The 72,089-nt window shown below is 43.9% G+C and overlaps 1 protein-coding gene across 3 annotated transcripts; it reads left to right on the forward strand.

The window, feature by feature from the left end:
- Nucleotides 1-3,925: 3,925 nt before the first annotated feature.
- Nucleotides 3,926-52,531, forward strand: ASB13 (ankyrin repeat and SOCS box containing 13). Of its 3 annotated transcripts, none has more exons than XM_077472125.1 (6): nt 3,926-4,071; nt 9,463-9,650; nt 27,631-27,781; nt 36,321-36,455; nt 44,940-45,131; nt 50,705-52,531. In XM_077472125.1, exons 1-6 carry the CDS (start codon nt 4,005-4,007, stop codon nt 50,830-50,832), a joined length of 861 nt encoding a protein of 286 aa, XP_077328251.1. In that variant the 5' UTR covers nt 3,926-4,004; the 3' UTR covers nt 50,833-52,531. The 3 variants fall into 3 exon arrangements, with proteins under 3 accessions (XP_077328251.1, XP_077328250.1, XP_077328252.1); XM_077472124.1 differs by lacking the exon at nt 50,705-52,531 and adding an exon at nt 48,041-48,342; XM_077472126.1 differs by lacking the exons at nt 36,321-36,455; nt 50,705-52,531 and adding an exon at nt 48,041-48,342.
- The last annotated feature ends 19,558 nt before the right edge of the window (nt 52,532-72,089 follow it).

Raw genomic sequence — 72,089 nt, forward strand, 5'->3', positions numbered from 1 at the left:
TATTGCGGTGGACAAATCGGACACTAATGCACTAATGCGGACACACACGACCGGCTTTCCCGTCGGAATAAACTCTGAAGGTACCCACGATCCCCCCAAAGTCTGACCGTCTACAACGCGGTGACATACAACACGTACAATGAGGCTAGAAAAAGGAAGTTCAATAGCTAGTAGCCAATAGCATCCATCTCGTACTTTCTTGAGAGCATGCGTTGTTTTTGGTCCGTCGGAACAGCATACAGAGGAGCGGTTTTCCCGATAGGAATTGGTTCCATTGGAAATATTTAAAACATGTTCTATTTCTAGGTCTGTCAGAATTTTCAAAAAAAAAAGTCCGATGAGGCCCACACACCATCGGAATATCTGATGAAAATACTTTTTCTGTCGGACATTCCGCTTGAGTGTACGAGGCAATAGTGACACTTTTGACACTTTGTGGGAACCAGTGACACTAATACAGTGATCGGTGGTAAAAAATATGCACTGTCACTGTACTAATGACACTGGCTGGGAAGGGGATAACATATAGGGTAATCAGTGGGTTAAATGTGTGCCTAACAAGTGTTTTCTCACTGTCGGGCAGGTGATTTTACCAATGGAAGACATGTATCCCTGTACCTGCTTTGCAGGAACACAGGATCAATGTCTTCCACACTGACAGAATGGCGAACTGCCTTGTTTACATAGGCAGACCACTAGGCGAGTCCGCCGAATCCGCTGATTGGCTCTGACACCTAGAAATGCAGGATCACGTATATAAGTGATCCTGTGCAGTGTGACCACCCTGTAGCAGTAAATCTGCTATCGTGATCGGCAACTGGTTAAGATCATCATCATTATGATAACTCACAGGCAGCAGGCACTCTATCATGGCTCTGGTTGGCTCTGTCACAGTGTGTCACATAGCATGACAGCTGGGTGCTGATTTTGTTAATTTCTGACCAATAAGTGCCTGCTGCCTGTGAGTTCTGATACCATCCATTATGCCAGAGAGACAGACAAAGTGCAATGTAGTCTATTCACCGACACCCCCAAAGCACACCTGTGTTGAAGCCTTGAAGGCACTGACAGCCCCACGATTGGATCTGCTTCCCCTCTATTCCTGCTGCTGGGCATCATCAGTTGAACTCCATTGCCTCTCTCTGCCCGTTGCCGTCCCCGCCGGCCTCACAGCCTCTCAGATCTCACTCTCCAGGCCTCGGCTACTACTGGGTGGAGAGCGGAGGAAAATGACTCTGCCAGGGAAGGCAAGGAGATAAGCAGGCAGGCGGCTGGCTGGGATTTGAGCCAAGGCAGAAGAACATATGAGCTGAATGGGCATGTGCCGGAAACTGAAGAAATAGTCCATCCCCTCTGACCAGCACATCATCATCAGAAAGGGACACAGATGATGGAAAAAAAACACCCTCTAAGCTAGTAGGAGCGGGGGTGTGTAATTCAGATTTTCTTTTTTATTCTGCACTGACTGTCTTTGAAAATTGCCCCAGCTCCTGTTGAAGTCAAATCTGGGGACAAAACCGGGGACAGTGTCCTCAATCCGGAGACTGTCCCCTGAAACCGGGGATGTCTGGTCACCCTAATGTAAAGGCTATAAATTCTTATCTCTGAAAATGTCCATTGTTTTAAAATATGACTACATTTATCACTGTAGTTTCTGTATGCTGGTTTTACTTTACATCACACAGTTATTTTGTTGCATACCCTAGATCCTGTGGGACTTTTGCAGGATTTCAACAAAATCCCTTTTCTGATGGACCTGGGGCACCACCATTCCCCTCCCCACACCAATCTCCTCCCCACCCTCCACTGAGAGACAGTATTTTCTCCCACCCAACTTCGATGAGCAACAATGCCATTGCCCACCTCCTAATGCGTGCCAATATTCCTCCCACTAGCCCACTAAAGTGGATCGTCAATGCATCATAACAGCAAAAACACAATTTACTTCAGCTTAATAATCAAAAGCAACTCCATTCACCCGTCTCTATGCTTCATTTTGCTGAGAAATCATTTTGAAAAACACCCCCTAGACTTTAGAGTTTCTGACTGTGGCCATCTTGACTAAGGGCAAATGATTCATGCAGCATTTACTTCCTGGAATCCACCTGCCTCAAACATGCATGCAGGAGGGTATGCTTAGGTGACAAATCCTCTCCTCCCCTCTTGGGATGTATGACATTATTTGCCTAGCCAACAAACAGGAAATAACTGAAGAAATGGAAACAAAAGGGTAAATATGATATATACTGTATTTACTAGGGTTGCACCAATGCTAATACCGAATACTTGCACAAGTACTCATATTCCTGCTCCGGATACACGAAACTGATATCTTCGTTATTCAAAATGAATGGGTTCAAATTACAATGCAAAGAATCTTTAAGTGTACAACTTGCCAGTGAAAATGTGCAGCAATTCCAAAACCACGCCCACTGCACAGTGGGAGAGCCCATGCGCAGGTCCCGCGGCCGCTATGTCTGGCGGCCACCTGCAATTGCTCCTCAGAGAGGCAGAACGAGGATCTGCCAATGTAAACAATTCAGATGTCCGTTCTAACAGGGGAGTACACTGTGATCGTCTGTTCCTAGTGATCAGTAACAGCGATCTCTCTGTACTCCCAGTCAGTCCACTCCTCCCACAGTTAGAAACACCTCCCTAGGACACACTTAACCCTTTGATCACCCCCTAGTGTTAACCCCTTCCCTGTCCGTGTCATTTTTACAGTAATCAGTGGATTTTTTTTTTTTTATCTCTGATCACTGTAATAATGTCACTGGTCCCAAAAAAGTGTCAAAGGTGTCCAATCAAAGAATGTTGCAGTCCTGCTAAAAATCGCCGATCACTGCCATTACTAGTAAAAAAAAATAATAATAATAAAAATGCCATAAATCCCCTATTTTGCAGACACTATAACTTTTGCACAAGCCGATCAATATACGCTTATTCCAATTTATTTATTTTTTTACCAAAAATATGTAGCAGACTACATATTGGCCTAAACTGATGAATACATTTTTTTAAATATTTTTTTGGATATGTTTTATAGCAGAAAGTAAAAAATATAGTTTTTTTTTTTCAAAATTATCAGTCTTTTTTTGTTTATATTATTTGTATTTATATTATATTAAGACAAAAAATAGAAACCGCAGTGGTGATCAAATACCACCAAAAGAAAGATCTATTTGTGGGGAAAAAAAAGGACATCAATTTTATTTGGGTACAGCGTCGCACGCCCGCGCAATTGTCGGTTAAAATAATGGAGTGCCGTATCGCAAAAAATGGCCTGGTCAGGAAGGGGGGTAAAACCTTCTGGTCCTTAAGTGGTTAAAGCAGGGTTAGGGCTCTATCTACTTGGTGTGACATCATCTTTTCGCATTATACAAAAAAATAATAATTGGGCTAACTTTACTGTTTTGTTTTTGGGTGGAAGTGTATTTCTTCCAAGAAAATTGCATTTGAAAGACTGCTGCGCAAATACAGTGTGACATAAAACATTGCAACGGCCGCTATTTTATTCTGCAGGGTCTCTGGTTAACAAAAAAAAAATATATATATATATATATATATATATATATATATATATATATATATATATATATATATATATATATATATATATATATATATATATATATATATATATATATATATAAAATGTTTTGGGGGTTCTGAGTCATTGTCTAGCAAAATATACTGATTTTAACTTGTAAACAACAAGTGTCAGTAAATGACTTAGGCATGAAGGGGTTAAACGCATGCAAACACATACAGTATAGGTTTTCTGCCGGATGTAAAGCCCGGACTATCCCTCTGTAATGATTGATGGTCACGGCTCGCATGCAGCACAGCCTGTCCCCGTGAACAACACACACCACGTGGGTGAGACGTCACGTGACGCTGCACGGAAGACTAAACTACATTGTCCAGCAGCCTTTGCACATCGATTGACGTCAGATGCAGATTAGGGGGCCGCGGTAGACAGATCCGTGTAATTCGATGTTGTCATGGAAACCGGCGCAGCGCCCTTCACCGCCCCGGCGGCTCTCAGGAGCCCTCTGATCGGAGACATCGGTAGGAGCTTCTTCCTTGTACGGTGATTGGACGTGTGTGACCTGGAGGCCATCATGTTCCTAGAAGAGCATGCTGGATGTTTACCAGACCATCTGACACGTCATGGATCACGTATAGGGAGATCTACAGACTGTGATATCTATCTCCATGTGTATCTCTGTTTTGTGTTGTCACATCCTAATATAATACTGTTTTATTTGTGATGTTTTATTTACAGGGACACTGGCAATCTTTATGTGAAAGCGAACAGCAAAACTTTTATTTTTTTTGGATGAGTAATGGTGGGCACACATGCTTTTATTTTATCTGATCATCAAAACGATCGACTCTGCAAACAATCAAAGAACCATAACTTCCATTCCGATCGATTTAGATTAGATTTGATCAAATTGAGTCGTTCAACCAGGGTATACAATTATTGATTGTTTTGCATTGATTGCCAGCACTGATTTATAAATATGGAAATGACATGGTAGAAACACAGCTACCATCATACGTTGCATGGGCTCAGGTGTCAAAGTCAGTACCGGTGTCCAGTCAAATACTGTCCCCCGTTGGATAGTGTCCGCTATGTACTGTGCATGCGCAGTACCCATGACAAGCAGATTCCGAAAATAGCCGAAGATGAACGGAGCCTGCGCCTTGAGTCCAGGTTCAAGCCCCACCATCCGAGTGGACATAGAGTTAGAATATAAAAGAGCCAAGCGAGGCCGTGCTAAAGCGTGACGAGCGAAGCGAGCAGCGACGGGCCCTCTAACTATGTGCAGCCCTATGTCCACTTGGATGGTGGGGCTTGCACCTGGACTCACGGCGCAGGCGCCGTTCATCTTCGGAGATTTTCTGAATCTCCTTGTGCTCCGTACTGCGCAAGCGCTGCGCCTGCACAGTACACAGCGGACACTATTCGATAGGCGGACATTTGACAGAACACTGGCATGAGTCATCTAGCTAGGAAGCTGTCATCCCTGACAGCCAATCAGAGTCAGCAGAGGCATTCCCCGCCTTCAGCGGCATGTTTACAGTGTATACACACCCCTTGCACACATGCAGCTGTGGGGTGTGGCGTGCCTCCCCTGATTATGATTGGCTGTTGGCTTTGGAAGCTTCCTCCAGGCAGGTTCCAACTCATTCAAACACATCTAAGCTGATCCCATCTTGTGGCATATCGAACAAATCTGTTGACTATAGATCAATTATTGCTTGAGCAGAAAATATATCAATCATTGATTGTAAGGTCTAACGAGCAGGGATCTCTGATCCCTCCTGTATTGATTTGTGTACTGTCGGCCCTCATGTTGCTGCTTAAACTGGGGCTATATAAATCCTGTATAATAATAATTCTTTCCTCATAACTGAGCTCCTCCATGCCTCTTATCAGTTTGGTTGCCCTTCTCTGCACTTTCTCCAGTTCCCCAATATCCTTTTTGAGAACTGGTGCCCAAAACTGAACTGCATATTCCAGATGAGGTCTTACTAATGATTTGTACAGGGGAAAAATTATATCTCTCTCTCTCTGGAGTCCATACCTCTCTTAATACAATAAATGACTTTGCTTGCTTTGGAAACCGCAGCTTGGCATTGCATGCTATTACTGAGCTTATGATCTACCAAAACCGCCAGATCCTTCTCCAGTACGGATTCCCCCAGTAACTTCTGTAACTTCATCTGCCACATAGTTGCCCAATTAGACAGAGCATTGAGGTCGGCTTGTAAATTGGAGACATCCTGTAAGGACGTTATTCCACTGCATAGCTTGGTGTCATCTGCAAAGACGGAAATTGTACTTTTAATCCCAGACCCAATATCATTTATAAAGATATTAAAAAGTAAAGGGTCTCAGCACTGAACCTTGGGGTACACCACTGATAACCTTAGACCATTCAGAGTAAGAATCATTAACCACTACTCTCTGAATTCTGTCTTTTAGCCAGTTTTCTATCCATTTACAAACTGATATTTCCAAGCCTGTAGACTTTACCTTACACATGAGCCGTGTGTGGGGAACTGCATCGAACGCTTTTGCAAAATCCAAGTATTTAATAAATTAGCCTTCTCTTTGTCCCCAGTCACCCACTCTAGATTATTTTGTAAAGGGCCTACATGCTCAGACTTGACCTTTTTACTATTAATATATTTGAAGAATTTTTTAAGGTTTGTCCTACTATCTTTTGCAATCTGTCGTTCGTTTTGAATTTTTGCATCCTTGATTTCCTTTTTACATATTCTGTTATATTCTTTGTAACTTTTAAAGGACACTAGTGTTCCTTCATTTTTATATTTTTTAAAACCTCTTTTCTTATTGTTTATAGTTTTTTTTAACTTTGACCGTGAGCCACATCGGTTTTATTTTTAGCCTTTTAAACTTATTGCCCATGGGAATATACTTTGCAGTGAGGTCCCAAACAGTCTTTTTGAAGATTTCCTATTTCTGTTCTGTGTGCATCAATGCCAATATTCCAACAGTAGTATAACAGTCTAAATCCTGGAGAGCTGTCCTCATCCTTGGAATTTTTGCTCTCTTGAAGTTAAGTGTTTTTATCTTTCCCATATGCATTTCTTGCTTACAGCGAACATCAAAGGAAATCATGTTATGATCCCTGCTATCCAGGTGTTCCTTTATCTGAACATTGGTAATAAGCTCGGCATGGTTTGAGATTACCAGGTCCCAACAGAGCTTCATTCCTATTTGGGGCCTCACTAAACGGGACCATACAATTGTCCTGTAATAGGTTTATACATGTTTGCCCTTTAACTGTCCCAGCAGTGCCATTACTCCAGTCAATTTCTGGGTAGTTAAAATCCCCCAATATTATCACCGTCCCAGCCCTTACAGCCCTTTCCATCAGTGCAAGGAGCTGAGTCTCCACCTCCTCGTTAACATTGGGTGGTCTATAACAAACTGCAATGATTAACTTTGAACTACGCAGATCTATATGCAGTTCCACCCATAATGCTTCAGACTCATCACACTCTCCATCAACCAGGTCCTCTTTCACACTCGCTTTGAGATCACTTCTCATATAGACAGACCCAGCCTCCTTTCCTTTTTATCCTGTCTCTCCGAAAGAGTGCATAGCCAGGAATATTAAACGGCCCAGTCATGTGAGGATTGAAGACAAGTTTCAGCAATACCGATTACATCATAGCTCTCCTGATGCACGGGAGCTTCCATCTCACCTATTTTGCTTGGCAGACTTCTGGCATTGGTGAACAAACTTTAATGCATATTACATTTTGCTCTGGTGTTTCCCATATCGTTTTTAGTACAAATGGCACTATAGTTTCCAATGGCTGTTTGCAACATGGGAACTTTCTTGTCACCTGCCATAACCCTCCCCCCATCTATCCCCTTTCCACCCTCCATTAATATCTGAGCCCTAACTGACCTATCTGCCTGATGTAATTCTAGTTCACCCTCCCCCCTCAATCCTAGTTTAAATACTCCTCCAGCCTTCCCATAAACCTCTCCCCCGGCACAGCAGACCCCTTCCATTCAAGTGCAAACGTTCCCCAAAACTAAAAAAAAGATTTCCTTTCATTATACTTTCAAGTAGAAGAAAACCCTCATTGTTTTCAGCCAAGCAAGCTGCTATCTTGGCCTCTGTTTAATCTTCAACTGCCATGGTGCTAAACATGTGATTAGTTATTGGATAGACACCAGCCATTGGATAGTTTGACAGTTTGGTTGAGAGCACATCCAATGTGACAGTTAGCAATCCCAGCATACCGGGAATGTAACTGTTTTTTGAAAAACTGTTAAATCGATGGGTTTACTTGCGCTTTAAATCAAGCAGAACCTACAAGTCTAGGAATAAGCAGATCATACCTAGGCACCCTTTGCAATCAAAGCAGAACTGAAGGCATTTAACAAGACTGCGAGCAGGCAAGCTATTAATTCCAGGAGAGACATACAGTGTTCACAGATCCCCTGCTGATCTGAGCAGACTCTGAACGCTGAAGTTGTTCAAAATCAGGTGTCTCAAACTGGCGGCCCTCCAGCTGTTGCGAAGCTACAAGTCCCATCATGCCTCTGCCTTTGGGAGTCATGCTTGTAACGTTCCTCCCTGCAATTCCTCATGGAACTTGTAGTTCCACAACAGCTGCAGGGGCCACTAGTTTGACACCTGTGTTCTAAAGGCTGACAATTTTTTTAACTTCATGCATTTTGTGTGAAGCAGCCCCCCAGTCCCCCTAATACTTACCTGAGCCCCCCCATGATCCACTAATGTGCACAAGAGCATTGGCTCTCTGGGGACACTCCCTGCTCATAGGCTGAGATAGCCAATGAGAAGAGAGAAGGGGTGGAATTGTGTCTGAGCGGACACACAGAGCAGCGGCTCAGGAGTGTGCCTGTTTGGGTGTCCTCATGGCAAGCTGCTTGTTCTGGGGGAACTTGACAGTAGGGAGGGGCCAGGAGTGCCAGCATGGGACCTGAGTAGAAGAGAATCAGGTCTGCTCTGGGCAGAGCAGGTAACTATGACACATTTGTTGTTTAAAAATAAAAAATAAAATTGCCTTGAAAATCACGTTAAGCCTGCCATACATGAATTGAAATCCATCCTGTTTAGTAGGAGCTTTCTATCCATGTATGGGCTGGCTGTGCAGAGGTTGATGTCTGTACAACTGGCCTGTTGGAAAATTTTTACATGATCGCAGTATTCTGATAGTGGGAAGGTCTCCCCGCTCTGGGAACGCAATAGCTCAGGGGGAGTGATTCCTCCATCTACCTTGAATGTCTGGGTGGGATAATCAGGGTAATTAAAAATAAATAAATAAATAAATAAAAAAACGACCTCTTATTTTAGTGTCTATTTTTTTTTCCTTCTCCAGCTACATTCACACTTGAGCTGGCGTTTTCAGAAGTTTTTTTCAAGTTTTTTTTTTTTCAGTCATTTTTGAGCATTTTATTTATTAATTTTTTTTAGCACATTTGCAAATATAAGCGTTTTTTCAGACATTTTTCACTTAGCCGATATTGCTGTAGCCAATAGAAACCTGTGTAAGGTGTGGAGTGATGCTGGAAAAGGGGAGGGGAGCTGCTGTTTGAGCTGAAAATGCCAGAAAAAAAACAAAAAAACTCTTATTTGTCACTGTTCAGGCATTTTCCATTGAGGCCTATGGGGCCAAAAACGCTCTCAAATCTGCCAGAAAAGTAGCTCATGTACTTTTTTGAGTGACAGGTGTTTTGCTACAGGTGACAAAGCACTCAAATGTGAACAGGGGCCATTGAAATGAATGGGATTTTGCTTGTTGAGTGTCAAGCTTTGAACTGAAAAAAATGCTCACGTGTGAAAGGGTTTTTTACAAACCAGATGGAAATGATTTAGCTGAAGTTTCTGGTGTGTTTTTGTCATTTTGTTTTATTGCTATTATTATGGATTCCTCATTCAGGTAATTGGGCAGACAGGACACCAGTTCATGATGCTTCCAGAAATGGCCAGGTACCCCAGCTGAAGCAATTGATTGACAGCGGTGTTTGTGTGAACTTGGTTACTGTGGACTCCATCACTCCTCTCCATGAAGCTTGTCTTAATGGCCACCTTCAGTGTGTCAATTTGCTGCTTACTGCTGGAGCACAGGTAAGAAATCCAGTATGCTTCATCAACACAAAATATAACTATTGTATTAGCAACCCTCAAACTTTCCACTCGCCTACTCACATTCTGCGAGTGGAAAATGATGGCTGGTGAGCATGGGCTGCCAGGGAGTGGGGGAGGGTGAGCACCGCCGGCAGGTGGGGTTGAATGGGAGCTCTTCTCCCAGTGATCGCCCAGAGGAAGAGAGAAGAGAGCAGGTGGCCGGATCATTAGAGAGAGAAACATTGCTGTAACAGCTTTTATTTCAATCGCTGTGTGTTCCCCGCACTCGCTGTCACTTACACCCCCGCCCAGGGCCGTCTTAATAGTATCATGGGCCCCTGGGCAGAGAAATTATCTGGGGCCCCTACAATGGAGACAGCGCAGGTAAACAGACATCAAGTAGGTAGGAGGCAGACAAGGGGAGGAGCTCAGTTTTAACTACATGAACAATCTTTCTGTACAGCAAAGAAACAGTGGGAAAATACTACATACATAAAGTAACAAAGCCGTCCTGTGCATATAATATATCTGCTAGAATGATGCTTAGGACAGTTGTGACATCTGGCGCTCCTAACTCCGCCCAACCCCCACACACACACACACACACATATACACACACACACAGTTCCCCCCTACAATTGTTATCCTGTTACTACCTGCACACCTCCTAAATTCTCATCCTCAAATACCTCCCCAGCACTCTGACCATTCTACACCCAAGATATACCCCTAGCACCCTGACCCCTCTACACCCCAGATATCCCCCCAGCACTCTTATCCCTCTACACCCCAGATATGCCCCCAGAACTCTGACCCCTCTACACCCCTGATATCACCCCCAGCACTCTGACCCCTCTATACCCCAGATATATCCCCAGCACTCTGACCCCTCTACATCACAGATATCCCCCCAGCACCGTGACCCTTCTACATCCCAGATATCCCCCCAAGCACTCTGAACCCACTATACCCCAGATATCCACCCAGCACTCTGATCCTTCTCTGCACCCTAGATATTCCCCCCAGCGCTGTTACCATGTACCATAAGATACCCCTTGTATTGTGACCCCACTACATCCCTGATACCTCCTACACTGTTGCCTCTTTACATCCCTGATACCTCTAGCACTATAGCCACCCAAGATACCCCAAGCATTGCTACCCCCTATACACTCCAGATCCCCCCCCCTCAGCATTGTTTTCCCCCATACACCCTTGATATGCCCCAGCACCATTATACTATCCATGTAGTACTCCTGTTTCCAGTGAAGATACTGTGCATATGAACTTTTGGCTATGTGCCCACCTCCAGAACCATGGCAAGGACTCGCCTATACCAATAAAATCATGCAGGCAGAAGGAGGGGTGGAGGAGGGAGCATCCCTCCTGGCATTCCAAGCCCTTCAGTGCAAATAGTGCTGGACAGCTGGGCTCACCATGACACCATCCACAATGCCACTTCGGCAGGTGGGCTCTCAGTGTTGTCAACTCAGCAGCTCCCACTCCAGCTCCTACCCTGTGGCCTCCGAGTCCCGAGCATTCAAGCTGCATGGGGTAGGGTCAGAGCATCACTGGCACTCTGGCCCGCCCCTCCCTTCTGGCTGTAAAATAATAGGTATTCTGCACAGCACAGCGCACCGCTGCCAGCCTGCCTTCTCTGTTTATCCATCACTCTCTGTATCATCAAGGGGCCCCAATTTCCGGGCAGCGTGGGCTCAAAGAGCAGCAGCTTTGGGGAAAGTGCAGGGGCCCCCGGGCAGTGCCCAGGTGTGCCCGCTCATTAAGACGGCCATGCCCCGGCTTCCTTTCCCAGGTACTTTGATAGACAGAACACCCGTCCAATCACAGGAAGTATATCAAAGTCGCTGGGCCAGGAGACGGGGCTGTATGTGATGCTCTGATGATCCATAAAAGCAATCTTCTTCCTCTCCTCTCTTCCCCTGCACAGGTAGGCTGTACTGATGGACACAGGTAGGCTGCATTTATGGACACAGGTGAAGTAGCATTGTTGGGCACAGGTGAGGCTGCATTGATGGACACAGGTAGACTGCTTTGTTGGGCAGAGGTGAAGCGGCATTGATGGACACAGGTAGGCTGCATTTTGTGCATAAGTGAAGCAGCATTGATGGACACAGGTAAGCTGCAGTGATGGACACAGGTAGGCTACATTGTTGAGCACAGGTGAGGCTGCATTGATTGACACAGGTAAAGCTGCATTGATGGATACAGTTAAAGCAGCATTGATGAAGATAGGTAGGCTGCATTGTTGGGCGCAGGTGAAGCAACATTGATGGACACAGGTAGGCTGCATTGTTGGGCACAGGTGAAGCGGCATTGATGGATACAGGCAGGCTGCATTGATGGACACTGATAAAGTTGTTGTTAATATATATTTTTTTTTATATATAACTTAATTCTGCATAAAACATTTAAGTGTCATTTCATGAGAAAATTTATGAGGCTGTGTTTAGGGGCAGGGCAGGGTAGGGGTTGGGTGTGGCAACTTGTGGCGAGTAACCCTTGAGGCCTGGCTAGTAGCTCAGGACTTTTTAAGCCCTGGTATTAGTATAGTTATGATTTCATAATAATAATAATTTAATGTGCATTTTAAAAATTGTGAAGTTTATTTTTAGTGTATGTAATGTGTATAGATGTCCATTATATATGTTTATAGGATTTTCTTTTTTTTTTCTTTAAAGTTTAAATTCTATTTAGATTTTCCCAGATAATATACATCCCCATTTCTCCATTATAAGTACATAAATGTTATAAGCTTAACTTTCAAACTGCATATCAGAATCTGAATATCATACAGAATCTCGCAAAAGTGAATACACCCCTCACATTTTTGTAAATATTTTATTATATCTTTTCATGTGACAACACTGAAGAAATTACACTTTGCTACATTATAAAGTAGTGAGTGTACAGCTTGTATAACAGTGTAAATTTGCTGTCCCCTCAAAATAACTCAACACACAGCCATTAATGTCTAAACCGCTGGCAACAAAAGTGAGTACACCCTTAAGTCAAAATATGCACATTAGCCATTTTCCCTCGCCGGTTTCATGTGACTCATTAGTGTTACAAGGTCTCAAGTGTGAATGGGGAGCAGGTGTGTTAAATTTGGCATTATCGCTCTCACTCCCTCATACTGGTCACTGGAAGTTCAACATGGCCCCTTATGTTAAAGAACTCTCTGAGCATCTGAAAAAAAGAATTGTTGCTCTACATAAAGATGGTCTAGGCTATAAGAAGATTGCCAAGACCCTGAAACTGAGCTGCAGCATGATGGCCAAGACCATGCAACAGTTTAACAGGACAGGTTCCACTCAGAACAGGCCTCTCCATGGTCAACCAAAGCTGTTGAGTGCACGTGCTCAGCATCATATCCTGAGGTTGTCTTTGGGAAATAGACGTATGAGTGCTGCCAGCATTGCTGCAGAGGTTGAAGGGGTGGGAGGGTCAGCCTGTCAGTGCTCAGACCATATGCCACACACTGCATCAAATTGGTCTGTATGGCTGATGTCCCAGAAGGAAGCCTCTTCTAAAGGTGATGCACAAGAAAGCCTGCAAACAGTTTGCTGAAGACAAGCAGACTAAGGACATAGATTACTGGAACCATGTCCTGTGGTCTGATGAGACCAACATAAACTTATTTGGTTCAGATGGTGTCAAGTGTGTGTGGCAGCAACCAGGTGAGGAGTACAAAGACAAGTGTGTCTTGCCTACAGTCAAGCATGGTGGTGAGTCTGGGGCTGAATGAGTGCTGCCGGCGCTGAGGAGCTAAAGTTCATTGAGGGAACCATGAATGCCAACATGTACTGTGACATACTGAAGCAGAGCATGATCCCCTTCCTTCGGAGGCGGCCACAGGGCAGTATTCCAACATAATAACAACCCCAAACACACCTCCAAGATAACCATTGCCTTGCTAAAGAAGCTGAAGGTAAAGGTTATGGACTGGCCAAGCATGTCTCCAGACCTAAACCCTATTAGGCACCTGTGGGGCATCCTCAAACGGAAGGTGGGGGAGTGCAAAGTCTCTAACATCCACCAGCTCTGTGATGTCGTCATGGAAGAGTGGAAGAGGATTCCAGTGGCAACCTGTGAAGCTCTGGTGAACTCCATGCCCAAGAGGGTTAAGGCAGTGCTGGAAAATAATGGTGGTCACACAAAATTTGACACTTTGGGCCCAATTTGGACATTTTCACTTAGGGGTGTACTCGCTTTTGTTTCCAGCAGTTTAGACATTAATGGTTGTGTGTTGAGTTATTTCGAGGGGACAGCAAATCTACAGTATTATACAAGCTGTACACTCACTACTTTACATTGTAGCAAAGTGTAATTTCTTCAGTGTGGTCACATGAAAAGATATAATAAAATATTTACAAAAGTACTCCACTCTGGTGTGCACAGCAATCACGGATGTGGTTGCGCACCCCTTCCAGATCTTGTTTTGTAGTCACAGGGGGCTCTCGCGCTCGGAGGCTGGACAACCCATGCTTCTACACCATAGAATTTGGAATGGGGCGCAGAAATTGACTGCAGCTCCTATCCTGCACGCTCACACCCCTTTGTGGGAGAACCCTTCTCTACCCGAGCTGCTGAAGGTGCCGGATTATAAGCTATGGATATGTAGAGGGATAGTATATTTGTCCCAGATATACGGAGCTCAGGGCATGAAAACGTTTCAGGCGCTTAAGGAGGAATATGACCTTCCCAATCATATGCTGTTCCGTTACCTGCAAGTCCGTCACGCAGCTCAGACTCAATTTGGGTGCTCCTCTCCACCACTGGACTCCACGGCCTTAGCGGACCTGGTGTTTGGAGATGACTCGAGGAAATTGATTTCTTGTTTCTATAAGCTCCTTATTATCCCTCAGGCCACAGCTAGAGCTTACCAGTTGAAGGCACGATGGGAAGCTGATATTGGGAGCATGCAGGATGACCAATGGAGTAACATACTAACTGTGTCTATGGTGGTATCTCCTAAGATGTCGGATAGGCTGACGCATCTCTATATGCTCCACCGTACATATCTTACCCTGGGTCGCCTGTCCAAATTTAAGTTAGACTTTAACCCCACGTGCCCTAGATGTGGAGATGCCAACAGTTCCTTTTACCACCTCATTTGGTCCTGCCCGCATGTTCAGAGATACTGGGCACAAGTCGTTAAGTTCCTTCATGACCACATGGGCTCCCCCCTCACATTATGCCCACGGCAGTTTATCCTTGGTCTTCTTCCTCTTCCTGAGGAGGACAAACACTTTAGGACATTTTTACAGGAGGTCCTCTTCGCTGCTCGGATGCAGATAGCCCTGTTGTGGCTTAGGCCTACTTCCCCTACGGTCCAGCAGTGGAAGAGGGCTGTGAACAGTATTTTACCATATAAAAAAGTTATCTATGCCAACCGTGGGTGCCCAGAGAAGTTCCGTAAAGTATGGGATAGGTGGTTGGGGAGCTCACATAGCTGCTCAAGCTGAGGCGCAGGTACCACACTGTGGTGGAGCCCGGCCTCCCCCTTCAGGCACTGCCTGTGCCCCAGACTCCTGGGGCATTTGTTCTTGAAACACACCTGCATATGATGACATTATGTGCGGCAGATGGCGTATTTAGGTTTTGTATGTCAGACATAGGATGTATATTTTATTTACCTACACACATGTTGGTGCTTGTTGCACTAGTGTTTGTGCATATGTATGATGTCATTCTTGATTATATACTCAATAAACTTTGTTTTGGTTAAAAAAAAATATATTTACAAAAATGTGAGGGGTGTACTCACTTTTGTAAGATACTGTATATGCATTTCATGTATGTTTATCGTTCGTGTTTGTTATGTCTGATCAATGAAATGAAACCATCACAAATTTTTATATTTCAAGAGGTGTTTTTTTCCTAACAATCTCATCTTTATTGATGTCTAAGTTCTTTTCTAAAGTGTGTTTGCAGTCGTCTCTGACCTGCCACCCTCTCCCTTCCATTATTATATCATTCCATCTCCTGAGGTATACTTAAGCCATCCTACCCATACTTTATCTAATTTCTTGGAGCTGCCTCTGGCCACATAAGTCAGTTTATACATTGGGAGTGCTTTGTTAACAAGGTCTATCCAGTTTTGTAGAGATGGAAGGACCGGGTCCTTCCATCTGACAGACACTGCTTTCTTAGCATGACAGAAGAGTATTATTATGCCCCGTACACACAAGCGGAATTTCCACTGGAAAAATCTTGGATGTTTTTTCCGACAGAATTCCGCTCAAGCTTAGCTTGCACACAGTCACACAAAAGTTCGCTGAACTTTCGACTGCCAAGAACGTGGTGACATACAACACTACGACAAACCGAGAAAATTAGGTTCAATGCTTCGAATTGTTTCCAAGCATGCACAGGAATTTTCCGTGTCGGAATTTCCGATCGGAACTTTTTCCAACCGAAAAATGGAGAACATGCTCTCAGTCTTTTGCTGCCAGGAATTCGGCCAGCAAAAGTCCAATGAAGCATATACACGGTCGCATTTCCCAACCAAAAGCTCTCATCGGTCTTTTGCTGGCCGAATTTCTAATCGTGTGTATGGGGCTTTAGTAGTATTTTCTGAAATGTGGATGTTCTTTCCTCCTCCAGATCGCCCAACAGGCATCTGGCCATGGAGTTAATATTGGGAAGAGCCAAGGCAACTTCTAAATAATTAAGGATTGCCTTCCAAAATTTAACTATCATAAGACATGGCCAGACCATATGAAAAAAGTCTCCTACTGTTCCCTTACATCTATAGCATTCCGGCGATTCCAGCTTTCCTATTTTATGTAACCGCTGTGGCGTGTAATATATTCTGTGTAGGTACTTAAATTGCAATAGTTTGTTCCTGGCTGAAATCATCAATGGCCGCATTGTATCCAAGGCCTCAGTCCAAGACTCCTTCGTGATGGACGGGATGTCCTCCTTCCACTGTGCAGGCACCCTGTCCATCCTATTGGAGGAGGACCTCAATAGGGTAAAATAGTATTTAGAAATTAGGTTAGAGTGGTCCTAGTGAGCTTTTCGAGACCCGACGTGGTAAGCACCACTTCCCCTCTACCATAATGTGCATTTACTGCATGACGCAGTTTTAGGTACCTGAAAAAGAATGTGTTGGGTATCTTATATTCTGTCCTATAAACCTTCTGAAGATTCTGTCTTTGGATAGCTGATGTGCATATTTGATCCCATATGCCACCCATGGGATTTTCTCTGGATCTTTTAGGGCCCCTACACACCAGGTATATTGAGACTGCTGTGCTGGGCACCCTTGCTCAGTGAAATTGCAATGCAAGACAAGCCTTGTTTTAATATCAGGCCAGTTCACACCACTGTGCTGTGGTGTTGTGTGCTGAAACGTACAGCATGCAGTGTGATGTGACACAATCCACCAAAACACACTGCACTGTGGCCAATAGAAGACTTTGTGACATTTCGATAAAGTTCTGACACATAAGAATAGTAGAAATAAAAAACAAAAATATCCACGCTAATGAATGATAGCGTTAATAATAGCAACACAGCTGTCGACACAAATATCCTGGCAAAAAGACAAAATAACAAATCACAAAGTGCAGCCCTTAGAATTACTGTATTTATCGGCGTATAACACGCACATTCATTTTAAGAGGGAAGTTTCAGGAAAAAAGCTAAAAAAAAATGTAAAAAGGAACTTTGAAGCAAAATAATGGTCAGTGCCCATCTGCGGCCTCACCATTGCCATCAGTGCAGCCTGATCAATGCCCACCTGCAGCCTCACAAGTACCATCAATGCAACCTCATCAGTCCACATCAATGCAGCAGCCTCACCATTGCCATCAATGCAGCAGCCTCACCATTGCCATCAGTGCAGCAGCCTCACCATTGCCATCAGTGCAGCCTGATCGATTCCCATCTGCAGTCTAGAGGGGGCAGGGAGAGGTGTGGCACGATCCCTGACAGAATACATACAGACAGAACAGTGGTCCAATGGTGGCCCAGGAGATGGGACTTTCTATTACAGAGGCCGCCAAGTAAACAGGAGATTCGCACTGTATGTAATCTGATGGCGCTCATCCTGCCTCCCTCCGTGGTAGCTAAAATTGAAGTATTGGCGTATAACACGCACACGCTATTTGCACCCGATAATTCATGGTGAAAAAGTGAGTGTTATACACCAATAAATACAGTAATAAAAAGTCCCAATGTTTGAGAAAATATGACATCTCAATAAAAACAGTCCAATAGGTGTAGGTCCACATAAAGGAAAGTGCTGGGAAGAATCCGTGTCAAACATTGTGACTTTTTATTAATTCTTAGTGCTGCACTTTGTGATTTACATAAGAATAGTAAACAGCGTATTTGCACCACTGTCATCACTCAACGATTGGGGTCCTCTGTAGTGTGTTGCCAAAAAATTAACTTTTCTCAAGTCATCTTCCAGGACGGCACACCTGAGAGATGAGAGGCTCCTCCCTACAGGAAACACAATCAATCGACAGCTGTTTTAAGTCCCCACCCTTCCCCTTGATCCTCAGTTTTTGATTATGTTTCTCCCTACACAGCGAAACTGTTTGTTTTTTTCCAAATGACCCGAAGCCTGGGGCTGGTGGTCTCCCCCTGGGAGCCGGACCACAAGCCTGGGAAGCCTCTGGGTCTGGTAGGATATTCTTGTCCTTCCTGGGGGGTTCCCCTATCTTTTCCTCAGGGCGGGCAGCAGAAATTGGAAGAGCCCCCCTGAGAGCTGAAGGACCCTGGGTACAGTGGTGTACCCAGAACTTCAGGGGCCATTATCCTGTCTCCCCCTCCTTACCTGTACAGGTGGCTGTTCAGACGGGGGTGCTGGCCATCGGTTCTTTCCAGGGGGATCTTGTCCCCGACTCCTGGGTCCCCGGTAGCTCGCGTGGGCTGCCGGAGAGGGCGTGGCAACAAGCACCCGCGTCATTTTCAAACTTCGGGAAAATGGCAGCGGCGTTCTTACCCAGGAGGGAAGGCTGAGGGTCAGTAGGAGCAGGCGCCCACATCCTCCTTTCTCTAGAGCGAGGAGGCACCAGTTTACTACGGTGGATGTCTGCCTTAACCACCTCAGATATGAAGATGGGAATGAGGAATGGAAGGCATTGCCCCCCCCCCCATGTATATAGACTGACTGACTGGTACAGTGCAGGACACAGCCTAACCTAGCACCTCCCTATGGGGACAGCAGTTGGGGGGGGGAGCACTTTGGCGGCTATCCTCCTTGCGTGTGGACCATAAGGATGGAAAAGCAAGCCCGCTGGCTGTGGCAAAAAGAGGAAGACGACAACGGTGAGTACTTTACTTTCCTTTTGCCGTGGGAAATTAGCTGCAAAATCCCCAATTCCAGCCAGAGGGTTTCTGGGCATTTGAGATCTCACCTGGGGTCTGGATTCAAATAGCCCTTAAGCGTCTGCTAAAAACAGCTGCAGCCCCTCTTACATCAGAGAAGCTGTATGGTGGACAGGTGGTGCAGAGGAACGAGTGTGCCTAAACCACCTCAGATGAGAAAGAGGTAGGTAGGCCATTGCTCCCCCTTCCCCGTGTATATACTGACTGGTGCAGTGCAGAACTTGGGGTCGGGATACAAATAGCGCAGACGCCACTGCTAAAACCACCAGCCACAGCTCCCTCTTACAGCAGAGACACTGTGGTTATCGCAGCAGTAGGTTGCCAGCCTCTCCCTACATGCCCAGTTGTGGTACATTTAGTAGGGATGAATATAGCGTACAGAGGGGACCTGGTAGATACAAAGTTACTTACAGGCCAGGTATACCACTGAACAGGTTATTAATTTGGCAGTGGTTGGTGGATTCAGAAGCTCCCCTGGTCAGCAGGTGCACTAGGTTACCGGCCCTATTAGCCCAGCTGCTAGGAATCTGAAGTTGCTTCACAATGTTTAAAAGCTGACCTAACATTCAAGGATGGGCAGAGACCAAGCTACTGTGTGGCACAGTAGGGGTTCCCTTGTCACAGATCCTCCTTTTGGGGGTTGCCTGCTATAGTTAACTTTCATAAGCTCCAACCTCCCACTCCACCTTTACACTGTGTTTATATTATAGTGTAGGAGGTAAGAAGAAACTTTTTTTATTGGTTTGGGCTACAATCCACTTAGTGGCAGATCTAAAGGCGATTCACCATAGATCGCTCCCTACATCCTTTTAATTGAGGATTTTCTGTGCAAACCTATGCAAGAGCTACATAATTGATTGTTTGAAGCCTGCAAATAGCTATTTACCTCCCAGGCTAAACTGGTAACCACCTCTTCTAGAGAGGTCTTAAATTGGTCTCTAGGGCTGGGCTCATTGAGACTTTAGTTGCTAATCAGCACCACCTGGATATGTGCTGGCTAGCGTTTGCTCAGTCTATGGAGGTAAGGTAGGACAACAACTACTACTAATAGTAGGGTGTCCAACCATTTTAGGATCTGTTCCTTCTCTGGTGGTGAAGGTTTAGTATCTACAGCCCAGGCTATGCCTATGAAATAAATTGCCTGTTATTTCATAAAGGGATAGACCATGACTCCTCATTGGCTGCACACCAGTAGACCTCAGTAGTGAAGGTTTGTGCTTGCTGGGATGTTTTTGTGGCACAGCAGAAATACACATTGAGATTTGTGACATCTCTGCTTATAAGGGCTATATTGCTGTACATCAGAAATGCACTGCACTGAAGCTTGTTTTCTGTCCTTTATATACTAAAGGTACTGCTTTGTTTGGCTACAGATCAGAAAAATACAACAGTGAAGGTGGTCTGTACATTCTGGTTTTGTGTTGCACAGCAGAAATGCACATCATTGAGTCTGGTGACATCTCTGCTCATAATGGTTATATTGCTGCACATCAGACATACACAAGATTGAGGTCTGTCTGTGGGGCTTTGTGTCCTGTTTTACTGCCTTGTTGGTTACTTATCAGAAAGGCAGCAGTGAAGTCTGATGGTCCTGATTTGAGTGGCGTTGTGCTGATTCAGACAGTGCTATTAACAGCAATGGCTGCCGAGTTTAAACATGCGATTTGACATGTTGAGTCGCATGACAAATCATTTCAATATGGATGTGCTATCTCTATTCATAGTGTTTTATTGTTGCACATCAGATTTATACAGCATTAAGGTCTGTGAGGTTTTGTGTCCTGTATTACTGCCTTATCAGAAAGGCAGCAGTGAAAATTGATGGTTCGAATTTGTTGGGCTACATAGTAGAAATACAAATTGAACCCCTGCCAGGTGTAGTACATGTACTGCCTTTGGTAATCCATGTAGCACCACAAAGTGGTGTTGTGCTGATTTTAGCCATGCGATTTGACATGTTGAGTCGCAAGGCCAAATCGCTTCAATATGGATGTGCTATCTATATTCAGAATTGTTATATTGTTGCACATCAGACATATACAAGATTGAAGGTTGTCTGTCCTTTTATGTCTTGCATATACTGCCTTATTGGCTGCATATCAGAAAGGACACAGCAGTGAAGGTTGCTTGTCTTTTTCTGATTTTGTTTTTGCTGCTCAGCTGAGACACATTGAGGATGGTGGCCTCTCTGCTCAGTATTGGCATATTACTACACATCAGACATACACAAAGATTGAATGTTTGTGTCCTGTATGTCCTATATTTACTGCCTTATCGTTTGTATATCAGGCTAAGCAGTGTTTCTCATGGATCTACCTTTCTGCATCTTAGGGATACACAGCAGGGGTTTGTTGGCTGCAATCCTCCAGGGAGTCACATCATTGGGGACCCCTTACTTGTTCGACCTGAAAATTGCTATTTGTTTTTTTTTCCCTGCGACCTGTGTAATCTTGAGGTCTGTGGATCCAGGAATCGGGGACTGCTGGTGTCGCACAGAAACAAATGGTACCCATTGGAAGCCATAGTATATGACTTCTCATGCGTCTTGCAGTCCCAAGTCGCAGGTTGGGTCGCACGGGTGTGGGAACCCTAAACTTATCTGTCCCTTATGATTGAGGTTTTGCTACACAGCAGGAATACTCATCATGACGTTATTGTTTTATTTTGCAGCAGACCAGAAAGATTGCAGCTGTAAAGGCTGTCTGTCTTTTTCCTCAGTGTCTGCTTTTATGTTGTTGCACAGCAGAAATACTCAAGATTGAAGCTCGTTGGTGCTTTCTGTTTCAGAAAAACACAATGCTGCAGGTTGCTTGTGTCCTTTCTCAGTGTTGGTTCTATCTGAACTACACTACAGAAGTGCATGACAGAAAGGATTGTCTTGTGTTCCATATTTTTCCCTGTGGCATAGCAAAAATGCACAACATGGGAGTTGGTGTTCATATTAATCTTATAACTGTGGTGGTTTGTCAGAAATACACAACATAGAAGTTTGGGTCTTTCTGTCTTTATAGCCTTGTTTTGCTGTACATAGGTAAAGCACAACAGTAAAGGGGGTTCCTGTCCTTTCCGTATTTATATATCAGTTATGACCTAGCTAGCTGCACTAAAGAAATACGCAGCATTTAGGGTTTGCTTGAGTCTTAATGTTTTTACGTCTTGGCAGCACATCAGAAAACCAGACTATGAGGACTGTTTATCTACGTTGAGGTTCAGATTTGGGTCTCTTCCCATATTTGATATATTGGTTTAGCTAGTCACACTCAGGCACACAACATTGTTGTCTATGCTTGTGTCCTTTCTGTCTAAATCTATTGTGCCGTGCCCACAATCTATGATCATTTTATTTGTGATATTAATAATGCATGTATCACCTTTTTGTATTTCAGCCTTCTTTTCCATGGAGGGGCCAGGAGTTCGGGCTGCAGCTGCCACATGTCAGAAAACCTTGACCACTTGCATTCAGGGATGCCAGAACCATTTCCTAGGGTTGAAGCCCTGTAGGGTTATGGGACACTGGAGGAAGGGGATAATGAATCGCCCTGTTTAGTAAGAACTTGGAGAGTTCTGTTCAGAGGAGTATTAGGGCCTGAGGATGAAGTATAAAGATGTATACCTGATCGAATAGGTTTTGGCTCAGTGCATGGCCTTCATTTTGCCCTTTTAGCAAAACTAGACATAGCAATATGGGTAGTCTACTCCTGCTAGGGACTTTAATCTCCTGAAGAAGGCTCTCAGGCGTAAGGACATAGATTGGGCGTGCCTTAAACCCAGGGTTCAAGCTTCTGTTAATCTATTTCCCTTAAGTAGGCTTCCCTTTAGTCTTTTGCTGACATAAAGATAAAAAGGAAGCAGTTTTATTTCCCTCAACAGGATAGTGTTAAGACAGGCCCTCTTATTGATTAATGTAGTGTCCTTGTCTTACACAGGTCTCTTATTTATCTTTTTAGTGGTTCTAAGTAGCACCTACAGGCATAATAGGCCATGGTTGTTAGATGTGTGAGATAGGCAACATTGCTAACCTACAAGTTTAACATGTTTTCTGATTCCATTTTTAAGAGCCCATTTCACCTAGATACTGCATCTGAAGCGGAAAAGGCAGGAACATCTGTGGAGCAGACCTGCAGATCAGCCGCATGATCCAGCTAAGATGCCTTCATCAAGCATATGAGCGTATGGAGTGGAGGTAAAGCTCACTGCAGAGCCAAGGTTCGCCAAGAGGGTTTTGCAGTGGCCCCACCCTAAGGTAGGCCTGAGGTACTTGTTTATCCTCTCAGGTGTGCCGTCCTGGAAGATGACTTGAGAAAAGTACCAGTTACTTACCGGTAACTGTATTTCTGAGAAATCTTCCAGGACGGCAGGCCTACTTCCCGCCCGTTGGAGGAGGGAAAATTCTAGAACACTAGAAGGTGAGTACCTATGAGGAATGATTTCCCTTGTGAACCTGGTTCAGGAGTTACTTCTCTACAAACTGAGGATCAAGGGGAAGGGTGGGGACTTAAAACAGCTGTCGATTGATTGTGTTTCCTGTAGGGAGGAGCCTCTCATCTCTCAGGTGTGCCGTCCTGGAAGATTTCCCAGAAAGACAGTTACCGGTAAGTAACTGGTACTTTTTTTTCATGTGTTACAACAGATTTACTTTGAATGGGCTGCCTAACTTGATGCGACAGCTTGCTCCAATGCACAATGCCTTGTGTGGTGCATTATGGTGTAAATGGGCCCTAAGAATAACTAATTCTGAAATTTAAAGATTTTTTTACCACTTAGTTTCAAAAAATTATTGCAGGCCTGACTATAATATACATAGTTACATGAGTCCAGCTTAAACCAATGTAACTATGCATACACCATACCTGGCTAATGCCCCAAGAAGCTGGAAATCATTGGGGCAGACGGCATTACACTAATGATCTCCACTTGCTCCTGGGTCCCAACCCACCGGCTGCACTTCTGCTTACTAAACGCAGGAGGTTGCCATTCAGAGAATGCATTTTCTGAATGAATGCAAAAGCCTTCTTTAATCGGATGTGGCAAGGAAATGGGGCAATGATTACACGCTCCCCACCTCATTCTGTTGGAGAACATTTTGCATTCATTCATAAAATGCAGAGCATTCTCTGACTAGTGCCCATGCCAAGCAGCTAACCTCCTGAGTTCACAATGCATTAGACCAACTGCTAAGCACAGGACCTGGAAGCATCACTGGAGAAGCAATGTCCACTTCAGTGATTTCCAGCTTCCAGGAGCATCAGCCAGATATGGTATATACATAGTTACATTGGTCCAAGCTGGAGCAATACAACTATGTACAATATAGCCATACCTGGAATTCAACTTTAACCAGTTCCGGACCTGCCTATAGCAGATTTACTGCTACAGGGCGGCCCTCCTCGCAGTATCACGTGTATTTAGGTCCATACATATTTGGACACAGGCACAATTTTAGTTTTTTTCAAGTATTTACCAAAACATATTCAAGCTATAGTTATATAATGAGAATGGGATGAAGGCGCACACTCTCAGGTTTAATTTGAGGGTACTGTATCTACATCCAAATCGGTGGATGGATTTAGGAATTACAGCTCTTAACCTCTTCCGGACCACCCGCTGTCGTTATACGGTGGTACTTTGAAGAGGAATATTGTTGTTATGGCAGTAGCTAGCTGCCATAACCCCAGTATCCTTTTCTTCAGTGGGCAATCCGCTTTCAGATAAAAGTGTTCTCTGCGGTGGATTCGCCACGAGATCACTTTTATTGGCGGCGTTGCCCACCATCGCTTACTGGAGCTGCCGGCAGGGGTGGAGGCGATCGGTCCTGTTCTTTGGTAGGTATGGAGCTGAGTGAAGGGAAGTTGGCCCCCACCTGGCTCCATACCATTTCAGGGTGGAAGCGATGTCAAAAACATTTTAGTGTAAATATGAGATGTGAGGTCTTTTTGAGCCCAGATCTCATATTTAAGAGGTCCTGTCGTGCCTTTTTTCTATTACAAGGGATGTTTACATTCTTGTAATAGGAATACAAGTGACACCAGAACGGTGTAAAAAAAAAAAAAAATAGAAAGTAAAAAAAAAAAAAAAAGAACATTTTTAAATGCGCCCTGTCCTGCCGAGCTTGCGCGCAGAAGCGATCGCATACGTGAACAAATATGACAATGATCATTATAGCGAGAGCAATAATTCTAGCCCTAAACCTCCACTTTAACATAACCTGTAGAATTTTTTAAATGTCGCAGATGGAGATTTTTAAGATGAACATTCGACCCAGTCTGAGGTCCAGCGTGCTTTGGAACAGCTTTTAATCAAGGATGTCTCTGTACATTGCTGCATTCATCTTTCCCCTCGATCCTGACTATTCTCCCTGTTCCTTCCACTTAAAAAAATCCCCACATCATGATGTTGCCACCGCCATGCTTCAATGTAATGGTGGTATTGGCCAGGGGATGAGCAGTGCCTGGTTTCCTCCAGACATGACGCTTGCCATTCAGGCCAAAGAGTTCAATCTGTGTTTCATCAGAACAGAAAATTTTGTTTCTCATGGTCTGAGAGCCCTTCAGGTGCCTTTTGGCAAACTCCAGGTGGGCTTCTTGTGCTTTTTACTGAGGAATGGCTTCTGTCTGGCCACACTACTCTGTTTCCCCTAAAATAAGACCTAGCGTGATTGTCGGTGATGGCTGCAATATAAGCCTTACCCCCCAAATAAGCCCTAGTTAAAGTCCTTGTAGGTTTTATTTTCAGGGTAGGGCTTATTTTTGGGGAAACATAGGGCTTATTTGGGGGGTAGCGCTTATATTGTAGCCAACATCGACAATCACGCTAGGTCTTATTTTAGGGGAAACAGGGTACCATACACGCCTGATTGGTGGAGTGTTGCAGAGATGGTTGTTCTTCTGGAAGGTTCTCTTCTCTCCACAGAGAAACACTGAAGCTCTGTCAGAGTGACTATCGGGTTCTTGGTCACCTCTCTGACTAAAGCACTTCTCCCCTGATCGCTCAGTTAGGTGGATGAGCCGCTCTAGGAAGAGTCCTGGTGTTTCCAAAGGTCTTCCATTTACGGATGATGGAGGTCACTGCGCTCATTGGGAAATTCAATGCTGCAAACATTTTTCTGTACCCTTCCCCAGATCTGTGCCTTGAGATTCTGTCTCGGAGGTCTACAGACAATTCCTTGGATTTCATGGCTTGGTTTGTGCTCTGACATGCACTGTTAACTGTGGAACCTTATATAGACAGGTGTGTGCCTTTCCTAATCATGTCCAATCCTCTGAATTTACCACAGGTGGGGTCAAGGATGATCAGTGGAAACAGGATGCACCTGAGCTCAATTTTGAGTGTAATGGCAAAGGCTTTGAATACTTATGTACATGTGATTATTTTTGTTTTCTATTTTTAATACATTTGCAAAGATTTCAAACTTCTTTTGAGGAAAATAAGGAGTTTAATCATGAATAATGAATAAGGCTGTAACATAACAAAGTGTGGAGAAAGTGTAGCGCTGTGAATAATTTCTGGATGCACTGTACAGTTTTTTTGTAGCTGCTGACTTTTAATTTTTATATAGGAGACTGGAGCTCCTCTTTAACCACTTCCAGCCCAAGGACGTCATATGATTTCATTGGGAATAGCTGAATGATGCCTACAGCTATAGGCATCATTCAGATGATGGGATATTCGCCATCCCATGCTTCTCCAGGCTCTCCCGTGCCATCGGGGACCCGGAGGAAGAATTGCCTGCTGCTGGATGACAACCATAGAGATTTCCAGTGGACAGATGGTCACCAGTCATCTCTATGACCATCAGAGGCCAGGGCACAAGGTTATGACGTCACGTCTGGGCCGCAGATATAAACAAAGCTGCCATTGCGGCTGGTAAGCATGAGTTTGTGGAATTTATTTTCCGATCTCGTGCTTTCCAGCCTGGAGGAGAGATGTGGGGTCTTATTGACCCCTCATCTCTCCATAAAGAGGACCTGTTACAAACAATTCCTATCACAAGGGATGTTTACATTCCTGGTAATAGGAATAAAAGTGATAAAAAAAAAAAAAGTGTAAAAGTAAAAAAAATTAAGTAAAATAAAAATTGTCGCCTATAGAGATTTTTAAGTTTGCGTCATTCCATGAGTGTGTGCAATTTTAAAGCGTGACATGTCATGGGTATCTATTTAATTGGCGTAGCATACTTTTTCACATTATACAAAAAAATTGGGTTAACTTTACCATATTGTTATTTTTTTAAATCCATAAAATTGTGGTGTTTTTTTTTTTTTTTTTAAAACGCACTTGAAAACTTGTTGCGTAAATACCATGCGAGATTCCCTAGGGCAGTGATGGCGAACCTTGGCACCCCAGATGTTTTGGAACTACATTTCCCATGATGCTCCACTACACTGCAAAGTGCAGGAGCATCATGGGAAATGTAGTTCCAAAACATCTGGGGTGCCAAGGTTCGCCATCACTGCCCTAGGGTGTCTGCGGAAAAAAAATATAATGTTTGGGACTTCTGAGTAATTTTCTAGCAAAAAAAATATTTTTACATGTAGGAGAGGAGTGCCAGAATAGGCCCAGTATGGAAGTGGTTACGCAAATCTGTTACTAATAATATACTTTCTGTCTCCTCTAGGTTGATGCCAGGAATATTGATGGCAGTACACCCCTATGCGATGCCTCTGCCGCAGGCAGTTTGGAATGTATAAAGTTGCTCTTGGAACATGGTGCTAAAGTGAATCCTCCACTTTTTACAGCATCGCCCCTTCACGAAGCATGTATGAGTGGTGAGTGTGCTGCAGCTGGTCCCTGTCTGCAACAAAAGTGATTCCTCTGTGTCTTTTCTGCTACCCCTTAATAAAAACACTCTAGCCAAGCTCATATTCGAGGTCGTTTTGTGGCAGTGTCTGATTTCTGATGGGGTGCAGGTGATGAGGGTGTTTTCTTTCTTTAGACCAGGCTCCTGTAATTTTAGTAGCTGTGGCAGGAAACACGCTCAGAAAAATGACATACTGCTTAATCCAGACAATGTGAAAGAAAAGTCGTCTAGTAAAACCCATGAACCAGCTTTGCATTTAAACACTAAGCCATATTAAAAAGTGTTTTGCTTCAAATAAATGTGATAGACAGAGAACTTTAGCTTCGGTCATTGTTTCGTGTTTTAACTTGCTGATTGAGGGCTTGATACAATCAAATGCATTTTGAAACGCAGTACAAACCCATCTGCAAAAAAATAAATGTATTGCAATCAGCCAACTTTACACCATTGCATTCCTTTCATATACGTTCAAAATAATGCAGCATGCTAAACTTTTTTAATTTTTTTTAAATATGAATGTATCTGAACGCGCATAAATGCAAAGAATGGCCCCTAACCACTTGACCACTGGGCACTTAAACCCCCTTAATAACCAGACCAATTTTCAGCTTTTGGTGCTCTCACATTTTGAATGACAATTACTCAGTCATGCAACACTGTACCCATATGAAATTTTTGTCCTTTTTTTTTCCACACAAATAGAACTTTCTTTTGGTGGTATTTAATTACCGCTGGGTTTTTTATTTTTTTTGCTATAAAATAAAAAAAGACACAGAATTCTGTAAAAAAATGCATTTTTCTTGGTTTCTGTTATAAAATTTTGCAAATTAGTAATTTTTCTTCATATCTTTTGGCCAAAATTTATACCACTACATATCTTTGGTAAAAATTACCCAAATCATTGTATATTATTTGGTCTTTGTGAAAGTTATAGAGTCCAAAAGCTGTGGTGCCAATCTCTGAAAATTGATCACACCTGAAGTACTGGCGGCCTCTCATTTCTTGAGACCCTAACATGCCATAAATTTACAAATACCCCCCAAATGCCCCCTTTCAGAAAGTAGACATTCCAAGGTATTTAGTAAGAAGCATGGTGAGTTTTTTGAAGTTGTAATTTTTTCCCACAATTCTTTGCAAAATCAAGATTTTCTTTTTCTTTCTTTTTTTTTCTTCACAAAGTTGTTATATTAGCAGGTTATTTCTCACACACAGCATAAGCATAGCACAAATTATACCCCAAAACACATTCTACTACTCCTCCTGAGTATGGCAATACCACATATGTGAGACTTTTACACAGCGTGGCCACATACAGAGACCCAACATGTAGGGAGCGCCATCAGGCGTTCTTGAAGCATAAATTACACATATAATTTTTTGACTACCTGTTACAATTTTTAAGGCCCTGGAGAACCAGGACAATGGAAACGCCCCAAAATGACCCCATTTTGGAAAGAAAACAACCAAATGTATAATCTATGAGGCATATCAAGTCTTTTGAACATGTCATTTTTTTTTTCTACAAGTTTTTGGAAAATGTGTAAAAAAAAAAAAAAAAAAAAATGAAAACACATTTTTTTTACACAACGTTGTCCATTTACACAATATTTATAACTCATAACATGTACATACCAAAAATTACACCCTAAAATGGATTCTCCTACTCCTCCTGAGTACGGCAATACCACATGTGTGAGACTTTTCCACAGCGTGGCCACATACAGAGGACCAACATACAGGGAGCACCATCAGGTGTTCTAGGGACATACGTTTCAAATCTAATTTGACTACCTATTACATTTTTGTCTGGCACTGTAGTGGCATGAATGTGGCATGGATGAGCATGAATGGGGATGGCTGGGTATGGCCGGGTACGGCTGAGTACGGCTGTCTATGGCTGAGTACGGATGGGATGGCTGAGCATGATGGATGGATGGATGAGTTTTGCTGAGGATGGATGAGTATGCTGAGTATGGATGGGTGAGCATGGATGGATGGATGGGTATGCTGAGCATGGATGGATGGGTATGCAGAGTATGGATGTATGAGTATGCAAAGTATGGATGGATGAGTATGGATGGGTATGCAGAGTATGGATGGATGGGTATGCAGAGTATGGATGGGTATGCAGAATATGGATGGATGAGTATGCAGAGTATGGATGGCCGTTTTACCATGATCCATGATGCGGCGGATCCTCTGGACCCGGCGGTCACAGAACTTCTCGGGGAGCGCGAGAGCGGGATTCTGGGAGGACGTCACTGTATGCCCTCCCAGAGTTTAGCAACCGCCCTGTAGCCCTCCTTCGGCTACGGACCGGTTGCTAAGTGGTTAAAGTGGTTGTAAATCTCATACGTGAAAGATGAACAAAGCATATACCTCTATAGTGTGTACTTGTAAGTGTTATTTCTGTTGCTGCTTCGCTGCTCTGATATCAGAAAACATAGAAATCGCCCTGGGACTTTGAGTGAGGTGAGAGAGGTTAGCCAATATTCATAACAGGAGTAAAAGAATCTCAATTTATTGCAAAATATGCATATACAAGCAACAGCAACACATATAAATTTGCCAAGCCGATAGGTCTCCGTCCCCAAAATCAGGTACAGGGGGTGTGGCGCATGAGCACGGAGGACTCTCGCCACCAATGGGGATGTGCATGCACAGCAACCACCAACCATCCGAGATGCACAAATTTACATATATTTTGTAGTGGTCATCCAATGTGGACAAGTTGAGACCATAGGGACACACACCATAACCCATGCCATGTTGGTCCTTTGGATGTCCCCCTGTTGTGGCCTTTGTTTGCCATGCTGGATGTTTTTTGCTACCGCCTTCTGGATACTCAGCGACTGGTGATTTGGCTCAGCTCATTGGTGAGTATGAGGTCTTTTTTGTAGACCTCTCTGACCATTCATCCCACATGCCACCACTGTTAACATATACTTATTGATCGTATTACCTATATTGCAGATACTATAATTATGCATCCACCCCTGAAGAAGTGAGAGTGGTCTCGTGAAACGCATAGGGTATCATTGCTTGTATCTTGCTTCTTTTTTTTTTTCATTTCTGTACAACTGTATGTGGATTGTTATTCTTTTACTGTGTATGTACACCTATTAGCTTGGCAAATTTATATTTATTGCTGTTGCTTATATATGCATGATATTTTGCAATAAATTGAGATTATTTTACTCTTGTTATGACTATTGGCTAACCTCTCTCATCTCACTCAAAGTCCCAGGGCGATGTATTGTATCAGGGATGGCGGTGTTAGAGGGCAGACATCAAACCTTATTATCATTTTTCTTCCTCTGATATCAGCATGAATTACTTCTGACAAGTTTTTCTGACACCAAGAGAAAAAATGTGACGGGGGAGGGATCTCCAGCTGATTGACAGCCTCAACTCTGTCCCTGTGTGAAGGGGGTGTGTCTGTTCCCTCCAATCAACTCTCAGAGTTCTCACTGAGATCTGCTGAGAGTGTATCTTCAGATCTCGGGCCTCCTGCTTTCTCTACTCTCAGACAAATGTTGAAATTTAGCACTTTGAACGGTTGTAGAGAAAAGAAGACTGCAGATAAGCAGGTACATCTTGTATAGGAGGATTTGTTTAACCACTTCAGCTCCGGACCAATAAACACCTTAATGACCAGAGGTCTTTTTGCAATTTCGCACTGCGCTGCTTTAACTGGTAATTGCGCGGTCATGCAATATTGCACCCAAAGGAAATTTGCGTCCTTTTCTTCCCACAAATAGAGCTTTCTTTTGATGGTATTTGATTGCCTCTGCGATTTTTTTTTTTTTTTTGCGATATAAATGGAAAAAGAGCGAAAATTTTGAAAAAAAAAGATATTTTCTTCTTTTTGTTATAAGAAAAATCGAATAAACTAAATTTTAGTCATACATTGAGGGCAAAATTTATTCAGCCACATGTCTTTAGTAAAAAAAAATGTCAATAAGCGTATATTTTTTGGTTTGCGCAAAAGTTATAGCGTCTACAAACTAGAGTACATTTTCTGGAATTTACACAGCTTTTAATTTATGACTGCCGATCTCATTTCTTGAGGTGCTAAAATGGCAGGGCAGTACAAATCCCCCCCAAATGACCCCATTTTGGAAAGTAGACACCCCAAGGAAATTGCTGATGGGTATGTTGAGCCCATTGAATATTTATTTTTTTTGTCCTAAGGGATTGAATAATGACAAAAAAAAAAAAAAAAAATTTTTTACAAAAAGTTGTCACTAAATGATATATTGCTCACACATGCCATGGTTATATGTGGAATTGCACCCCAAAATATATTCCGCTACTTCTCCCGAGTATGGGGATACCACATGTGTGGGACTTTTTGGGAGTCTAGTCGCGCACGGCACCCTGAAAACCAATCACCACCTTCAGGATTTCTAAGGGTGCAAATTTTTGATTTAACTCCTCACTACCTATCACAGTTTTGAAGGCCATAAAATGCCAAAATAGCACAAAACCCCCCCAAATGACCCCATTTTGGAAAGTAGACACCCCAAGCTATTTACTGAGAGGCATGTTGAGTCCATGGAATATTTTATATTTTGCCAAAAGTTGCGGGAATATTACAAACTTTTTTTTTTTTTGCACAAAGTTGTCACTAAATGATATATTTCTCACACATGCTATGGGCAGAAGTCAAATTACACCCCAAAATAAATTCTGCTGCTTCTCCCGAGTACGGGGATACCACATGTGGGGGACTTTTTGGGAGCCTAGCCACGTACGGGACCCCGAAAACCAAGCACTGCCTTCCGGATTTGAATATAAAATGCTACCAAAAAACCTGTTAGCGATGGCAGGGATCAGGCCTGACTCTGCGATCGCTGCAGTTATGTGTTTAGTGTTTTGTAAGTGACAGTGATCGATCGATACTGCACTTGGGTGGGCTGGGCAGAGGGGCAAAACGCAGGTGCTAGCAGGTATTTGGGCTGATCCCGCTAACAATGCGTTTTTTTGGAACCCTAAACTGCTGGGGACGCTAGTATAGATCTGATCAGATCAGATATTGATCTGTTCAGATTCTATACCACTACGGGAGGTGTATGCTTTGCGTGTGGGTGTTAGCGGTACTGGCACTAACCTAGCGCTGCCTGGGGCAACGCAGACCCTGACCCTAAAACCTAATTGATATCACCCGCCGGGTGATCAGGGGGTTAATCCTTTATTGGGTAATAAATGGTGGGTGCCCTGATGCTATAAAAACAAACTAACCAGAGTCACCCGTAACACTTATACGGTGATCAGTGGTGAAAGGGTTAACTAGGGGCAATCGGGGTTCAAATTTTTATTAGGTAGTATATGGGGGTCCCTGGCGCTATATAAAAACCTGACGGGGAACCTAAATAACTAACTGGCTAACCAGCGTCACCAGTGACACTTATACTGTGATCGCTGGTGAAAGGGGGTGAAAGGGTTAACTAGCAGCAATCAGGGGGTTAAAACCATTATTGGGTAGTATATCGGGGTACCTAGCGCTATAAAAACCTGGCGGTGAACCTAAAAAAATAACTAGCTACCTAGCGACACTAGCGACACTGATGCAGCGTTCAGAAAAATTATCGCTTAGTGACACTGGCAAAAGGGGGTGAAAGGGTTAACTAGCGGAAATCAGGGGGTTAAAACCATTATTGGGTAGTATATCGGGATACCTAGCGCTATAAAAACCTGGCGGTGAACCTAAAAAAATAACTAGCTACCTAGCGACTGTAGCGACACTAATGCAGCGATCAGAAAAACGATCGCTTAGTGACACTGGCAAAAGGGGGTGAAAGGGTTAACTAGCGGCAATCAGGGGGTTAAAACCATTATTGGGTAGTATATCGGGGTACCTAGCGATATAAAAACCTGGCGGTGAACCTAAAAAAATAACTAGCTACCTAGCGACACATGCAGCGATCAGAAAAATGATCGCTTAGTGACACTGGCAAAAGGGGGTGAAAGGGTTAACTAGCGGCAATCAGGGGGTTAAAACCATTATTGGGTAGTATATCGGGGTACCTAGCGCTATAAAAACCTGGCGGTGAACCTAAAAAAATAACTAGCTACCTAGCGACACATGCAGCGATCAGAAAAATGATTGCTTAGTGACACTGGCAAAAGGGGGTGAAAGGGTTAACTCTAGGGGCAATCAGGGGGTTAAATCTTTATTGGGGGGTGATAGGGGGCTACCCTGGACCTAACACTAACTGTCCTGACAGTTTTTACTGTCACAACTGACACTGAATGCATTGATCAGTAAAGAAATGATCAATGCAATCAGTGACACTGTGACTGGGGGGCGGGGGGGGATCGGGGGGCGATCGGGGGGGGGGGTTTGTGTGCCTGTGTGTACCTACATGTCAGTGTAGTGTTGGTGCACACTTACTATTAGTCTTCTCCTCGTAGTCCGGTCAAAAAGACCGCCCCGAGGAGAATGACATCACTTCCTCCTTCCGGTGTAAACAATACACAGTGGGAGGAAGCTTCTCATTGGCCAGGAGCGATCCAGAGGGGGTGGCCGAAAACCAACGGCCATCCCCTCATCACGGAGCGCTCCTGGAGCGAACCGGACCGCCGTAACCAGCGGGAGGGGGTCCGATCGGACCCCCCACCCGCTGGAAGGCAATCACGTACATCTACGTGATTGTGCCTGCCTGTGCCATTGTGTTGACGTACATTGGCAATACGGCGGTCCTGAAGTGGTTAATCTCTGTGTATCACCTTAGCCTAGGTTCATACTGCAGGAATCAGCGCGATTATAGCATTGGTTCCCACATCACATCTCTCCCGCAGGCAGTTCACATTGCCCTCTGTGAACTGCTGCGGGTGTCAGTACAATGTTAATGACACCCCCAGATCGGTTCGCAGAACGCACTATGAAATGTGAACTTGCACAGGAGTCAGATCGCATGGGTGAGAACACCCATGTGATCCGATTTCAGTATGGGGAAAAAAGTCCCTGCACTATTTTCCTGCGAGTCCAATGCGAGTTCAGCCATACAACTGTATGGCTGAACTCGCATTGCAAAGATATCACATGCGATCGGCACCGCAGTGCGAGTGTGAATCACATGCAATGTCTGTGTTCACACAAGTGAGAACCAAGGCTGAGGCTAGTCACTTCACTGAGTATATGTGGGGGTTTATAACCACGTTAAGGCTCCATTCACACCTACGCAGTTTGCTTTTGAGTGTCTCTGCAGTGCTTTTTTCTGTGTCCTCCATGTCTTTTTTACTGCGATTTTCCAGCGATTTGCGTTTTTGGGGGGGGGGATTTGTTGTTAGGCAGATTGAAAAACACGAATCGTGGCAAAATCGCTGTGAAAATGCGGTCAAAACACACTACATGCTTTTCTGCTGCTTCTCCAATGAAGTCTATTAAACCAAAAAAAAAAGCACCATTTTGCATTTAAAAAAGTCCCTGACCCTTTCCAAAAATGGCACAACCATGCTTTAATAGGAACCTGTTCCATAGCAAAAAGCATGATAAAATGCATTGGTGTGAATGGAGCCTAAAGCGGAACTAGCCTAAAAACTCCTGCCCGCAGCTCCTCAGGACCGGCGCGGTGTCCATCAAAACAAAAAAATCACAGATTTTTTTTTTTTGGGGAGAAAATCACCCAGCTCTACTGTACATACTCAGGGCAGTCTATATACTGTGCTTTGTGTTACATACCCTGTAAGGCTGGATTCACACCTAGGCATTTTTTGTGCTTTTTGCATTTCGCAGATTTTCACTACAGATCGTGTTCTATAGGAAACAATGTTAAATGGACACTGCAAAAAGCACTAAAACTGCATAGGTGTGAATCCAGCCTAATGCCACGTACACACGATCGGAGTTCCGGACAGAAAAAGACCGATGAGAGCTTTTCATCTGAAAATGTGTATGCTCCATCAGAATTTAGCTGTCCGAATTTCCGCCAGCCAAAAATTGATAGAAAGTTTTTCCGTCAGGAAAATTGAGAACATGCTATCTAAAATTCGGATTGCATGTATGCCTTCCGACACGCCAAAAATCACGCATGCTCAGATTCAACTACAAGACAGAAGCTATTGGCTACTGGGTTTTGAACTTCCTTTTTCTAGTCCCGTTGTACGTGGTGGACGTCACCGCGTTCTGAATGATCAGAATTTGGTGTGACCGTGTGTAGGCAAGACAGCTTGAGCGGAATTCCGTCGGGAAAACCATCAGAGCTTTTTCAGACGAGAATTCCGATCGTGTGTACGCGGCATAACAGACCACTCCACTCTGTATGCTGTAGTGTACATTACACACTCTGAACGACTTTGCTTTGAACATTGTTCTGTATATTACATACTGCAGGCCACTGATATCTGTAATATCACAGTCAATTCAGTTTATTCCAAAAGCAATTATTAGGGGCAGATCACTGATAGGGACGGATAAAGTAGGTAAGAATATCTTTGAATTTGTTCCTGTAATATTTGAATCGTATATCTTTGGAATACGGAGATGTGAATATCTTTTGCAGGCAGTGCTGACTGTGTGAAGCTTTTAATTGAAATGGGAGCAAATCTGGAAGCCCATGATTGTCATTTTGGAACCCCTTTACATGTAGCTTGTGCAAGGGAGCACTTGGACTGTGCCAGAGGTTTACTTCTTGCAGGTATGTGCAGGAATCTCTTTGTTTGTGTTAATACTAAAAAGACCCAGTTACCAACATGTAATATGGGACGTTACTGCACAGAAAATGACATATTGTAAATGCTTACTTGCAGGGTTTTTCCTTTTCAATAAATTATTTTTTTTATTCATTTGTAAAGTGCCTTTTGAATTTGCTAGAAAAAGTGACTAGTTGTTGCAGTCTCTTCTTTTGGGAGTGTCTGATTACTCCCTGCTCTGGCCCAGCATCTTCACCACCCTCCCCCCCCCTCCCCCCTTCTCTCTGCATGCGCCTGCTGGCCAAGGAGCGAAAAGTAACCTCTTTTGACTGACAGCTCTGAGTTTGCTGGGGCTGCTGAAATCACATTCAGGATGGCGCTGCTGGGCAGTCTCAGGACTTTTTGTTGTCCACACAAGTGAGGTTTTTCCAGGTAAATAAAAGGCATACAATATGGTGCACATGTAATATTAAGGGCGATTTTTGTTGAAATGGGTGGTCTTGTGACAGGGTCTTTTTAACAAATAAAGTGGTCGTAAAGGCGTTTTTATTTTATTTTTTTAACCACTTCAGCCCCGAAAGAATTTACCCCCTTCCTGACCAGAGCACTTTTTGCAATACTGAGCTGCATTGATTTAATGGACAATTGCGCGGTCGTGCAACGTTGTAACCAAACAAAATTGTCATTCTTTTTTTCCCCACAAATAGAGCTTTCTTTTGGTGGTATTTGGTCATCTCTGTGGTTTTTATTTTTTGCACTATAAACAAAAAAAGAGTGACAATTTTGAAAAAAAAGGCAATTTTTGTCTACTTTTTGTTATAATAAGTATCCCCAAAATATATATATATATATATATATATATATATATATATATATATATATATATATATATATATATATATAAAAAAAATGTTTTCCTCAGTTTAGGCCGATACGAATTCTTCTACAAATTTTTGGTAAAAAAAAATCGCAATAAGTGTATATTGATTGGTTTTCACAAAAGTTATAGCGTCTAAATTTATGGCATTTTTATTATAATTTTATTTTTTATTAGTAATGGTGGCGATCTGCGTTTTTTTATTTATTTTTTTTTTTTTATCGTGACTGCGACATTATGGCAGACACATCGGACACGCTTGACAATATTTTGGGACCATTGTCATTTATACAGCAATCGGTGCTATAAAAATGCACTGATTACTGTATAAATGACACTGGCAGGGAAAGGGTTAAACACTAGGGGTCGATCAAGGGGTTAACTGTGCCCCAGGGAGTGATTTTAACTGGGGGGGGGGGGGGGGTGGGCTACTTAGGACATGACAGCAATCACTGCTCCCAATGACAGGGAGTAGTAGATCTGTCATGTCACTAGGCCGAACGGGGAAATGCCTTGTTTACATAGGCACTCCCCCGTTATGCCACTCCATGATACGATTGCGGTACACCGGTAGACATCGAGTCCGTGGGTCCCGTGGACACGGTGCACGCGGCAGGCGTGCGCGCCCACAATGCCGCGTCTTAAAGGGGATGTACCTGTATGCCCATTTGCACGCCGTGCCATTGTGCTGACATATATCGTCGTGCACTGGTTGGCAAGCAGTTAAATAAACATATTACACTTATCTGCTGTGTGCAATGGCTTTGCACAGAGCGGCCCCAAACCTCTTCTTCTTGGGACCTCCCGCCGGTTCTCTTGTCTTCTCTTCTTCTTTGTGTGCCCCCATAGTAAGCTGCTTGCTATGGGGGGACACATGCAGGCATGCTCCTGAGCCAGGCTGTGTGCATCCAAAGACACAAACAGCAACGCTCGGCCACAGCACCTGCTCCCTTCTCACATAATTTGACTGGCTAATGGCTCCCATTGCTCTCAGCCAAGCTTGTGAGATCGTGGAGAAGGTAGAGAAGAACTGAAGCTGGGCACAGTGCTGGATTGATACAGGACTCAGGTAAGTGTTTAAGATGAGGGCTGGGGGGCACTAGTAGTGGAAGGTTTTTTACCTTAACCGCTTAGCGACCGCCCCATTTACTGTGGCAGGGCAGCTGCTGTGTGCTTGATTATGTATCTGGTACGTGATCACTTCTTCCAGGTAAGGCGCTTTCCTGCCATCCGGCTGTGCTCTAGTCTGTTACAGCACAAGTCAATCAGCGGGTCCTGGCCAATGATTGATCGCTGGAACCTGCTGATCAGCTCTGTCATTCACAGAAGAATGACAAAAACAACACAGAGCAAAAACAACACAGAGCTCTGTACACTGACAGGCAATATTGCTGCAAAGCAGGGAAAAAAACAAGATCGCTTAGTAAAAGCAGCACATATTGCACATTGTTAGCCCTATAGTTAACCCCTTGATTCCCCCTAGATGATAAGGAGAAGTCCAGCCTGAGCTTATTTGGCTGGGATTCCCTATGTGTTTTGCACTCCTGTGACCCATTTTCAGCAAAGAGCAGTCTGAAGTCCGCTCTCTGCTGACATCAATATAAGTCTTAGCCTCTCCGCGAGCCGCTGAGATGGCTCCCCACCTCTCCACAGTTTAGCACTCCAGTGAGCGTGGAGGAGCAGAGCAGGAGAGCTACTGATTGACAGTCAGCAGCTCTCCACTCGGGGAGCTGAGAGAACCGAGCCACCAGTGAACAGGTGCAGCATAGGGCCGATACTGCATCCACCTAGGTACTTTAAGTATGATCTGCAGTAACTCTGATTCCCATACTTCTCTTTTAACCCCTTCCCAGTCAGCGTCATTAGTACAGTGACAGTGCATAGTATTAGCACTGATCACTGTATTAGTGTCACTGTTGATGTCAGTGTCAGTCAGTTAGTGCACCCTCCCCCAGCCATCACAGTTCCACTATAAGTCACTGATCACTGCCATTACTAATATATAAAAAAAATAATCCAATATATGTATATACCACAGTTTGTAGACTCTACAAATTTCACACAAACCAAATAATATACACTTATTGGGATTTTTTTTTTCTGAAGAAATTTGATTTTTTTTATTTTTTTTATTGGTTATGTTGTTTTTTATATATTTTTTTTTTCAAAAATTTAAACTGCACAATTGTCAAAGTAGAGCAGTGCTGAATAGCAAAAAATGATCTTGAAAGGGGTAAAACCTTCAGAACGGCACGTGGTTAATGCAGAGAATGCATTAAGGTAACTGACCTGTTGCCTTTACAACCACTTTAAGGACATCACATTGTGACTCTTTCTGTGGTGACATAAAGTGCATTGCATTAAAATCTAAAACCAAAACTACCTGGACAATTTTTAGTACCTCGGCCATATTACTAAAAGCACTAGCAAATACTTGCTGAGGTTTGCTAATCAGATGAAACAAAAGGCTTCTAATGGTGTAAGCTATATAAGTAACGTAGTAGGTAGTAATCTCGCACAAAACATTGCAAAATCATATCGAAATAATTATTATTATATTATTATTTTTTTTAACAGAAAGAACAGAAATTATATTATTATTATTATTATTATTATACAGGATTTATATAGCCCCAACAGTTTGCACAGCACTTTACAACATGAGGGCTACGACTGATTTTAATAGTGTGTAGTAAAAAGTGCTAGCCTTTGTCACCTAAAATTTTATATTTTAACAAAAAAAATTGAGGCAATAAATGATAACCCATAGATGTTTGAAGAAAGGAATTCATTCCAACATACTACAGTTGTGCTAAAATCAGAAATCTCACTGAATTTACCTTAGTCTCTCTTCTCTGTAATCCTTAGCATTCACAGCAAACACAGACCACCTTGAATGGTCAGTAGGACAGAAGGCTTCTGGTTTTCTGTTTGAAAGAGGCAGCAAAAATAGTGCTCCAGCATCACAAGCAGATGTGTTCCAGGATCCCTGGATTATTGTCAGAAAGGAGTATTATATACTGGTGCAGTACAGTAATGTCTGGATAAAAAATGATGTGTGGAGCAGCTAGGCTGTGTTTCATGCATGTATCTGGGGTGTGCCTTTGCATTTGATTGGGCACCAGAAGTTTGAAGCATCCACCTGTGTAAGACACCAACTTTAACATCTCTACACTGGGATTGTCTGCATCAAATGACGACCCCTTTTGGGCACTGCTATTCAGTCTGGTTACAGGCCAAGCAAGGTAGTCAGACCCACAAGGGAATTTTCTGTCAAGCTCCACTAGAGCCTTTTCCACAAAAAAGCACCAGAAATGTGTAGTTTTCTACATTGTGCTCCATAGTAGGTTGCATATAGAATTCCATTTTTGAATGAAGGAGGCTCTGCCTTATACAATATTGAATAATCTACTTATTTCAGTCTTCTATGATAGTGATTTTTAGAGATAAGTGTGAGGACCATTTAGTGTATTAAGCAAATATTTAGAATTATTATCGCAGTGTGTAAAGCAGAACTCTGGGAGTGGCAAAAAATTCCCCTATTAGTAGACCCCCAAAAGGAAAAAGAGCACACAGGCTCCTAGTACAGCAACCTTTTATTGTGTGGTAAAACATTTAAAAGCTACACTCACAAAAGTCCACTTGTGACAGCCACATCATCCACTGCCTGTGTATATCGCCATCGCTGGGCTCCTTTGTATGCCATCGTAGAGATGACACTTCAGGAGAATCCTGGACAGTTGAGGCATCTGTGGACATCGCTGGATAGAAAGGGGGCTTAGGTAAGTATTAGGGGGGCTGAGGTGGGCTGCTGCACACAGAAGTTTTTTTTCTCAATGCATAGAATACATTAAGATAAAACATCTTCTGCCTTTACAACCTCTCGAAGTGTCATCTCTATAGCAGCATAAAGAGGAGTTTAGCGATGGCGATATACACAGGCAGTGGATGATGTGACTGTCGCAATAAGACTTGTGAGTTTAGCTTTTAATTGTTTTACCACACAATAAAAGGTTGCTGTACTAGGAGCCTGTGCGCTCTCTTTCCTTTTATCTATGGCACTTTTTTCCTATTTGGTGGCAGCCAGGGATAAGTCATGAGTCACTGGTGAGTAAACCGTAACGTGCCTCAGACCATATTTCCAGTGGTGCTGCTATGGGGGTGCGGAGGGTGCAAGGCGCACCCGGGTTACACCTGCCAGAGGGTTGACACCAGAGCCGGGACAAGGGGGATAACTGAGTGCTGGCTCTGGCTAAAGTCTACCTGTTGATGGTTGAGCATGCACAGCATTGCACAGATCACCACTGAAGTCCAGGAGAAGAGACCCTGCACAGTGCCCTTGCAGAGCTGCAGCGGGGTGCCAAGTGCTGGAACGCTTCCCATGCTCCTGCACTCAGCACTAGTAAACATCCATGATTGCACTTCCACTCTGCCTGGCAGATCATTTCTAGTCCCCTCCTCTGACATCCTGAGGCCGGGACAGGAAGCGAGAGAGAGGCGCCTGAAGGGAGAGTCCAAGAGTGCATGCTGCTTGGATAACGTAAGTGAGCAGAGAATATACTGTATATTGCTTAACAGTGTTATATTGCAGTGACTCAGACATAAGGCTTTTGCAGTGCACTGGACTAGTTAACTCCTTGGGGAGTGTGGTGGATTGTGTAATTGGGTGTAAAGGGGTTAAATAACTAACACGGCCATTACCCAGTAATGTGCAGAATGAAGGGATTAATGTACTTCTGCTGGTCACTGATGCATTAGTGATCTTTGACAGGGTTTGGCATTAGTGGCCAGTGTTAGTGTTAATTAACCCATTCATGCTACAATACAAAGGGGTTAAATAACACTGACACTGGCCACTAATACAGCACAAAGGGGTTAATTGCACTACCACTGGTCATTGCATTACTGAACCATGGTAGTGTTAACCCCTTTGTATTGCAGCATAAATGGGTTAATTAACACTGCCATGGATCACTAATGCAGTAGTGGCCAGTGACAGTGTAATTAACCCCTTTGTGCTATATTAGTGGCGTTTTATTACGGTCCGAGACTAAGGGGAAGCTTACCTAAGGCTTGCAGCGAAGTCTGATATATATATATATATATATATATATATATATATATATATATATACAGTATTTCACAAAAGTGAGTACACCCCTTAGATTTTTGTAAATATTTTATTATATCTTTTCATGTGACAACACTGAAGAAATGAAACTTTGCTACAATGTAAAGTAGTGAGTGTACAGCTTATATAACAGTGTCAATTTGCTGTCCTCTCAAAATAACTCATCACACAGCATTAATGTCTAAACCGTTGCCAACAAAAGTGAGTACACCCCTAAGGGAAAATGTCCAAATTGGGTCCAAAGTGTCAATAATTTGTGTGGCCACTATTATTTTCCAGCACTGTTGACCCTTTTGGGCATGGAGTTCACCAGAGCTTCACAAGTTGCCACTGGAGTCCTCTTCCACTCCTTCATTACGACATCATGGATCTGGTGGATGTTAGAGACCTTGTGCTCCTCCACCTTCTGTTTGAGGATGCCTCACAAATGCTTAATAGGGTTTAGGTCTGGAGACATGCTTGGCCAGTCCATCACCTTTACCCTCAGCTTCTTTAGCAAGGCAGTGGTCGTCTTGGAGGTGTGTTTGGGGTCGTTATCATGTTATAATACTGCCCTGCGGCTCAGTCTCTGAAGAGAGGGGATCATGCTCTGCTTCAAGTTGTCACAGTACATGTTGGCATTCATGGTTCTCTCAATGAGCTGTAGCTTCCCAGTGCTGGCAGCACTCGTGCAGCCCCAGACCATGAAACTCCCACCATTGTGCTTGACTGTAGGCAAGACACACTTGTCTTTGTACTCCTCACTTGGTTGCTGCCACACACACTTGACACCATCTAAGTTTATCTTGGTCTCATGAGACCACAGGACATGGTTCCAGTAATCAGTGTCCTTAGTCTGCTTGTCTTCAGCAAACTGTTTTCAGGCTTTCTTGTGCATCATCTTTAGAAGAGGCTTCCTTCTGGGATGACAGCCATGTAGACCAATTTGATGCAGTGTGCGGCATATGGTCTGAGCACTGACAGACTGAGCCCCCACCCCTTCAACCTCTGCAGCAATGCTGGCAGCACTCTTTTTAAAGTTTGAATACCCCCCCCCCCCCCCGCATTCGTGATTGCATGTAAATTACTCATCGTAATGAGCCTCTTTTTTCTCAAAAGTTCTTTTACCTTATTTGACAACCATAAAGTTCCTCTTCCGCCTTACCTTGCTGTGGTGCGGTGCATCATTTATGCCCACCCATTGGTTACCGGGATATAAGTGTCATCAATCCCAGGAGTTAATGGGCATCCTCCACTTGTAGCATTGCAGCGTTTTCAAACCCGGAAATTACACAATGCCAGGCAACCGGCAACACAATGAGTGTGCCCCGCTTAGTACGATATGTGCATGGGCAAGATCAGGGGGTGCATGCAGGGGAGCCAGCAGCACCACATCCCGGTGTCTTGTAAAATAGTGTCCTCCATCAGATGGTGTCCCCTGCGTACTGCGCATGCGCAGTACACAGGAACACAGATTCCGAAAATTGCCGAGGACTCACGGCGCAGGCGCCGTGAGTCCAGGTTCTATCCCCACTATCCAAGTGGACATAGAGTTAGAATAAAAAAGAGCCGAGCGGAGCGAGGCCGAGCCCGAAGCGTGGCGAGCGAAGCTCGCCCGCGAGGGGCCCTCTAAAATTCTCAACCCTATGTCCGCTTGGATAGTGGGGCTACCTCCTCCACTCACGGCGCAGGCGCCGTTCAGCTTCGGAGTTTTTCCGAAGCTTCCTCTGCTCCGTACTGCGCATGCGCAGTACGGAGCGGACAGCATTTGATAGGCGGACTCTATTAGGCAGAACACCGGAAAGGAGCAATGTGTGACTTTCAGATGCCCATACTGAAGATGGGAGCACACTCGCTGGGGAGAGCAGAGTGAGTTTAAAAAATACAAAATTCATTAGAAACCTACTAGTATTAACTATTCCTTAATGAATTGTACTACTTGTGAACATTGCAAAAAAATATCTGAAACTCTGCTTTAAGCGAATGGTTCATTTAATCCCTGGAATTGTTCCTTGGCAAAATTGTTTAATTTTGGTGGATCACAAAACTGTAAAATACCACTTATTAGGAAACAATAAAGAAATATAAGACTGGATTTCAAGTTCATTTTTTTGTTTGACCTTTTTTTGTTATAGTAAAGAAAGAAAGCTAAACCCATAAGTGTCGGTTCACACTGAGGCAGCACGACTTGCTGCGTGACTGCCTCAGGCGACCTGGACACGACCGATGCGGCGATTTTGAAAAAACGACTTCTCTATAGAAGTCGCCCCCAAAATCGTACAGGAACCTTTTTCTAAGTCGGAGCGACTTGTGTCGCTCCAATTAGAACGGTTCCATTGTACAGAACGGGACGCAGCTTGTCAGGCGGCTAAGTCGCCTGACAAGTCATCCCAGTGTGAACTGACCCTCAGTGATTTTGTTTATGTTCCATTAGCGTTTATCAAAGTGTTTTTTATTAACATTTGTTTCTGTTGTTTTTTTGTTTTGTTTTTTTAACCTAAGGAGCAAAGGTAAATGCAGCAAAGCTTCACGAGACAGCACTGCATCATGCTGCAAAGGTGAAAAACAAGGATCTGATTGAGATGCTGGTTGAGTTTGGAGGAAATGTTTATGCAAGGGACAATCGTGGAAAAAGGCCTTCGGATTACAGCTGGCCCAACAGCCCTACAGCTAAATGCTTCGAATACTATGAAAGTAAGTTGATTATAGCTTGGAGTAACGGTATGTGTTACAGGTCATAAAACACTTCAGATCACGGGATACATCAAAATTTTACATGGTGAACAATATTGAAAGTTGTAAACATAGGTGTGCGCAGCCAATTGCAATAGAGTGTGCACCGCAAAGTTCAAAGACACATGGGTGTGTATATATAAAAAAAGTATATATATCTATATAGATATATATACCTCTGCAAAATTTGTGTTTATGCCTCTAAATATTTATATTGATTTGAAAGAGCTTAATAAAATATATATTCAACTATATACAGTGCCTTGCAAAAGTATTCGGCCCCCTTGAACTTTTCAACCTTTTGCCACATTTTAGGCTTCAAACATAAAGATATAAAATTTGAATTTTTTGTGAAGAATCACCAACAAGTGGGACACAATTGTGAAGTGAAACGAAATCTATTGGATATTTTAAACTTTTTTAGCAAATAAAAAAACTGAAAAGTGGTGCGTGCAAAATTATTCGGCCCCTTTACTTTCAGTGCAGCAAACTCACTCCAGAAGTTCAGCGAGGATCTCTGAATGATCCAATGTTGTCCTAAATGACTGATGGTGATAAATAGAATCCACCTGTGTGTAATCAAGTCTCTGTCTAAATGCACCTGCTCTGTGATAGTCTCAGGGTTCTGTTGAAAGCGCAGAGAGCATCATGAAGACCAAGAAACACACCAGGCAGGTCCGTAATACTGTTGGGGAGAAGTTTAAAGCCGTATTTGGATACAAAAAGATTTCCCAAGCTTTAAACATCCCAAGGAGCACTGTGCAAGCGATCATTTTGAAATGGAAGGAGTATCAGACCACTGCAAATCTACCAAGACCTGGCCGTCCCTCTAAACTTTCAGCTCAGACAAGGAGAAGACTGATCAGAGATGCAGCCAAGAGGCCCATGATCACTCTGGATGAACTGCAGAGAACTACAGCTGAGGTGGGAGAGTCTGTCCATAGGACAACAATCAGTTGTACACTGCACAAATCTGGCCTTTATGGAAGAGTGGCAAGAAGAAAGCCATTTCTCAAAGATATCCATAAAAAGTCTCATCTAAAGTTTGCCACAAGCCACCTGGGAGACACACCAAACATGTGGAAGAAGGTGCTCTGGTCAGATGAAACCAAAATCGAACTTTTTGCCCACAATGCAAAACGATATGTTTGGCGTAAAAGCAACACAGCTCATCACCCTCAACACACCATCCCCACTGTCAAACATGGTGGTGGCAGCATCATGGTTTGGGCCTGCTTTTCTTCAGCAGGGAAAGGGAAGATGGTTAAAATTGAGGGGAAGATGGATGCAGCCAAATACAGGACCATTCTGGATGAAAACCTGTTGGAGTCTGCAAAAGACCTGAAACTGGGACGGAGATTTATCTTCCAACAAGACAATGATCCCAAACATACAGCAAAATCTACAAAGGAATGGTTCACAAATAAACGTATCCAGGTGTTAGAATGGCCAAGTCAAAGTCCAGACCTGAATCCAATCGAGAATCTGTGGAAAGAGCTTAAAACTGCTGTTCACAAACGCTCTCCATCCAACCTCACTGAGCTCGAGCTGTTTTGCAAGGAAGAATGGGCAAGAATTTCAGTCTCTCGATGTGCAAAACTGATAGAGACATACCCCAAGCGACTTGCAACTGTAATCGCAGCAAAAGGTGGCTCTACAAAGTATTAACGCAAGGGGGCCGAATAATTTTGCACGCCCCACTTTTCATTTTTTTATTAGTTAAAAAAGTTTAAAAAATCCAATATTTGATTTATATTAGATTTCGTTCCACTTCACAATTGTGTCCCACTTGTTGGTGATTCTTCACAAAAAATAAAAATGTTATATCTTTGTTTGAAGCCTGAAATGTGGCAAAAGGTTGAAAAGTTCAAGGGGGCCGAATACTTTAGCAAGGCACTGTATATTTACACATACACACTAACTGCAATGAGGGGGAGTGGGGGGGGGATGAGACAGAGAGGGGAACAAGAGAGGGTAGGTAAGAGAGGAGTGTGGGGGGGGCAAGAAAGAGGGGGTGACACAGAGAGGGGAACAAGAGGGGGGAGTGAGAGAGGAGGTGAGAAAGAGAGGGGGTCTTTATCTTACCTGCCATCACAAATTATGGTCGCAGGCCTGTCTCCCCTGGGCTCAGGCAGCCAGGTTCTAGAGCTGCTGTGTGCCCTATAATTAAATCTGCCGCTGGGTGGAGGGGTGGGAGGGAGAGGGGAGGGGGTGCAGATTCAGTGTCCTCTCTCCTGTTCATGTGGCACGCTGTGCCAGGCACTGCCGATTATCTGTTTCAATATCTCACTCATAGGATTCCTGTGAGTGAGATAATACAGGATTGGTACAGCACAGTGGACCCCCAGCTGAAAGTTAGAAATGCTCCGCTGCGGCAATGACTGGGAAATGATGCAGTAAGCAGCACTGATGATGAAATAGGATGGACTACTCAGGGTGTGTAGTGTATGGCAGGGCACAGTGTGCCTCGCACACTGGATTATATGCCACAGGACATGGGGTGATTAGGGTGTGCCCAGGCACACCCGGTACACCCCTTGCGCATGCCTATGGTTGTAAACCATATTCCCTAATTTGCATGCATAGGATGTAGCACAGTCAAATTTTTTTTTAGCAGTCATTTGAATATAAAGTCACTACTTGGTACACAGCAAGCTATATATGTATATCCTCTATTCAAATTCACATTTGGAGGATTTGGAGGCTGTGTGTGGTGTGCCCTGTGGTTCTAGACTGCATACCCTGTGCACTGCGTGGTCTCGACTGCTCATATCTTATGTGCTTTATGTGTTCTGTGTGTAGTTTCAGGCTGTGTGGGCATTATGTGTGGTCTTAAAGTGACACTAAAGGTTTTTTTTTTTTTTTTAAAGAACAAACATATCATACTTACCTCCATTGTGCAGCTCGTTTTGCACAGAGTGGCCCCGAATCTCGTCTTCTGGGGTCCCTTGGCGGCTCTCGCAGCTCCTCCTCACATCTGAAAACCCCCTCGGAGAAGCGATCTACAGGGGGGTTACCTTGCGGGCGGCTCCCGAGTCCAGCATTCAGCGTCCATAGAGGCTGATAGCAGTGGGAGCTAATGACTGCGCTGCTATCAATCTATCCTCCAATCAAGAGCCGAGAACCCCAGGCAGAGAGAGAAAGTTCAAGGGTCCAGCTAAGTAAAACGGGGGGGGGGGAGGGTGGCTTGGAGGTCGGTCACTGACAGGTGTTTTTTCATAGGATGCATTAAGGTGAAAAAACAGGAACCTTTACAACCCCTTTAAGCTGGCTATACATGGCTTTTTTTTTTTTTTGCGTTCAGCCAGTGTGCTGAACAAAAATAAACTCAGGTTCCTACATCTATACATAAGGAAGGTGGATGGAGGAATTCCTGACCCTCTATCTGGCCAGGACATTGTATTCTGACAAATAGAAACTTGAGAAAAGTTTTCCAACTTTTTCATTTAACAGAATTCAGTCAATCAACTTCTGTCAAACAGGGATGGCCACACACTGATCAAAATTTGAACTCTGAATTTAGATTCGTCTATGCCTAGCTTTAGACTGTGCATGCTTGGTATGTGTGTTCTCAGTGCGTGTTTTGTGTGTTGTGGCATTCCCTATGCACTGTGTGAGGTCTCAGGCTGTGCATTTCCACTTTAACATTTGTGATCTCGGATTGTGCCAAACAATCTTTGCATGCCCTGGGTGAGTACTCAGACTGTTCTCAGGTTGTGTGCCCCCTGTGTTCAGCATGTGTCCTTAGGCTGTGCATATTCTGTATGCTCTGCTTGCATGCTCTTTTACTGCATGTGCTCGGTCTGCATGTTCTCTGTGTGTACCAAGTGTGCTTATGCTCCATCTGTTATGTTTGGACTGACTGTCTGAGCTCTAAGGCTAGGTTCACACCTATGCAGATTGCAGTTCATGCATTTTCCTGGTGCATTTTGTGTTTTTTTGACAGGTGTCTGTTGCCATGCGGGAAAAACCAGCAAGCACTGTGTTTTTGATGCTTTTCAGTTCAGATCTATGGAATCAAAAACACAACCTGCTGCAGGCAGAAACGTCCCTTACCCTTTCCAAAAAACACACTGGTTGAAAACGCACAGATGTGAACGTGATTCATAAGGAATCATGTTAAATGGACTGTAGTGCATTTAGGCAAAACTGAAAATACACTGCAAATCTCATAGGTGTGAATCTAGCCTAACTACTGGAGCAGAGTCTGTGCTCTGACTGCATTGAACAGTGTCTTTGTTCTGACTGCATGTGCAATGTCTGTGTTCTATCTATGCCTGCACTGTCTGTGCTCTGACTGTTGTTGCAGTGTTTGTACTCTGTGTGCACCTGGAGTGTCTGTACTCTCAGGCCGTGTACACACGGGCGGATTGTCTGGCCAACTTAGTTTCAGCGGACAATCCGCTCGTGTGTGGGCTTCAGCTGACTTTTTCAGCGGACTTTTTCAGCGGACAGTCTGGCGGACTAAGTCTTTCGGAATTTCTGTAATACAGTCCGTCCAAACTTGGTTTCAGCGGACAGTCCGCTCGTGAGTAGGCAAGTTGGACGGACTAAGTATGGCGCATGCTCAGAAAGGATTTACACGGCCGAAGGTTGCATTGCAGTGTATTGGACGTCGAATTTCTAGTCCCGTCGTACGTGCCGTACACGTCATCGCGCAAGCTTTTGGCGGACTGTCTGTTCGTCGTGTGTGGTCAAGTCCGTTCATTCAAAAGTAGGACGGACTGTTTGTCGGATTGTCTGACGAACTTAGTTCGCCAGACAATCCGCCTGTGTGTACGCGGCCTCAGTGTGTGCATTGCCTGTGTTCTGACTGTGTAGTGTCTGTACTCTAACTACAGCTGCATTGTTTTGCTTTGACTGCACGTGCAGTGTCTGTGCTCTGTCTGCACGTGCAGTGTCTGTGCTCTGTCTGCACGTGCAGTGTCTGTGCTCTGTCTGCACGTGCAGTGTCTGTGCTCTGCCTGCACGTGCAGTGTCTGTGCCTTAGAGCGGAATTGCACCCAGAAATGGAACTTCTGCTGTTCGGATTCCCCCCCCCCCCCCCTCCAGGTCACAGGTCCAAGAACACAACAGGGACCAATCAAAATGTGCAGTGCGGCTCGCGCATGCACAGTAGGAAACCACAAGTGAAGCCGAAAGTCTTCACTGCCTGGTTCCCTTACAAGGAATGGCAACGGCAGCAAGATCGGCTGCGGTGCTGACATCACGGCTCCCTGGACAGGTAAGTGCCCTTTTATTAAAAGTCAGCAGCTACAGTATTTGTAGCTGCTGATTTTTATTTATTTTTTACGCCGGGGGATCTCCGCTTTAAATGCATGTGCAGTGTCTGCGCACTGTGTATGTATTGTCTGTGCTCTGACTGTGTGTCTGTGCTTTGTGTGTATGCTTACTGAAGCTGTAAGGGCAGAAGCCTCCAGTACTGTTGACAGAAAGCAGTGCTTGTTCTGTTTTATATTATATATATTTAGAACTAAATTACTGTTTTTTTATTTATTTTTTTAACTAATTCTTATCTTTCTGTTCAATTACAGAGATGCCCAGAAGTTTGTCTCAGTTGTGCAGACTCAAACTTAGAGAAGCCCTTGGTCAAGGAGTAGTAGAAAAAGTTTATAAATTAAATATACCCCATAGACTTATGGAATATCTTGCTTATAAATGAATCCCTCTGTGCTTGAAAGGATCATGTGAAAATTGACGTAAGAACTTAATGGGCTCATTTGTGAAGGCATCATAATAAATCCATAACTGATTCTTCACGTGGAACAGAAGCAGTAGTTTACGTATTTATTGCATGGTATAGGTGCTCATCAAAAATCCATGTCATCCTGTTTGTACATATAATTTTTATCTTAAATTTAATGTTGTTGATCTAATTTTATTTTTGTAAAACAGATTTGTGACATGTGAAATAGTTGTAGGCATAGGAAGCAGAGTAAATAAATCACAGGAAGAGCATATTTAAATCTTCAGGTAGATGTACAAACACAGTTTACTGCAGTTGTTCATTTGTTTAAAATGAATAAATGTATTTTACATACAACTGGCATATTTATCTGAATCATCTTTACCTCTTGTCATCCCCTGCACAGACAGAAACACTCAGACTGGGAGAGGGAAAAGCAGCATGGAGATCTAATCGGACACTGTTTCGTGTACATGTGCTGCATGGAAAAATGCTGACAGGCATAGGTGTGCGCACAAGGTGTGCCGGCGGTGCCTGGGCACACCCTAATCACCTTGTGTGCATTAGCATTATCACTCTGTGTGCAGGCGGGGAGATGGTAAAGATCTCCCTCTTATTGGCTCACTCACGCACTTCTCTTTTACTGCGCTGGCAGGGGGATCAATGTTCCGGGATCATATATATGTAGACACACGCATGTGTGTTTGAGCTTTGGGGTGCACACCCCCTACTGCAATAGACGGTGCACATCTATGCTGATAGGAGAAGCAATGACATACCGGTGTTCTGCTGCTTTTTCATTCTCCAATCAGCAAGTGGGGAGGTTGCCTTACTGTATTTTTTAATTCTAACGGGGGTGTGGTGACACTTTTGCCTGTTATGTCTAATAGAGGTACTATACTGTATATAAATCGGAGAGGTGCTTGGCAGTATAACAAAGTCCATAGATTACAGTTCACATATGCATCTTTCTTCTGTGTAATTAGCCGTTTGTCTGTTTTTATTTTTTTACTTTAAAGACTCATGAAAACACAAAATGATGTGCTAACCAAAAGTACATACCACTTGCTTATCTCCAGGGCTTGACCGGTATTTGCATTTTTTTTTGTTAATTTTGGTATACCTTCTCCATAAATGCAATAAGGCTGTTGTGGTAACTTATATGGAGAATATGTTTAGTATGATTGAGTGCTGTGTTTATCCAGAAGGAGAAACCAGAGTTTTAATGACTCCACAATCTTGCTTCTGGAGCCCTTGGGGAAAAAAAGCAGTACAGGCATACCCCACTTATAAGTACACAATGGGGTTTATTTACTAAAGCTGGAAAGTGCAAAATCAGACTCACTTCTGCATAGACACCAATGAGCTTCCAGGTTTTAGTACCAACGCTTAATTGAACAAGCTGGGGTTAGAAGCTCATTGGTTTCTATGCAGAAGTGAGCCTGATTTTGCACTTTCCAGCTTTAGTAAATAAACCCCATTGTGTACTTAAAAGTGGGGTATGCCTGTATGTACTTTGTCATAGCCGCTTGTACGCACCACTGAATTTCTAGTACTAAGTAACATAACTTATATATGCATGTTTTTTATTATTGTGTATTAAAGATTCAAACCGCCAAATCATGTCAAGTGCACTGTTGTCAATATGTACAATAAAGATGAAAATAAAATATGATGACTTGCCATTGTCTAGTATAATTTAAATAAAAATATTTGGGAATAAAAGGACCCATCAGAAATGCTCTTGTTCAGTAGTTCTTTGAGGACAAAAATTTTATATACATTTGGAATTCGTTACAACCAGAATGAAAGATTAAACATTGAGATGTGGTGCTTGGCAATCATTTGGGGTCAAGGTGTGATGTATCATTTTGGGGAAGGGGTCGGGGTGTCCTAGCTACATTGCATTACAGTGGTGTAGAGGTAGCTTCGTTATTTGGGGCTGAAAACAGCGTTTTCCTAAAAGTCACTTCTACAAAATATACTCATGTTGGTAAGATTTAGAGCATGTGGTCAATTATCGTATGGGGGATTAAGGTTGTTTGCTTTTAGTTCCAATGATGTGTACTCATTAGTTGAAGAAGAGCTCTGGGTGGTTAGGTGGTGGCAATTTAGGGGTTCCTGGCATTCAGTCCTGAGTAGGGGAGTCTGCGTGTAGGGTCATTGCTTAATTCAGAACACTAAAACACAAGCACTTAGTGGGTGCTTAGAGAGCTTCATCAGTGCAGCATGATTGTTGCTTGGTTCTGTAATATGCAGGCTGGAGAGGTGGCCAAGCTCCTGTGAGGTCATTCGCATATCTATGCTGTGTAACCCTGATCAGTTACACTGCTGGCAGGTGAATCATTTATATGTAGCAGGAGTTCAGCTTTGAAGAATAAGTGCACTTTGGGGCACTTATTTTCTGCCCTATTCCTCTCCTCATCAAGAACATTTATAATAGGTCATACTTTTTTAGAACTCGGCTCTTTAACATATGCAATATGTGGCCTGCCTTGCACAGCCGCTGTCTGAAATTCCCAGAGCAGTACCTGGCATATACACCCTGGCCTCACTTCAATGGACACCCTGTCAACAGGGAATGGACAATGGTACGCACACATGCTTTGGCTCATGTGTGGGTACCATTCTCAAGATTTTTGGTAGTGGCACCAGTCAGGTCATACTGTACAGTGAAGATCTCAGAAGAGTGGGGTTGTAGTTATTATAGTCAGGGCTGGTGCAAGGATTTTTGACACCCTAGGTGAAACCCCATTTTGCTGCCCCCCTGGCCCCACCCCTGACTCTACCCCCTTTTTACCTGCCCATGTATACCCCTCCTTTTTAATAAAGTGCCCATCAAATGCAGCCTCACCAGCGCCCATCAATGCAGCCTCACCAGCGCCCATTAACCACTTCAGCTCCGGAAGGATTTACCCCATTCCTGACCAGAGCACTTTTTGTGATTCGGCACTGCGCCGCTTTAACTGGTAATTGCGCGACATGGCTCCCAAACAAAATTGACATCCTTTTTTTTCCAAAAAATAGAACTTTCTTTTGGTGGTATTTGATCACCTCTGTGGTTTTTATTTTTTGCGCCAATTTAGAAAAAGAGCACCAATTTAGAAAAAAAGGCATTATTTTTTACTTTTTGCTATAATAAATATCCCCCAAAAATATATAAAATAAAAAAAATTTCCTCAGTTTAGGCTGATATGTATTCTTCTACATATTTTTGGTAAAAAAAAATCGCAATAAGCATTTATTGATTGGTTTGCGCAAAAGTTATAGCTTCTACAAAATAGGGGATAGTTTTATGGTATTTTTATTAATATTTTATTTTTTTCCTAGTAATGGGGGCGATCAGTGATTTTATTTTTTTATAGCGACTGCGACATTATGGCGGACACATCGGACCATTTTGACACATTTTTGGGACGATTGGCATTAATACTGCGATCAATACTATAAAATTGCATTGATTACTGTAAAAATGTCACTGGCAATGACGGGGTTAACCACTAGGGGGCCGGGAGGGGTTAAGTGTGTCCTAGGGAAGTGTTTCTAACTGTCTGGGGGATGGGCTGTGTGTGACGTGACACTGATCACTGCTCCCGATGACAGATAGCAGGCGATCAGTGTCTAGTCATTAAGCAGAACGGGGAGATGCTGTTTACATCGGCATCTCCCTGTTCTTCAGCTCCGTGACACGATCGCAGGTATCCCTGCGGAGTCAGGGAGCTTGCGGCAGGCGAGTATGGCGGGAAATTCAAAGTAACGTATGGGTACGGTACTTTGCCCAGGCGTGCCATTCTGCCGACGTATATATGCCAACAGTGGTTCGCAAGTGGTTAATGAATGTTTGCTTGCTTCTATTCATTTTGCGCCCCTGACACTATGTGCGAACAAGGCGGTGGCTGCCTGCTGATGCTGAGACTCATGCCTTGTACACACGGTCGGACATTCCGATCACAAAATCCTTTGGATTTTTTCCAACGGATTTTGTCCGAAACTTGTGTTGCAAACACACGGTGGGACAAAGTTGTTGGAAAATCCAATCGTTCGGAACGTGATGACGTTCGTTTGTTACGACTGGACTAAGTTGAGGCTACTAGCCAATAGCTTTGGTCTCGTAATTTGATCTGAGCATGCGTGGCACATTGTCCGATTGGAATTCTCTACAAACGATGGGAAGAAGTCCGATTTTTTTTTTTTTTGACGGAAAATTTGAGATCCTGCTCTCAATTTTTTTCCGTCGGAATTTCCGACTGAAAAAGTCCGATAGAGCCCACACGCAATCGTTTTTTCCGAAAATATAATCCGATCGGACCTTTTCCGTCGGAACTTCCAACCGTGTGTACAAGGCACCAGTTGCTTGCTGCAGAGAGAAAAAGAGTAGGAACACCAGTGTCTGGGCGCCCTAGGCAGCTGCCTAGTTTGCCCAGTGGGCCCCGAGTATGATCAGCTTGAACATTTATTGCAATATACTGTATATCTCTAGAGGACCTAGGCAGCTTTTCATAAATATAGTCTAAATTAGCACTGTGACAATAAAACCTGTCCTGACCACTTATTGATTCTGTGTCTGTTTTGAGTGAAAATCTATCTCGGAAGAAATTTGTCTTATCTCCAATGGTAAATGTGTTACAAATCTGTCTTAGTTTGCTACCCAGTATTGTAGACATTACAAATAAACACAGATCTTTCACATAAGGGATGAATGAATGAATGACTTGTAGGGCGCTTTTCTTGCCAACGGTGTCCATCCGCAGCTATTTATGCGGTCCTTTAACCTGTAGAGTTCCGACACACTTACAACATTGACATACACATATTATGGCCAATTTTGTTTTTGGACAGGGTCTAATTAACCTACCAGCATGTCTTTGGAGTGTGGGAGGAAACCGGAGTACCTGGAGGAAACCCACGCAGGCACAGGGAGAACATGCAAACTCCAGGCAGATAGTGTCGTGGTCAGGATTTGAACCAGCAACCCTATTGTTGCTAGGTGAAAGTGCTAACCACTACACCACTGTGCTGCCCACCGCATGCTGAAAAATCTGTTTTTATTGTCGAAGCTTATTTGAACAAGCTGAAGTTAGAAGCTCATTGGCTACCATGCACACATGCACCAGATTCGGAGAGCTCCAGTTTTAGTAAATCTCCCCCATAGACTTTGTTTAATGAGAAGCAGCTTGATTTGCTTCTTTATTTGTCACAAACTTTCTTGATAAATTAATGCTACCATACCATCTGTCTCTATTTCCAAGGGACAGCCCCCATTGTGAGGGATCTGACCATAGGAAACAGGTGTCCCGGAGAGCGGACACCCATTACTCTGTGCATAGATCAGTTCACAAATGGGGCCAGTAAAGTCCTCTGCGCATGTATGGTCATTCATCCTTTGGTGCACACTCAGACTGCTCCAGTTGTGCTGTTTTGCACTGACACTTGCACAGTTTGATAAGTTGGAGCCTGTGCATGGCAAAGTTCACACTCTACCTAGCTCCTCAGACTGATGCCAGGCTCTGGGTAAGACAGATACAAGCCACTATCCGTGAGTAATTGCATGATCCCCGAACTCTTATTCCTGATCCCAAACTCTATGTGTTACTTAATCCTAACCCAAACTTTTATTGTGAAAAAAATACCTAACCCATGAACTCTCCATGTTATCTAATCCTGACCCCTAACCTCCCTGTTACCTACCCCTGACCTCTGTGCATTACCTACCCCTGAGCCCTGACCTCCGTGCATGACTTAATCTTGACACTTGAACTCTGTTATTTTTTCCTGGTCCCTGAACTCCGTGCATTACCTAATCCTGACCCCTAACCTCCCTGTTACCTACCCCTGACCTCTGTGCATTACCTAATCCTGACCCCTGAACTCTGTTATTTACTCCTGGCCCCTAAACTCTCTGTGTAACTTAATAAAAACCCCTGCACCCTATACTTTTGACTGTTGACCCATAGCAACATAAGTTCAAGTTATATTTAACTATACCCATCAACTGTTAAGCAATGTGGCCACACTCACATTTTGCCACATTGAGCTACACACACTGCATTATTGCTTGTTTGAAGGCATGTTAAAAAATGGGGGTGTGAATTTGTCGGGGTGGTTACAGATGAGGGTGTGTTTTTGTGGATGTGGTAAGTAGGGTGTCCCCAGATTTCAATATATAAATCTGGTAAGCTTATTGATAAATGTGCCAGTGTACAGAGTTATTTGAGATTATGGGATCACCTTATACCTAGGGGTCTTTTTATTAATAAAAATTGCTGTACGAATGTCTCAAGCATACACACAAACATCACAAATAATGCCTGAATTTTGTGTTTATTTTCTAAGATCTGCAGGTCTATCTAGTGGCCATAATGCAATATTTTTCTGAAATACCTTAATAAATATATTAGGCCAATTACAGGGATTATTTGTGATGGCTGTGGGAATGGTTTATACCAGCCTATGTCAACCCTTTTACCCTAGAGGAACCTTTAAAATAATTTTCAGGTTGGGTTACCCCTACTAAAACCAGTTCATTGAAAATCAGTGGGAAAAATGCCCCTTGCATTGGTCATCGTTAGGAAGAATGTCCCCCTTACAAATAGTTATAAAGGCCATTGGTGTTATGCAAAGCAGCAATGGACTTGGAACTAAGCAGGCTCCATCAGATGGGAGATCAATCATCTACAGCAAGGATATGCAATTAGCGGACCTCCAGCTGTTGCAAAACTACAAGTCCCAGGAGGCATAGCAAGATTCTGAGAGCCACAAGCATGACACCCAGAGGCAGAGGCATGATGGCACTTCTAGTTTTGCAACAGCTGGAGGTCCGCTAATTGCATATCCCTGCTCTACAGCTCAAGGAACCCATAGAAAACTCTGGAGGGACCCTGGTTGAGAACGGCTGGTTTAGACACTTACCCAGCAATTTTTTTTTATAAATAGTCCACTAATGTTTGTCAGAAGGATCATGTGTTTGTGAATTTTGGATTTGACGTGGCCTCCTGTGTTGGGTGTTCAGGTTTAAAAGCAACATTTTAAAACAATAGTCTAATGTGCGTGGAGCACAATTATTCTTCAGCATTGGTGGCAGAGAATCATTATGGTTTTATTAGCAGGCTCAGACACCCTCAGTTTGAATGCAAGCGTGGTCTATACAGTTTTGACTGAACAGTTTATTCTTTTTGTCTCCAAAACATTTATTACTATGTTGTTATTCATTTTTTTTAATGCTAAGTTATGTCGTTTCCAATTCTAAATACGTTCACGGGACCACATTAAACTGGATTATATTAGAGAGCTACAGTATCTATTTTCCTGCTGTATGAATTTCAGCAGAGCACAGTCTGTCCTCATGACATTCCTGACTCATGTTCTTTCCACATTATGTGTAAGCATGCTGTGTCTTGCAACACATGAATGAACTAAACATAAGTATATTGCAACACAACTACTTATCCCACTTGGTTATTCACCTGTGAAAAAATGGGTACGGTTCATATCTTATGTCAAACAGCAATCACATTTAATGAGAATCACACAGGAATGGGCAGAAATCAAACGGCGCTACTTTTGGAAACTCATTTCAAGCAGATTGCATGGTACTTCTGTACCATGCAATCCAGTGTGGGCAAACACAATGCGTTTGCGACCTGAGTTCGGGGTGTCATGACTTATTATTGACACACGCTGCAGATTACAACTGCATTGTGCTTTGAACATTGTGCAGAAAACATGCATGGTACGTGGGTTTCCCGCACCGTGTTCTGGTGTGAATAGGTCCTTAGGGTTCTCTTATCAGCACAATGTTCTAAAAATTCTCTAGAATATTAACAGTAACAAGAGCAAAGTACATATCTGTCATAATACTTTTGCTCGGCTATTTTTATCATTACTTTTCATACATTTTGCACATACTGTGCCATATTTGAACCTAAAAGAAACACAGTAGTTATTGGTTTTAACACAAGGGTGTTTAACCCTTGGCTGATAGCCCTCAGAGACTTCTGATGTGGCCCTCAACTTCAACCAGAGAAGCCCATGCCTATTTCGGCAACCCGTTGATTGCAATCTGACCTTGCCAATTTGCCATCCCAGAGCCTCAGAGTGCATTGAGCTGAATCTGGCAGCAGGCAGTCACAGAGGGAACAGGGGCCACATAGTTACATAGTTAGTCAGGTTGAAAAAAGACACAAGTCCATCCAGTTCAACCAAAAAACAAAAAGATAAAATAAAAAATATCGTACAATCCAATATACCCAATGAAGCTGATGCTTCCTCTAGCACTGGCTGCAGGATACCTATCTTCTCCATTTTCCTCCTGCAATCTCTGAAATCCGGTTTCTCCTCCCCTCCCTCCTGCCGGAATTCAGGCGCTAAGAGGAAAATGTTCATTATGTTGTTCAAAATAAAAAATTCTAATTTTGGACCCTTTCATTTCATTGTGGCCTGCAACCGGTTACCAAATCACGTAGGAGGCCCTCGTTTTTTAAAAGGTTGAGCACCCCTGTTTTAAAGTGGTAGTGAATGCAGTATTATTATTTTTACCTACGGGTAAGCTTATAATAAAGCTTAACTGTAGGTTAAATTAACATTTCCTAAACCTGCACTGTTTAGGAGATATTCTAGGGAGCAGCAGCCAGTGACATCATTGGCGCCTGCACTTTGAAGGAACGGCATACCCGTGCCTTTCCTTCAGAGCCTTGTGCTGCGACCATGACTCCTGCGCACATTTGCGGGAGTAATGTCATCACAGCTCGGCCATTCAAGTGGCCACATCCCGCGACCCCAGAATGAAGACTAGGTGAAGATGAAAGCCTCTGCAGCTCTGCTGGAGGGCTTTGTTTCAAGGCAAGTCTTTCATCATGTGCTAGTATGCAATGCATACTTGCACATTGTGCCTTTATCTTTCAGGTTTTTTTTTGTGCTTTTTTTACCTTTACCACTGCTTTAAAATATCTGTGCCTAATGATTTTAGGTGGATGAGGCCTTTTTCAGGTTCTTTATTTGAAATATGGCAACTTCACCCATAAACAGAAGTTCCTCTTTTCTTCCTACCCCTCCCTCATTTTTTGGGGGGGAAACTGGGTATTCAGTTTGACAGGCTCCTGATCCCATTTCCACTCCAACCACCTTTGCCCCTCCTCCTCCTCCCTCTCCCACAATCTTGTGGCTTCACAGCTAGATCCTCACTGCACATGCGTGAGCTTCAACTGCACTGCATCTGAATGGTCCTGCAGCCTGCTGGGACCTGTGACGTGTCCATACCCCTCAACTTTTTGGAGATGGGAATGAGAGACACCTATTAACAAAAATATGTGGGCACAGAACACACCCCCCTGTCACGCCCCCTTAACCTCCCTGGCGGTATGATTATTTCAGATTTTAGGTGCTGAAAGTGATACAATTATTTTGCATGGAAATTTGGCTTTTTATATTGTAGTCCTGTAATTCTTAGGAATAACTCACTTAAATCTGTCCAAACCAAAGTCTAGCAGACATCCCTGGTATGATAAAGTTTGAAAAATGAAATCATAAATTATAATATAATAAATAACTATAAATAATTATACCAAATAATAATATAACAATAATAAAAAATATTCAATAATGTAATCAAATCAAAAACACGGAAATTTGCTCAGTTGCAGAATTGTCACTGTCGTTACTTTTCAGTATTTGATGACGGATCTCCCCACAAATCACTATCCCTCAATTCTGCGAATGATTCCAATTTATTATCGCTGTTTTCTAGCTGGTCTAAAACCATTTTTGATGTAAAGGGACAGTTTTGGTTGCTATGGACAATCTCCAGTTTCCAGGCATAAAGAACAGTTTTTATAATATAAAACTGCATGCAGGACACTGGACAGAACACTATGGACAAAGGGGATGTGAAATAATTACATACAGCAATGTAATCTGTAAGATTACATTATACTGTATGTAATGTGTGTATTTCACTTTTTGAATTTGGCACCGTTCTCCGTCCCCGTGCGTCGCAACTGGATCCAGGGTACAAGGTAAGTAAGCTCTCCCTAGATTCAGCGAAACGGTCCCGAGTCTGGCTCGGGGGTTACCGCTAATGTATATATAATATATAATTTTCACCCCGAGCCAGACTCGGGAATACCGCCGGGGGGGTTAAAGGAGAATTATCCAAAAAAAATTGATTAGGTAAACCCACAAGTGCTTTTTTTTCACCACTACTATTCCTGGCTTTTCACATCTATAAATGCGGCAATTTATAAGCTGGATGCAAGATTTAACACTATAAAACACTTTTTGAAAGATAAATGGTGCATTTTATATATAACTTTATAGATCAGACCAAAATAAGGGACAAATGAGGAGGAATGAGGGATAGAGGGACATTGCTCCAAATCAAGGACAGTTGGGAGCTATGCTGATGGAATAGGAGGGAAGCTGGCGGGGAAGAAAACAACAAATACATTTGAGAATTTTAAAAATAATAGCATTTAAGAGAAAAAATAAAGTCTTGTGCAGTGGTTACATATGTTTTGCAATTTTAAGACTTTCATTTCAGGTTGACATTTGAATAGATGAAAAAAAAAAATGTTTGAACAAAAACAAATTCACTTTCTAATATTTATCCTGCCTGTAGATGGCAGTGTGGCACAAGGAAGAACGCAGTCTAATTAGCTACACATACCTTCTTTGTAGTGTGACACCAAAGGTTTCCTAAGTCATTGTAATGTCACTTGTAATTTACAAATGACACATCATTTCAATAATCTTGTGAATCTGAGAACATCCACAACGTGAATGTTGTAAAGGTTTACATTGCATTTTGGACTTATTTATAATGGGTTGCATGCCATTTGCCAATAACCTTCACTGCTGTCATGTGGTGAAACAGAGAGAGGAGATGCACAGCAAAGACAGGTTATTAAAAATTTTATTAGATGAGTAAAGCTGGACATACACTAGTAGATTTTTCTTGCCAAATTTGTTTATTGAATTTTAACAATTAGTATACATAAGTACATAAGGTGGCAGCAAAAGAAAATATCACATATATGGTAATAATATTGAGTTGTAGTTCCAACATAAACTAAAAGTAGTTTAACTAAAACAATTTTAGCGTGGATCTAACTACTCAAAAGATTACGTCATACATTTTGTAAGGGAGGATAAAACCAACTTAGACCAGGTTAATATAAAATGACCTCAGATAAAAAAAAAAAAAAAAAGGTCTTAATTATTATCAAGAGCATATTTTTAAAATAAAAATAAAAAAATTAATTATTTATTATATAATCTAAAATCTTATACTACATATTGGAACTATGTACAATTGGTATAATGATAACCAAGGAAATAGAAGTTCTGCTACCAGAACTATATAAAGAGTACATTGAAAGAGGAGAGAGAGAATAGGGGGAAAAAGTAACACTAGTAGATATTTAACCATTAACGCAAAAATACTGTCATTGGACAGTACTTCAAAAAACACTTGATTTTGGAGTGAATAGATTGTCCAAAAATTGAAAAATACATTCACTATTAGAACTTTGTTCATTTGAGAAATAAAATGGCATCCTGCACCTTCAAATTCTGATTTTACCCCACCTGCAATTTTAATCATTTATATATATATATATACATATTATAAATAATTTTTTCTTTTTTTTGCTAGAAAATTACTTGTAACCCCCAAACATTATATATATATATATATATATATATATATATATATATATATATATATATATATATATATACACACACACACACATATATATATATATATATATATATATATATATATATATAGTTGTTTTTTTTCTAACACCCTAGAGAATAAAATGTCAGTTGTTGCAATACTTTCTGTAACATTGTATTTGCACAGCGGTCTTACAAGCGCACTTTTTTTGGAAAAAATACACTTTTTTGAATGAAAAAATAAGTCAACAGTAAAGGTAGACCAATTTTTTTCATATTGTGAAAGATAAGGCAGAGTAAATTGATATCCAACATGTCATTCTTCAAAATTGCGCCCACTTGTGGAATGGCAACAAACTTTTTCCTCTTAAAAATCTTTATAGACAATGTTTAAATATTTCTACAGGTTACCAGTTTTGAGTTACAGAGGAGGTCTAGGGCTATCATTATTCTCTCACTCTAACGATCGTGGCCATACCTCACATGTGTGGTTTGAACACCATGTTCATATGTGGGCGCTAGTCACGCTTCTGTGCGCGAGCTCATCAAGACGGGACACTTTAAAAAAAATGTTTCTTATTTAACTTTTATTTCTCTTTCTTCATTGATGGACACAGCTCCAGTAATCTTGACCGTAGGGGTATTATGCCACCTTCAGGAGAGGGTTAGAGCATGTAATACATGTGAAAAACAACAGAACTTTACAGTTCCGCCCGGAGGGGGGCTGTGGTAATAACCCCTCAGCTTGCCTCCTGCAGCTCAGTTTTTTTCTGCCTAGTGAAGGAGGAGGACCTAAGCTCCTTGCTGGGACCATCGGTCCTGGGGATTTTTTTTCTGTTTTTGCCTTTTTGCACAAGATTTTAAGATCCTGTAATCTGCTTTCAACAGCCGGCTGGGTAACAGGCTGGATAATATAGATCCTTGTAGTCTCCCCAGCCTGGCCATCGAGCATGTACAGACCCTAGCTACGGGCTGGGTCGGCCTCGACATGCCCCTCAGGCTCCAGAGGCAGCCGGTGAGCGCAATGCTCCAGGGCACATATATGACTGGACTACAGATGTCTTTGTCACAGTGTGCCGTGGCCAGCAGCCACCCCGTACTGCTCGGGAGTGGGTCTGTGATGGGATGTCCCCAGCTCGTCCGGATGGTAAGTACAGCTCTTCCTACCTCGGTGGGACGGTGCAGCTGTGCATTCCCAGGGAGGTCGATTAGGGGGTCCCTATCCTCCCTGTCACTATTTTTACCTACCCCCGTGGGGGATGCTGCATGACTGGTCTGCTGAGTGGTGTGTGTACCTGAGCCAGGGGTCCTCCGGGGGCTCTGATCCTTGTCTGGGGGCTGCGCTGGCTGTCTGTGTTCCTGAGCTGTCTGTGATCTCTCTGCTGGTGTCTGTGGGCTCTGTATGTGCTGCGGCCATAGCGCTGTCTGCCGCCATTATCTGTGTTTATTTACTGTGTATAGTTACTTGTAGGCCATTTTCTGTGAGTCTCTGTGGAAAGCATGGTCAACGAAGTTCGGTGGCCATTTTCCCTGTGATTTTTCTCTATACAGGGCACCGGCGGCCATTTTTTGTAGTCTCAGTGTGGTTTTTCTCCTCAGCGCTGGTTCCTGTACCTCAGAACAGCGCGTTTTTTCATTCTGGACATGTGGGAGCTGCCACTGGACACAGGCACCTGTAACAGCATGGTGCAGCGCTCGGTCAGGGTGGTGAGTCCTACAGTGGGGGCCCCTCAGTCTGCAGCAGCTAGGAGGGTGTGATTGAGCACCTTGTCCTAAGTTCCCAAGGGTGGCAGACAGGGTGGGTCAGCATGACATCATAAACTGGTGTTTCTTCCCCAGACCTCCCTGCAATTGTGACCGGCTCGTCTGCAAACAGTGCAGTGCCTTTGGACGCTTTGGTGGCAGTCCTTGAAACGTTCATTGCCAGGGTGGCGGTGGTGTGCGGGCACAAACGTGGTAAAAAACGGCCCCTGCCCCCCAGTCCTCCGGGGAGAGTTCTGACTCAGACTCGGGCCCTGCAGTGACTGGTGGCCCTTACTCTGATTTGTCAGAGGACGCTGACTAGGACTAATCGGACAGTGAGGATAATTCCGCGTCTGGGTTCGCGCAAGAGAAAGCGCTAGTTGGAGCACTTATCACAGCTGTGCATGATACCCTGAAAATTCAGGATACAGCAGGATCCTCTGCTGAAGTAGCGGTCCCTTTTGGGTCCCGTAAGCCAGCCCGCACACCTAAGGTGTTTCTGTATATGACTTATTTCGATACGTTCATATACAAGGAATGGGGAAGCCCGCAACTGACCTTTTCTGTCCCAAAAAGAATGGCGATGCGTTACCCCTTTGAAGAGAGCCTTCTTAAGAAATGGTCGGCTCCCCCGGTCGTGGACCCCCCAGTATCCAGGTCAAATAAAGTAACCACGATCCCGGTAGAAGGGACTCCTGCATTTAAGGACCCTACCGACAGGAAGGCTGAGGCAGTGGCCCACTCCCTGTTTATGGTAGTCGGGTCAGCGATACGACCAGTACTGGCCACAGCATTAGTGGCGCAAGGCACATACTGAGTGGGCAAAACTATTGCACCATGAATTGGAGAAGCAGAAAACCTCTCCTGTCTGCGTGGAACTAGCAGACCAGTTAGTGCATGGCCTTAAGTACGTTTGTGACGCGGCCCTGGATGCGCTTCCCTTGCTCTCCAGGGCATCAGTTTCAGCAATGGTGCTGCGGCGCCTGATTTGGCTGAAATGCTGGTCTGCGGCCCACGCTCCTAAAAAAAGCCTTGACGGATCTACCCTTCCTTGGTGAGTGGCTATTTGGAGCCTCGCTGGATGACATTATTAAGAATGTCACAGGTGGGAAGAGCACCTTGCTCCCACAGTCCAGGAAGAATAAGGAGCCACGCCACAGGCAAAGGCCCTCGTTTTGAACTCAAAAGAGGCTTGTCCCGCCTGGAACTTCAGAAAAACGCTTGCAGTCCAACAGGGCGACTACTGAGGGACAGAAGCGTCCCTGGACTTGCAAGCCTAACAAGCTAGCGAGCAAAAGTGCTACTGCATGAAGGTTTGCCCCTGCTTGTCACTCGGGTGAGGGGGTCGCCTTTGGGAGTTTGCAGCCTGGTGGGCCTCTCGGCTGTCCGACCAATGGGTCTGTGAACTGATTTCATCGAGCTACAAGATAGAGTTCCTCTCTTGGCCACCAAACAGATTTTTCCCCTCCAGCATTCCCTTACTCCTGGCATTCCCTTACTCCGGGGCAGTAAGGGACCTGCTAAGCCACGGGGTGATAGTGCCTGTTCCAGAATCAGAAAGGTTTCAGGGGTTCTATTCCAATCTGTTTGTAGTCCCCAAAAAGGAAGGGGTACGTCCAATCTTGGAAATTAAAACCCTCAATTGCTTTGTGAAAGTACAGAGGTTCAGAATGGAATCAGTACGCCCAATTTCACACCAGAGTCTTGCAGAAGGAGATATTGAAAAAATGGGACAAATCTCCGTTATCACTGGATCGACGGATTCAGGTGAGCCAGTTAGTCAGGGGTTCTCTTCTCTGATGGCTGAGATCTCTGGCCCTTCGGGCTGGGAAGTCGTTCCTACCTCTTCATTGGACAGTGATCACAACGGATGCCAGCCTGAGCGGCTGGGGTGGAGTACTGGGAGTACAGTCGACCCAGAGCCTCTGGTCAAGGGAGGAATCCCAGTTGCCGATCAATGTGCTTGAACTTTGAGCGATCAAGCTATGCCTCTCCACATGATCGATGAGACTACGAGGACACCTGATCAGGATCCAGTCAGACAACGCCATAGCAGTGGCATATGTCAACCATCGAGGAGGAACAAGAAGCTCGACTGCAGCACGGGAGGTCGCTCACATCCTTCGGTGGGCAGAGCGGCACGTACCAGCCCTGTCAGTCATATACATCTTGGGAGTAGAAAACTGGCATGCGGACTATCTAAGTTGCCAGATGCTGGACCCAGGAGAATGGTCATTGCATCCGGAGGTGTTCAGGCTTCTTTGCCTGCGGTGGGGCACTCCAGATGTGGATTTTCTGGCCTCTCAGCTCAATCAAAAGGTGCAGAGGTTCATGTCCAGGACAAGAGATCCATGGTGGCTCCATGGGAGCAGTACCGGCTGATTTATGCCTTTCCTCCGCTCAAACTGTTATCATGTCTGCTCCGCTGAGTGGAGGCCGAGGGGATTCCGGTGATACTGATTGCCTCAGATTGGCCTCAGCGTTCTTTGTACGCCGACCTAGTACGCTTGGTGGCGGACGGTCCTTGGCGGTTACCGATGCAAGAAGACCTTCTGTCACAAGGCCCGATTCTCCAACCTGCTGTACCACTGTGCTTCAGAAACCGCCGTTTGAAAACATCAGGGAAATCCCTTTGTTAACACTCTCTCAGAAAGTGGTCTTCCTAGTGGCCATTACATCAGCCAGTATGGTTTTGTAACTGGCGGCCTTGTTTTGCAAGTTGCCCTATCTCGTTATACACAAGAATAAGGTGATGTTGCCTCCACAACCTTCCTTTCTACCGAAGGTGGTTTTGGCTTTTCACCTCAATGAAGACATTGGGGGTTATTTACTAAAGGAAAATCCAGTTTGCACTGAAAGTGCACTTTGAAGTGCAGTCGCTGTAGATCCGAGGGGGACATGCAAGGAAAATAAAAAACAGCATTTTAGCTTGCACATGATTGGATGATAAAATCAGCAGAGCTTCCGCTTATTTCAGATCTACCCCTTAGATTTAGAGCGACTGCACTTGAAAGTGCACTTTCAAGTGCACTTGCAGTGCAAAGTGGACTTGCCTTTCGTAAATAACCCCCATTGTGTTACCAACTCTGTGTCCTAAGCCGACACATACTAAGAAGGTGGCCCACCATTCCCTGGACATGGTTCTGGGCTCTAAGGGTATATCTGTCTGCCATGGCTCCCTTCCGGAACTCAGACTTTCTGTTTGTTTCAGTAGCTGGTCCGAAAAAAGGAATGGCGGTCTCGTCGTCCACCATTTCCAGGTGGATCAGACAGATCGTGGTCCAGGCTTACACCTTGAAGGGACAGGTGGCCCCCTTTCCTTTCACCAGGGCAATTGGGACCTCTTGGGCCTTCCGACATCAAGCGCCAGTAGCTCAAGTGTGTAAGGCAGCGACTTGGTCGTCCGTTCACACCTTTACAAAATTCTAGTAGATGTAAGCGCATCTTGTGATGCCTGCTTTAGCCGCAAAGTTTTGCAGGCGGCCGTGTAATGTTGCAATTTTACACAAGAGAAAATAGGATTTTTGTACTCACTGTAAAATCCTTCTCTCTGAAGCTCATTGACAGACACAGCACCCTCCCCTCCTATTGGTTTACGTTATACTGCTTGTTGACATACTGAGCTGCAGGAGGCAGGCTGAGGGATTATCACCACAGGGACCGCCCCCTGGGCGGAACTGTAAAGTTCTGGTGTTTTTCACATGTATTACATGTTCTGCCTAGTCCTCTCCTGAAGGTGGCGTAATAACCCTACAGTCAAGATTACTGGAGCTGTGTCTGTCAATGAACTTCAGAGAAAAGGATTTTTTTTTTTTTTTCAAATATAAATTTTATTTATTTAGATAGATACACCGGTGGAGAGTACCCCACAGAGAAAAGGATTTTACGGTGAGTACAAAAATCCTATTTTTTTATTTTAACACTGTCCTTTTAAAAAAAAAAAAAATTGGGTCACTTTTATTCCTATTACAAAGAATGTAAACATCCCTTGTAATAGATAAAAAGCATGGCAGGACCTCTTAAATATGAGATCTGGGGTCAAAAAGAACTCACATCTCATATTTACACTAAATTGCAATAAAAAAAAAAAGTCACTATAATAAAAAAAAAATGTCTTCTTTAAGAGCTATGGACAGAAGTGACGTTTGACGTCGCTTCTGCCCTGCCATGCCATGGACCCAAGCAGGGGTCATCTTCCCCTCAGTCAGCAGCCAGGCAGCCACAGGAGAGGACAGCAAGTCCAGTAAGCGGCAGAGACGACCAGAGCGCAGTGGGAGGGGGGTGGTCACCTCTCCTGCCACCGATAAAAGTGATCTTGCAGGGAATTCGGCGCAGAGACCACTTTTATCTTAAAGAGAAATGCATGGCGTTACCAAAAATACTGGGGTTATGGCAGCTAGCTGCTGCCATAACCTGGGTATTTAGTGTCAAAGTACTGAGGTACAGGTACCAAAATGTTTGATCTACAGTAAATTCTACTAGAATATGGTCAGCTTAATATGTGTAGATATTGCTACTAATGAGGAACCATATGTTAAACCCTTCCCTGCCAGTGTAATTAGTACAGTGTGTGAGGGGTTAGCTCAGCAGCGGGTGTGTGTGACCCCCTGAAACGCCATGAATCCGCGGCGGGTTCCCGCATCGCATGCCTCCCGGCGGCAGTTCACACTGCCCTATGCGAACTGCTGGGAGTGTCAGTGAAATGTTAATGACACCCCCAGATCAGTTCGCATATCGCAGTGCGATCTGCAAACTCGGATCGCATGGTGTGAACACCCATGCGATCCGATTCTGCTGCGAGCCAAAAAAAGGGTCCCGTGCGAATTTGCGGCGGGTGCGGCGGGTGCGACACGAATTCAGCCATACTATCTGTATGGCTGAACTCGAATCGCACAGAGATCGGATGTGATTTGCACTGCAGTGCGGTGCGAATCACATTTGTTCTCATAAACCGCTGCAATGTGAACCCAGTCTTAGTGACACTGGCGACGGGGGGTGATCACGGGGTTAAACCTTTATTGGGGGGGTTAGGGGGGCACATTAGAACTAAAGGGGGCTAACCCTAACTGCCCTAACAGTTATTACAGTCACAAATGACACCAATGCAAAAAAAAAAAAAAAAGCAATTGGTGTCACTGTGACTGGGGGGGGGCAGGGGTAATTGGGGGGTGATCGGGGGGTAAAGGGGGGGTGTGAGTGTGCCTGGCATGTTCTACTGTATGTGTGGTGTGTTGGTGCAACTCACCGAACCTCTCTCCCCGGTGCCGGAACGAAAAATACCGACACGGAGGAGAGAATACATCACTTCCTCTCCTGTGTTTACATTACAGGAGAGGAAATGATGTCACGGGACATTTTCATTCGTCGGGAGCGATCGCGAGGGGGTGGCCATGAATGAATGGCCGTCCCCTCGTCCGGGATCGCTCCCGAACGAATACCGACCGCCGCAGGCACCGGGCGGGGGCCCGATCGGGCCCCCGACCGGCGGGCAGGCAAGGACGTACATGTAAGCCCTTATGCCTGCCCGTGCCATTCTGTCGACGTACATCGTCGTGCGGCGGTCGGCAAGTGGTTAAAGGAGCGTGATCAGTCACCAGGTCAAAGTGCCTACCTAGCAGAGCCCACTTCACTGCTAAACATTCCTTCTCAATCGTGGCGTAATTTACCTCATGGGACTTCAACTTCCTGCTGAGGTAAATGACTGGGTGCTCTTCCCCGTTCCAGACCTGGGATAACACTGCTCCTAACCCAACGTCTGATGCATCAGTTTGTACAACAAAGTCCTTAGAGAAGTCTGGTGAGTACAACACTGGCTGGCTACATAAGGCTGTTTTTAAGGACTGAAATGCTTCTTCAGCCTTTGGGGACCATTTAACCATGACAGACTCTTTCCCTTTTGTCAGGTTGGTGAGGGGCACAGCCTGAGAAGCAAAATGGGGAATGAATCGTCGATAATAGCCAGCGATTCCCAGAAAGGCTCGTACCTGTTTCTTGCTGTTGGGACGTGGCCAACTCTGTATGGCCTCGACTTTATTGACTTGTGGTTTTATCACCCCCCTCCCAATAGTGTACCCAAGATATTTGGCCTCTTCCTGTCCAATGGTACACTTCTTTGGATTGGCCGTAAACCCAGCTTCCCGGATAGAGTCTAGGACTGCTTGTACTTTCGGCAAATGTGAGACCCAGTCTGTGCTATGGATAATCACATCATCCAGGTAAGCTGCAGCATATTTCTGATGGGGCCTCAGAATCTTATCCATTTTCCGCTGGAATGTTGCCGGTGCATTCTGTAACCCAAACGGCATTCTCTTATATTGGAATGCCCCATCTGGGGTTACAAACGCAGTTTTCTCCTTGGCCGACTCGGCCAGGGGAATTTGCCAATAGCCTTTGGTGAGATCAAGAGTTGTCATATATCGGGCTGTTCCCAGCCGGTCAATCAACTCATCTATACGCGGCATGGGGTAGGTGTCAAATTTTGTAACTTTATTTAATTGTCGAAAATCGTTACAAAACCGCCAGCTCCCATCAGGTTTGGGCACTAGTACGATAGGACTGGACCAGTCACTCTGGGACTCCTCTATCACACCCAATTCCAACATCCTTTGAACCTCCCCACGTATTGCCTCCCGTCGGGCCTCTGGTATTCTATAAGGTTTTAGTTTTACCCTTTCTCCTGGTGGGGTGATAATGTCATGCTCTACGCCAGATGTTTGTCCCGGAAGCTCAGAGAAAATCTCTTTGTTACGAAGTACAAACTCTTTAACCTCCTGTTGTTGGGGTTTCGATAAGGTGTCTGCTATTCCAACCTCAGGAACTAAGCAATCAGGCTGTACTTGTGACAAAGTCTCTGCGACTAGGGATTCCCTATCCCTCCAGGCTTTCAGCAGATTGACGTGATAGATCTGCTCCGGCTTTCGCCTTCCTGGCTGTCTAACCCTGTAGTTCACCTCACTAATTTTTTCAATTACTTCATATGGACCTTGCCATTTGGCCAGAAATTTGCTTTCAACCGTAGGGACTAGCACCAAGACCCTATCCCCCGGGGAAAAAGTACGGGTCTTGGCCCCACGGTTGTACACTCTCTGCTGTGCTAACTGCGCTTGGGTTAAATGTTCCTTTACAATTGGCATTACCTGTGCAATTCTATCTTGCATCAGGGCGACATGCTCAATCACGCTCCTGTGAGGAGAACTCTAATTTTCCCAAGTTTCGTTGGCGATATCCAGCAGCCCTCTTGGGTGTCTCCCATAGAGCAACTCGAAGGATGAGAAACCCGTAGAGGATTGGGGTACCTCCCTAATGGCAAACATTAAATAGGGTATTAGACAGTCCCAATTCTTTCCATCTCTATCCACCACCTTCTTTAACATTTGTTTAAGGGTTTTGTTGAATCTTTCAACCAACCCATCTGTTTGGGAGTGATACACAGATGTACGCAATTGCGTCACTTTGTACAACTTGCATAATTCTTTCATAACCCGGGACATAAAGGGTGTACCTTGGTCCGTAAGCAGTTCCTTACAAATACCCACATGGCTAAAAACAAGAGATAGCTCTTTGGCTATGGTTTTGGCCGAGGTATTTCGGAGAGGAATTGCTTCCGGATAACGGGTGGCATAGTCCAATATAACCAAAATGTACTGATGCCCCCTGGCGGACTTCATTATCGGACCTACCAAATCCATTGCGATCCTTTCAAAGGTGACCTCAATGATAGGAAGAGGTACCAGCGGGTTACGGAAATGTGGCATAGGTGCCGACTTCTGACACACAGGGCAGGAGGAACAATAATTTTCTATTTCCTTCATGACCCC

The sequence above is a fragment of the Lithobates pipiens genome, unplaced genomic scaffold (genome assembly GCF_037356315.1).
Source record: "Lithobates pipiens isolate NorthernLeopardFrog02 unplaced genomic scaffold, aLitPip1_a1.2 Scaffold_8, whole genome shotgun sequence".
Classification (NCBI taxonomy): Eukaryota; Metazoa; Chordata; class Amphibia; order Anura; family Ranidae; genus Lithobates; species Lithobates pipiens.

What these genes read in the sequence shown, in the direction of transcription:
- ASB13 (XM_077472124.1), top strand. Translation starts at nt 4,005, where the DNA reads ATGGAAACCGGCGCAGCGCCCTTCACCGCCCCGGCGGCTCTCAGGAGC. An exon ending in TGCTTACTGCTGGAGCACAG is followed by an intron (nt 9,651 to 27,630) that starts GTAAGAAATCCA and finishes TGTCTCCTCTAG; the next exon opens with GTTGATGCCAGGAATATTGA. An exon ending in ATGCTTCGAATACTATGAAA is followed by an intron (nt 45,132 to 48,040) that starts GTAAGTTGATTA and finishes TTTTTTTTAAAG; the next exon opens with AACAAACATATCATACTTAC.